Source organism: Amaranthus tricolor, chromosome 11 (genome assembly GCF_026212465.1).
Source record: "Amaranthus tricolor cultivar Red isolate AtriRed21 chromosome 11, ASM2621246v1, whole genome shotgun sequence".
NCBI classification, from domain to species: Eukaryota; Viridiplantae; Streptophyta; class Magnoliopsida; order Caryophyllales; family Amaranthaceae; genus Amaranthus; species Amaranthus tricolor.
In genome coordinates this window covers 15,730,648-15,795,486 of record NC_080057.1, presented here as the reverse complement: position 1 = coordinate 15,795,486, position 64,839 = coordinate 15,730,648, and the positions used below count along the sequence as shown (strand labels likewise).

Here is a 64,839-nt window from a genome sequence, read left to right as displayed (position 1 = left end):
TGGTCGACTAAAAGAGTTAACCAGTACAACCGGCAAGAATTTTCAAATAACCCGACTCCTTAGTCGGTAAAGATACAGGAAACACATGGCACGCAGGCCGGAGAAAATATTACATGACCATCAGACCGCAGAAAAACAACAAAGCTTAAGCTTCAAGAAGGGGCTTCTCATTACACGTACACCGTGCACTTGCGGTTAAATAAAATTTGCACATCAAGTTTTTGGCGCCGGTCAGGAAGCGACGGACAATTGATTTGTTGGTTTTTGTTTAGTATATTGCTATTCTTGTCTACCCCCTCCCCAAGATCTTACACTTGCCCTTGTTTGTTGTTGAATGACAAGGAGATCTTGGTCTCTTGAGCATTTTGATCCTGAAATAGAAGCCACAGTTCGCAGACTAAAGGCAAACAGAAGGCGAGCTAGACAAGAGGAGACAGGTAAGAATGGCCCAAAACAACAATAATAACGTCGACCGCATGGGTGCGCCTTCGCTCACCCTAAGTTCCATTCCATGCATTGTTAAACCAAATTTTGGTGTGGAGAACTTTGAAGTGAAACCTCATCTCATTCATATGATTGAACGGAATCAGTTCGGAGGACACCCTTCAGAAAGTCCTCAAGATCATGTCGCCGACTTTGTGGAGAGGTGTGATACGATAACCCAAAAAGATCTTAGTGAAGATGCAGTACGGCTAAGGCTTTTCCCTTTCAGTTTGAGGGATAAGACCAAGGCCTGGTTAAATTCCGAACCTACTGGTATCTATCGAACCTGGGAAGAACTAGCTAATGCATTTTTAGCCAAATTCTATCCTCCCAAGAAAACATTGCAGATTAGGACCCAACTGCAAACATTTAAGCAACTACCGTTTGAGTCATTCCACGAGGCCTGGGAGAGCTTCAAAGACCTCATGTTGAGTTGCCCTCATCACCAGATCCCTAATTGGTTGCTCGCCCAATCCTTTTATGTAGGGTTGCATGATGAGCACAAGTCCTTGGTCAATGCAGCATGTAATGATGACATGGATTCTAAGTCGCCTGAAGAGGTCTTGAGAATCTTTGAGACCATGGCCAAGAATAGTTTTTCTTGGGGTAATGAGAGGGAATGAGCATCGCACAAGGACACTACAGACAGTGAGGTCATCAAGGCTCTCACAAAACAGATGGTCGCTCAATCCGAATAGATGCCTAAGGTAAGTATGGTAAGTAGTGCTTCTGGATCTTCAGTTAATAATGTTTCTATGTGTGATACTTGCGGTGTTCCTGGCCATTGTTCAAGCACATGCCCCCACGTTTACGAGGAGTCATATGCTTTGTACAGTAGGCCAGTGAACGATCCTTTTTCTAACACTTACAATGCAAGCACTAAGAATCACCCGCTCTTCTCATACAAGAGCACCAATGTGTTGAACCCGCCACCATATCAACAACCGCACAATCCACCAGGATTCAACCAAAGACCCAAACAGTCAACCCACCCACCTCCACAACACCACTACCAACCACCATCCAATGTGGAATCACAGATTTTAGAGCTCAGGAATATAGTGTAGGCACACATACAGTTTAGTAGCGCGCATATGAAGATGCTAGAGACTCAGGTAACACCACTACCTTCTAATTAAGCATGTGCATTTTCCTCAAAAATTGGCGCAAGCTAAATTAGAGAAGAAATATGGGAATTTCTAAAGCTTTTAAAAGATGTGTCTATAAAAATCCCTTTCTTAGATGCAATTTTTGAGATTCCTACATTTCTCAAATTTCTTAAGTCCATTATATCCCAGAGTAAGAAGCTTGATGATATGATTCAGGTGTCCAAGAAGGTGAATTTGAATGCTTTCGTAATTGGTTCTAAGCTGAAGAATCTCGGTAGTTTCAGTATACCTGTCACAATTGGGAACCTTACATCGGACAGGGATTTGTGTGACCTAGGTGCTAGTGTCAGTCTGATGTCGTATTCCATCTATAAGAGACTCAGACATGTTAATGAGTTATCCCCTACCAGGATGACCTTACAGCTTGCTGATCGCCGCATTGTCTATGCTAAGGCTATGCTGTATGACGTTGACCTGAGAGTAGGTAAGCTGACCGTACCGTGTGACTTTGTCATCATGGACATACCCGAGGATGCTAAGACCCCCATCATTTTATGTAGACCTTGCCTAGCGGCAGATAGCACCTTGATTGATGCAGCTAAGGGTAAGTTAGTGATGAGCGTGGGGGAGGATAGAGTAAAATTTGCAATACATGATGGTTTGAAGTCCCCAGTCCCTAGTGAGTCTATATGCCAGCTTGAGTTTGCTGATGATGTGTTTGATGATCCTAATAAAGCCCACGAGATTGATGCCCTACAATCCTTTCTAGAAGGAGTTGGGGTTGGTCCTGCATAGATATGGGTTGGGGAGATCCTTTAGAGGATCAAGCTAATGTTCATGATTGTGTTTTGTCTGATGATGTTTTGCAGGTTGTTAAGTTTGAGCGGGAGAAGAAGGCTTTGAAGGAGAGTTCCACACCTCCTCAGGTAGAAAAAACATCGAAAAGTCATTGGGTACACAATTGACGATATTAAGGGCATCAGTCCGTCTATTGTCACTCACCGTATCAATGTGGATCCTGATGCCACCCCTTCCACAGAGGGACAGGGGAGACTCAATCCCAATATGAAGGAGGTAGTGGAAAAGGAAGTGCTTAAGTTGTTGAATGCTAGGATTATCTACCCTATCTTCGATAGTAAGTGAGTATCCCTAGTACAGGTTGTCCCTAAGGGGAGGTGTGACTGTTGTTGAAATTGAGAAAAATGAATTGATCCCAAGCTGAACAGTCACAAGGTGGCGTATGCGTATTTATTATAGGAATTTGAACAAAGCCACCCAAAAAGACCATTACCCCATCCCCTTCATAGACCAAATGTTGAAAAGGTTGGCAAAGCACTCCCACTTTTTTTATTTGGATGGATACTCTAGATTCTTCCAAATCCCTGTTCATCCGGATGATAGGGAAAGGACTACCATCACATGTCCTTATGGTACCTTTGCTTATCGGAGGATGCCATTTGGATTATGTAATGCTCCCGCCACCTTCCAGCGCTAAATGATGAGCATATTTTCTAAGTACAATGAGCATTCCATGGAGGTCTTTATGGAAGACTTCTCCGTGTATGGCAACTCTTTCGATAATTGCTTAGCCAATCTGAAGAAAATACTTGCTAGGTGCGAGGAACTCAACTTGGTTCTGAACTGGGAAAAGTGCCATTTTATGGTACAACAGGGAATAGTCTTGGGTCGTCTGGTGTCTAGTAGAGGTATTGAGGCTGATAAGGCTAAAGTCGAGGTTATCGAGAAGCTACCCCCTCCAGTGAATGTGAAGGGAATTCGTAGTTTTCTTGAGCATGCAGGTTTGTATCAAAGGTTCATACCAGACTTTTCTAAGATTACCCAACCCTTGACTGAGCTTTTGGCCAATGATGTACCCTTTGTGTTTTCTGATGAATGTCTGGCTACTTTTGAGAAATTGAAACGGGCACTTATAACTGCACCGGTGATCCATCCTCCTGATTGGAACCTGCCCTTTGAATTGATGTGAGATGCTAGTGACTATGTTGTAGGGGCAGTGTTAGGGCAGCGTAAGGATGGTAAGTTGCATGACATTTACTATGCAAGTAAGACCTTATATGAGGCACAAGTAAATTATGCCACTACTGAGAAAGAGCTCCTGGCAGTGGTTTATGCTTTAGAGAAGTTTAGATCTTATCTAATAGGATCTAAGATTATTGTTTATACTGACCACTCCGCTCTTAAGTTTCTTTTCCATAAGAAGGATGCTAAGGCTCGACTAATTTGGTGGATTTTGTTTCTCCAAGAGTTTGAATTGCAGATTCCTGATAAGAAAGGAGCAGAGAACTCAGTGGTTGATCATCTGTCTAGATTTGTATTGGATGAGGTGTCAAGTATGCCTGACATTGATGATTCCTTCCCTAATGATCAGCTAATGGTTCTCGCAGATGCTGATGGTTCACCTTGGTTCGTTGAGATAGCGAACTACCTAGCTAGTGGTGTGCAACCCTCTAGGTTGAATGCATACCAAAGGAAGAAGTTTTAACATGATGTTCGCTACTACTTTTGGGACCACCCGCTGTTGTTCAGGGCATGTGCAAACGGCATTCTCCGATGTTGCATACCTGAAGTGGAGGTACATTCCATCATTAGGCATTGTCATGATCTACCTTGCGGTGGACATGCCGCCTATTCTAAGACCTCTGCTAAGATTTTGCAATGTGGATTCTATTGGCCTACTCTTTTAAGAGATGTGCAGGCATATGTTAAGATGTTTGGCCGTTGTCAATGAGTCGGCAATTTGCCCAAGTCTAATGCCATGCCAATGCATCCCATTGTTGAGGTTGAGATTTTTTATGTTTGGGATATTGATTTTCTGGGTCCCTTTCCTTCCTCGTTTGGCAACAGATATATCCTCGTTTGGAAACAGATATATTCCATTGCTACTAACACCAATGATTCTAGGGTGGTAACCAAGTTTTTCAAAAATACGATCTTTCCTCGTTTTAGTTGCCCTCGAGCACTCATAAGTGATAATGGGATCCACTTCATTGAGCACAAATTTGAAGATCTTCTTAGGAAGTATGGAGTCCTACATAAGTATGCCTTGCCCTACCATCCCTAGAGTAGTGGGCAAGTTGAGATTTCTAACCGTGAGCTTAAGCTCATCCTTGAGAAAACTTTGCAAAATCCCGAAAAAATTGGTCTGACAAGCTCGATGATGCCCTATGGGCTTATAGGACGGCTTTCAAGACTCCGATCGGGACTACACCCTTCCGTTCGGTCTATGGGAAGCATTGTCATCTTCTCGTGGAGCTAGAACACAAAGCTCATTGGGTGGTTAGGGCCCTTAACTATGATCTGAAAAGTGCAGGTGAGAAAAGGCTTCGAGACCTTTATGAGATTGATGAGATACGCCTAGATGCGTATGAAAGTGTCGTGCTATTCAAAGAGAAAACAAAGAAATGGCACGATCAACGCATCACTAGGCGAGAGTTCAAGGTCGCTGAGATAGTGCTAGTTTTTAATTCTCGCCTCAAGTTTTTCCTGGGTAAGCTTAAGTCTAGGTGGTCTGGACCGTATACCATTACTCAAGTGTTCCCTTATGGGTCTCTTGAGGTAACCGGAGCGAATAGATCGCTTAAGGTCAATGGCCACTAGGTTAAGCACTACATCGCTGGTGAGCCTCTTGGTGAGGAGGAGATTATGGTATTTGAGACCTAGTTGTTTAGGTCGAACCACGTCAAGCTACAGACTTTAAACAAGCGTTTTGCGGGAGGAAACCAGTACTAGTTCTATTATTTTATTTTAATTTATTTTAGTTATTTTATAATCATTTTTCCTTTTAATTGTTTGTTTAGTGTCCAAGTAAAAAAAGGTGAAAATCGAAACAACATAAAAAGCCGACTCGGCTTTAGTAAAAAAAGGGGGAACGCCGACTCAGCGCAAGTTTCTGGAAAGAATTGAAAGATTCAGAACATAACGCCGACTCGGCGACGAGTAAATTTTCAGAAAAAGTCGACTCGGCGTTTTTGTTGTCAGCAGATCTAGAATGTTTTAAAGCGATTTTTTGTGCTCTAAGACTCATTTTACCTAATTCTTTCTGATTTTCTTCATCCCCACCCTACCTCAAGCTTTTCTTTCTCTTCAATCTCTTCTTTCTCTCATCAATTCAAGAACCCATAACCCCAATTCTCCATTTGATTTTCAAATCCCATCTCTTTCCCTTCTTTCAATTCTCAATGTGGGTTCCAAAGATTCAATTTGTGAAGGAGATTCATTACAACTTGGAGTTTGGTGAGATCTAGCAACATTTTCATAGGCAATTCAATTGGAAGAAATAAATTTCTCATCCTTTGTTTTCCTCTTTGTTTTGTGCTTTATTGTGTTTAAAATCTTGTTGCTTGTGATCTTTTATTGGGTTTGTAAGTGTTCATTCTTAGGGTGGTGTTGTTTTATTGTGTCAATCTTGAGGATCTATGGTGGCTAGCTGTTTTTTTTTTACCAAAAATGAAAAATTTTATTTCGATCTAAGAGGAGTAGGACAGGTGAATCTTCCTCCTCTCAGAGGTAGGCTAGATTACCATCCCCACCACCCCCGGACCAACCCTTGAGAGCCCAGGGCTCCACCTCATCTAAAACGATGGGGTGTAGGCTCACCCCCTCGTAAGCTAAGCTCTTTAGCAAGCTAAGGGGACGAGCACTACTCGCCACCAAGTTTGTTGAACAAGATAACCTAGTTAGTCTAGGACTTTATAATGGCATTCCAACTTTGTTGGAAAGGAGGGGACTCCATGGATTCATGGAAGTCACCGCAGACGTGTACCCACGTCTGACGCTGGAGTTCCTAGCGACCCTGAATCGTCACGAGTCTTCTGAGGGTCGTTACATCCGTTTTAACGCCTTAAACACGGTCTACACCATGTCTTATCTAGACATCACTAGGGCGTTTAACTGGGTTCTCAGGAACGATAAGTATGTGATCCCTAATGAAAGGGATATTATGAGTTTTTGGTTGGCAATAACGGGAAACAGGCACTATCCCAGCTCGAGCAATAAGATTAGTCATGTTTACCATCCAGTACTGCTATACATTTTTCGTTTTTTCTCCATGACATTTTTTTGTTACAGAGAGCCTAGTGGGGTTTCCAAGCCCGAACTTGCTGCTATGCGGTCGTTCCTAGAGTACGACCAAGGCACCACTGATTGGGTGGATATTTTTGTGGGACGCTGCATTAACGTGCTAGAGTCCAACAAGGGCAAGATCAGCATGGGGGGATGGTCACACTTCTAGTCATGAATCTGGGTATTGATATACCCGATGATGTCCCCAAGCTAATCGCTAACACAACCATATTCTATGATAAGCCCACATTGCTTAGGGTACAATTTATCCGATATCATCAACCCTACACATGTTCTTTGATTACCCCAAACGGGCGTATAGTTAGTCTTCCTCCTATCCCCGAGACTGTTTTTGACGTGAGGAACGACGACACATCAGAATTGTTGTATAATCGCACCCTTGCATATTCCCACCAGCACCCCGTAGAGCAAATTTGATGTGAAAATTTTATTTAAACGCAAGCGCACGGTGTACGTGTACTCGCGGGTCGAACACAAGGAAGCTAGGACAAGAAACTTGCTAATTTCAATTAATTATATTGCTCAAAGAGAAAAATGTTTAGTTGGTTGTTTTCTAACGAACTACGAATGCGATAATAAATATCGATTAAACTATATGACAAAGAGATCTAGGGTGTCGAGAATCCCATGCAGCCTAGAAGTGAATCAGTCGAGTCGGCTTTCTAAGATGTTGCATTACCGCCGAAATGACTTTGGGCGCTGGAAAGTTGCAACAAATTCAAACGGTCGTTATTTCTTGCCAGTTGTCCGAATCGGACATATATTATATATCGTTGGAAAGATCTTGCAATCTAGTTTCCCATGCCGCAAACCTTGCATTAATGCGATCTTCCTATCAAAAGTTATGACCAAAAGAGTAGATATGTATCAAATTTCACCTCAAAACTTTTGCCTTATAAACACACTTTTACTCTTTTGCTCATTTTCTTAGTAGAACACCTTCACTCAAGCTAAAATCCTCTTTTTAAAATCCGTCATCATTAAAACCATAAGAATTATGCTTAAAACAATCAAAACCACTCAAAATCAACATGAATAACCAAAACGAGTAAATTAGCATAAATCTTCAAAATAAGCACGAAATTACTAACAACGAACATTATTAAAAAGTATAAAATGATATAAGTAAGTGCAAATAATTGCACTTATCAGCGTTTCTCATTTACATGTCCTAAATGACAGTGCCAAAGATAGATATGATTAGAATCCTTTGAGTTTAGTCTTTTAGAATTATCCACGTGACAGTTTTATTTTTCAAGATCTAGTATGTAAAGGCCATTCATGTATCGCCCTATACCATAATAGATTTCATCTTTATAAATTGAAAAAGAACAATTCTTTATTACAACGGTAAAACCTTCAGAATCCAACATTGAAATTGAAATCAAATTTCTATTCATTGAAGGAACATAATAACAATTATTAAAATTCAACAAAAATCCTGAAGGTAAAGATAAACAACAAGATCCTAAGGCTAATGCAGCTACCTTAGATCCATTTCCAACTCGTAGGTCAACTTCATCTCGGTGAAGATCTCTACTTTTCTTTAGCTCCTGCACATTTGCACACATGACTAATGCAGCTACCTTAGATCCATTTCCAACTCGTAAGTCAACTTCATCTCAGTGAAGATCTCTACTTATCTTTAGCTCCTGACATTTGCACAATCGGTTAATGCAGCTACCTTAGATCCATTTCTAACCCGTAGGTCAACTTTATCTCAGTGAAGATCTCTACTTTTCTTTAGCTCCTACACATTGCACACATGTGAGAACCACAACCGGTATCCAATACCCAAGAATTAGAGATAGCAAAGATGATCTCTATCACATAAATACCTGAAGTTGAAGTGATACTTCTATCCTTCTTGTCTTTAAGGTATTTCGAACAATTCCGCTTCCAGTGACCCTTCTTATTGAAATAGAAACAAATATGATGTGGACCTGCTGCAACCTTAACCTTAGTTTGGGCAACCTTTTTGCCCTTGCCTTGGTGATTAAATTGTTTCTTTGGCTTCCCTTTGTTAAAGACATGCTTCCGTTTCTGAGCAATAAGAACCTATTTCTTTGGTTTAGAGGAAATTGTCTGCTCCAAGACTTTGAGCATACCAAGTAACTCATTGATGGTCTCAAAGCTCTCAGTCCTAGCTTGTTTCAAAAACATAGGTTGGAGTTGCACTACAAAAAGAAGACACAAATCCAACCACCCAAAATAGTCGAAAATCAGTGGGTATAGAGCTTTGCCGACTGAATTCCGACTGTTTCGGGGTAGTCGGATCAGAATCGTTGGAAATTCACTTAAGTAGGAAAACAGTATGAATTTCCGACTAACCATGGTTAGTCGGAAAATTAGTCGAAAATTCCGACTATCATATTAGTTAGAAAAGAGTAGGAAATTTCCGACTAATTCCGACTATTTAATAGTAGAAAATTAGTCGGAAAACACTATTTCGGAATTTATCCCAAAATGACAAGAAAAAGCTTTTTAAAAATTTTCGAGCAGTTTTCAGACCACCTGGTTGGTCGAAAAAAAAAGAAAAAAAATTGGATAGCGCCCACATAGCACCCACATGTACATTATGCTTTCGCTTCTTATCTCGGGTCCTAAACAGCTTTGAATTGACATAGATGTATATCTTGCATCTCTCGTTGAGGATTTGAGAAAGATGTGGGATGATGCGTTTCCGTGTTTGATGCACATACTAATGAGGAGTACACCTTACATGCAATGCTTTTATGCACCGTTAATGATTTCCCACATATGGCAACTTATCAGGGTATAAGAACAAAGGGAAGAAAACATGCGCAATATGTATCGATGACATGGAATCCACGTGGATTCCTAAGTGCAAACATGTATTCATGCACCATTGAAAGTTCCTCCCACGAGATCACCAATATCATAAGAAGAAAAAGATGTTCAACGGGGAGGTTGAGGACCGTGTAGCTCGTCGACCGTTGACCGGTTATGAGGTTTACGAACAGGCTAAGGGAGTTGAACCTGTATATGGTAAAACAAGGCAAGTGCAAGGGGGTGAAGACCTACTATGGAAAAAAGAATTGATTTTTTGGAAGCTTTCATATTGGAGAGATCTACAGGTTAGACATTGTTTTGACTTTATGCATATAGAGAATAATGTATGCGATGCAATACTCGGGACACTCATGAGCATTTTGGGATAAGACAAAGGGTGTTAAGGCCGTGAGAGATTACTTTGAATGTAAGGGTCTTCATTCGGAGTTGTGACCACAGGTTAAGGTGAGTAAGAAAAGAAATAGAGTTAATGAAGTTGGTGGCAATAACAAGGGAAATGGCAGTAAGAAGAAGATGAGTAATGAAAAAAATTATTTTCCTCCAACTTGCTACACATTGTCCAAGGTAGAGAAGCGGGCATTTTGTGAATCTTTGTATGGCATTAAGGTTCTGTTTGGGTACTCATCCAACATGAAGAGATTTGTGACCCTAAATGGTGAGTTGAAGTTGGGAAGCATGAAATCTCACGGTTTCCATGTAATGATGCAAGTGTTCTTACCAATTGCAATCCGTGGAATACTGCCAAAACATGTGAGATATGTTATTACTGAGCTATATTCGTTCTTCAACACAATTTGTAGTAAAGTTCTTGATCCCTTTAAAGTTGATGCTTTTCAAATCGACGTGATTGTAACTTTATGCAAGTTTGAGATGTATTTTCCACCTTCTTTTTTTTGACATAGTGGTTCATCTTATTATCCATCTCGTTCGTGAAATTAAGCTTTTGGATCCAGTTTTTTAAGGTGTTGTTATCCTTTTGAAAGGCACATGGGAGTATGATTCAAGGCACTGTGAGCGATGAGATTGGTAACTTCATAGCCGAATATATGGCCATGGCAAAGCCTATTGGACTTCCCACTGTACCTCTCGACATGAAGGAAAGCTTGAGGGAAAAGGAACTATTGGCTCCAAATCGATACATAAAAAATAATATAAAAAGAATTTAAATGTTCAATGTCTTTGTAAAACCTTAAAATAAGTTTTCAGCCTAAAGAAAATATTTTTAACTATAATAATTAACATATAACTTAATTTATGTATTTCTATATTATAAACTTGTCAAACATAGGTGATAGAATTATCATTTGAAATTCATTTCAGTGATATCTTTTCTTAGTTATTTACTTAAAAAATTAATGCGTAATCTATTCAATTTGTGTATTTTTTAGTATAGCCATGTAAGTAATATATGTGATTATATATAAAAAAAAACTATTTCAAAATTATTTTCTTTTCTTAAATTATTGCAAAAATATTTTAATAAAAATAATTTTTTTCATAAATAATTAATATGTTTTCTCCATTGCAATTAAAAGATACTACATATCTTAATTGATGGTATATGGTAAAAATTAGTAAATAAAATATAGTTTTAAAATCTTTTGTAACTTAATTAACCTAATTTAATCAGAAAAATATTACATGATATGCTAAAAAGATATTTCCTATTAAGAACTTGAAAAGAGCGGGAAATTTTTTAATGTAAAATCGACTGTCCTAAGTATTTCTTCATTGGTATATTGTATAGATTGATATCAACTCGAAATCAAACAAGTAGGGGTTGTCACCTAGTAGAGCTCTATGATATATCCTAAAGGTCGCTAGCATCCTTTGAAGTATTTGGTGCGTGCAAGCTAGCTTGATACCCAAGGATTAAATAATCCATCGCAGGTTAAAATGCAACATGGATAGAGATTAATCATATCATAAACGCATCGTTTTGATTTTATAGATACCAAACAACTTATTTGTTACTTTTATAGCTATTAGTATGATTTAAGACATTTTAAGCGTCTTTGACGACATTTTTTTTTTTTTTTGAAATCATTATTTTGCAATGTATCATATTTGGTGTAATGAAAACAATCCTTTGAGATTATATCATTATATAATTTTTACATATTTATATTGAATAATATATTAGTTTGATGGTATGATTATATAAGAAGTCGAACATTTTCTTCAATAACTAAAAATTGTATTTATACTTGTATCAAATAAATAAAAGATTGCATTTTAAAAATAATGTGTTGCCTTAATATGGTAAAAAAAATAATTAAAAAATGTTACACTTGATATCAAAAACTTTTACTTCTGAAGACTCAACTCTATTAAATGATGATAATTCAAAACACATATAATTAATTAAACAAATAAATTAAGTAATTACATTTAGTTGTTTAAGTTGGTCTAAAATCATATTGAGTATAAATTGAATAATTGATATATATGTTTAAGTCCGAATTATTGGAATATGCTTAAATAACTTAAGTTTATCTTATGATTAAATTTATAAGTCTTGAAATTAGTTTCAATGTCTTGAAACATTTTAATAGGTCAAGGTTCATTAAAACTTACTTTGAAATATATTAATAGGTTAAAATATTGAAATTAAGTTTTTTATACGTTTGTTATTAATTTTTTAAGAGTTTGAAGAACGATCCGGATTGATCAAAATAGCTATTTTCACGGATGAAACTTCCTTGGTTTACAAGATTGTGTTGAGGCGTGACATTATAAATAGAAGACTTCATTCAAGGACGAAGAGTGCAACACTTCTCAAAATTTTCTCTCTTCTTGTAATAAGATCTAATATTCTCAAGTATTCAAAAGAGTTGTAATTCTTAGTTCATCTAGCTCTTACAATTTGTCATAGTCTTAAGTGTTAAAAAGAGTTAGATTAAGTTTAATACGCCTAACTTAGAATACTTTTCAAAGTGTTCAACTTGTAATCTCTATTGTGAGATTTGGGATTTGCTTTTATTAAAGGGACTTGTAAGACGTTTCTTCAAGGGGAAGAACGTGGTGAGAGAAGATAGTGAAATCTTCTAGTTTGTCTTAAAGTCGGATTAATAAAAGGCGTTTAAATCCTACAGGTTGAAAGAGAACCCATAGGCGGGGAGTAGGTTGTTTAGAACCGAACCTCATTAACATATCGTGTGTTATTCTTTAAAGTTTAATTTTCGCACATACGTTATTGTTTTACATATTGACTCAAAACTGTTCCAGAAAACAGTTTTGAAAGGTTCCTCAATCTCTTGAAACGATCTTTCAGAAAAAAATGTTAAACGCCCATGCTCTCTATTCACCCCCCTCTACGCACATACGTTATTGTTTGCTCAAGGACGTTCGTGCTCTAGACCACCTTTGTTTTGCGGAACGAATTTCTCACATTGGAAAACCTTGATGAAAATAACCTTGATGGATCAAGATATGGAACTTTGGGACATCATAACTAAAGGACCTAAGGTACCCATGAAAAAGGACGCACAAGGAAATGATGTGCTAAAAACAGAATCCGAATACTCACAAAGTGATTTGGAATGGGTTTCCAAAAACTATAGGGCAATGAATCAATTGTGTTGTGCTTTGAATGGTACCGAGTTCAATAGAGTTTCTTCATGTACAAGTGCTAAGGAAATATGGGATAAGTTGGTTGTGACATACGAAGGAACAAGTCAAGTAAAGGAAATCAACATCCTCATGCATCAATACGAAATTTTCAAGATGAAAAAGGATGAGAATATTAATGAAATGTTTAATCGTTTTACATTGATTACTAACAATTTAAATTCTCTTGGAACAACTTTTACTAATGCAAAAAAGTCCAAAAGGTCTTGAGGTGTCTTTCAAGATCCAAATGGGGTCTAAAGGTCACTGCCATTGAAGAAGCTCAAGACTTGAGAGTTCTATCACTTGATGATCTACTTGGAAAGCTCACAACTCACGAACTTACCCTACATGATGATGGAGAAAGTGATATAATACCATCCATGAAAAATCTTGCTCTAAAGGCAAAGAAACATCATGAATCCTCAAGCGATGAGAAAGAAAGTGATGATGAGGAAGATCCATTTGCGTTGATCACAAAAGGTCTTGAAGGAATCATGAAGATGTGCAAAAGATTTAAGAAATTTAAATCTAGAAATAAAGGTAAGTCTTCTAACTCTAATTCCAATTTTAAAACTAACAAACTTGCTTGTTTTGAGTGTGGATCTACAGAACATCTTGTGAAGGAATGCCCTAAAAAGAAAAGGGAATCCTACAAGAAGAACAAGAAGAAACAAGCAATGGTTGCTATATGGAGTGATTCCAAAGAATCAACCGAACCTGAAAGTGAAGATGGTCAAGCTCACTTATGTCTTATGCCTAATGATGATAATGATGATGATATAGATCAAAACCATAAAGAGGTACGAGACTTTCTTAACACTTGTTCTAAAGATAAATTAGTTAAAGCTCTTCTTGATATGTTTTAAATTGAAAAGATCTTAAAAGATGAGAAAGATATTTTAGAAAATGGAATTCGTCACTATGCAAAAGGTTGTGAAGACCTTATAAAGAAAAATGAATCGCTAAAGGCTGAAACAGTAAAATTTGAAAAGACTATCAAACTCTTGAAAGAACAGGCCAGACAAAACAGCTCGTTGATCTTAAGAATGAAAACAATGATCTTGAGTCCAAGCTCAAGACTTTGAGACATGAGTCTGAGAAAAATTTGCAAGAGAAAGGTTATTTTTTTTTTTTTTTGTTTTGTACGAAAAGCAAAAGTGGATCTTAGATAGTGGATGCTCGAGATATATGAGTGGTAAAGAAAAATGCAATGGCTCGATCACCCTAGAAGATAAAGGTAAATGCAAAATTTTAGGTGTTGGCAAAGTTGGCAATAATCCGTCTAAAACTATTGATAATGTTTATTTAGTTGAAGGTCTAAAATTTAATTTGCTAAGTGTGTCTCAACTATGTGATAAAGGTAATGAAGTAATATTTAATAAAGAAAAATGTGTTGTTAAAAACCCTAACACCGGAGATACTTTTATTACCGCCCTTAGACATGATAATGTTTATGCCTTGAATACTAACGAAATTGCAGCTCAAAATTTCAAGTGCTTGAAGGCTATGACAGATGATTCAAAACTATGCCATAGACGTCTTAGTCATATCAATACTCACACCATGCATGAGTTGGTAAGTAAAGATCTAGTTAAGGGACTTCCAGCTCTTGACTACAAACATAGTCCTACATGTGACGCACGCATTAGAGGAAAACAAGTAAGAAGTTCATTCAAACCGAAGAAAATGGTAAGTACATCACAACGATGTGAACTTTTACATATTGATCTATGTGGACCAATGCGTGTACGGAGCATAAGAGGTAAATCTTACATCTTAGTTACAGTTGATGATTATTCTAGATTTACGTGGGTTGATTTTTTGAAGGATAAAAGTGAAGCCTTGAAACCGTTCTCAAGACATTGTAAAGAGATGCAAACTCAGCTGAATCTTCCAATAGTCTCGATTAGAGGTGACCATGGGAGAGAGTTTGATCAACTAGGCTTTGATTTCTTTTGTGAAAATTACGGTATAACCCATAACTTTTCAGCTCCTAAGACACGCCAACAAAATGGCATGGTTGAAAGGAAAAATGGAACCTTAGAAGAAATGGCTAGGACAATGCTTATTGAAAATGGATTACCCAAACATTATTGGGCCGAGGCTGTTAACACAGCAAATTATGTCTTAAATAGATGCCTCATAAGACCTATACTTAAGAAAACTCCCTATGAGTTATAAAAAGGAAGAAAATCGAATATAGCCTAACATAGACCATTTGGATGCAAATGTTTTATCCATAATAATGGCAAAGATACTCTAAGTAAATTTGATGCTAGAAGTGATGAAGGTATATTTCTTGGATATTCACTAAATAGTAAAGCTTATAGAGTTCTAAATAAGTGTACAAGTATGGTTGAGGAAAGTATACATGTAGTATTTGAGGAATCCGACAATGGAACATTAAGTGAAAGATTTAAAGAGTTAAACCTTAATAAACATTTTGATGATAAAAGTGATGACGAATTAGATGTTAATGATACTAGTGAAGTTAAAAACAAAAACATGCAGGATACCATACAAAGTCTTGATGAGATTGAATAAAGACAGGTTGTAAACATTGAAGACTCACAGCCTGATCTTGAGACCTAATCTCAAGACCTGGAAACAACTCCTCAACGTACTGCGTTAGATACGCCAATTAGAAATTCCTCAATTGAAGTAGGAACAAGTTTTTTGAATGATTATACACCATCCATATTACGAAGAAGACTTAGAATGTCATCTCAACTCCTCCTGAAAACATCATAAGTGATCCAAACAAAGGTACGCAAACTCGATCCTCTCTTAAAAATTTATGTGCATTTTCTGTTTTTGTTTCTCTTGTAGAACCAAAGGATGTTAAAGAAGCAATACAAGAACCAGAGTGGATCATTGCTATGCAAAATGAATTAAATGAATTCGAAAGAAACAAAGTTTAGGATCTAGTTGAAAGGCCTCCAGATCGTACTATCATTGGAACTAGATGGGTCTTTCGCAATAAGCTCAATGAGGATGGAGACATTGTAAGGAATAAAGCAAGGCTGGTAGCTCAAGGTTACAATCAAGAAGAAGGAATAGATTATGATGAGACTTTCGCTCCAATTGCAAGGTTAGAATCTATACGTAGTATGCTTGCTTTTTCATCATACATGAATATAAAACTATATCAAATAGATGTTATATGTGCTTTCTTAAATGGCTACTTACAAGAGGAAGTGTATGTTAAACAACCACCTGGCTTTGAAAATCCCGATCTACCTAATCATGTGTTTAAACTAAATAAAGCACTGTATGGCTTGAAACAAGCTCCAAGGGCTTGGTATGACAGATTTAGCTCACATTTACTTGAAAATAACTTTCAACGAGGTAAAATTGATAATATGCTTTTCATTAAAACTAAAGGAAAAAATATTCTTGTTGTTCATGTATATGTTGATGATATATTGTTTGGAGCTACTAATGATTCTTTGTGCTAGGAATTTTCTGAGATTATGTGCAAGGAATTCGAAATGAGCTTGATGGGAGACTTAACATTTTATCTTGGACTACAAATAAAGCAAAAGAAAGATGACATATTTATTTGTCAAAGTAAATATGTTAGAGATTTGCTAAAGAAGTACAATATGGATCAATGCAAAGATGCTAATACGCCTATGAGTGCAACACTAAGTCTAGACCAAGATATAAACGGTAACAGAGTTGATCAAAAGACTTATAGTGGTATGATTGGTTCTTTATTGTATTTGACTGCTAGTCGTCCTGATATTATGTTTAGTGTTTGCTTATGTACTCGTTTTAAAGCTAACCCAAAAGAATCTCACTTAACAGCAGTTAAGAGAATCTTTAGATATTTACAAGGGACTAAAGACTTTGGTTTATGGTACCCTAGTTGTGGAAATTTTAGTTTGATTAGTTTCTCAGATGCCGATTATGCTAGTTATAAAGTGGATAGAAAAATCACATTAAGATCGTGTCAATTTTTGGGAATTTCATTGATTTCATGGTATTCTAAAAAGCAAAATTCAGTTGCCTTATCCACAGCTGAAGCTGAATACATAGCTGCAGGTGCATGTTGTTCTCAAATCTTATGGATTGCACAACAACATCGAGATCTTGGAATTGATCTCAAAGGTATTCCAATAAAATGTGATAATACAAGTGTAATTTGTATTACTAAGAATCCAGTATAACATTCACGTACAAAATACATTGAAGTTCGTCACCAATTTATAAGAGATCATGTTGAAAAAGGTCATATTACTCTATCTTTTATCTCTACAGAAAATCAGTTAGCAGACATATTTACAAAACCTTTAAGTGCTGATCGTTTTGCTTATATACGTATGGAACTTGGGATGCTAAATGATGTTGCATGAATTGAGGGGGAGTAATGATATAAGAGTAGAAGGGTTTAATAGGAAACGTTTATTATTACTTAATACCAAGTATGTATTAAGGGGGAGCATTACATATCATTTACATTACATATCATTTACACGTTTTGAGTGTGATTATATATGTGTGTTTATGCATGTGTTTAAGAATTGAAAATTTAATTTCAACTTCTTAAAAACTATTTGTTTTATATAAATATATAAAAATAGGATTTATAATTAAATACCTTTAATGAATAAAGGACATTTAATTATCTTAAAACAAAATTGTTTGTTTGAATCACATTTGGACGTTAACCATGCAATAATGTTTTATTCATAAGTTTGGTTCAAATCAAATTGAATCATAATTACACTCCTTATGCATTTCATCACGTCATTCACATAATTATCACACCGGTCAAATTTCTCTCACAATTAATTTTTTGCCTTTTCCATAAGTTGTCCAATCAATACTTATGGAAGTACAAATGCATTGTACTATACTCCTTTTATAGTGAGTGAAACGCTCACCCCTACACCCCTAAGTTGCCCAATCAATACTAGAACCCTCACCCCTACACTTTCTGTTTTACCCTCTCACTCGTCTCTTTCATCTCTTCGTTTCAAGCTTTCAAAATCATTTCCATGGCCCCCAAAAGAAAGATGAATCGATCCTCCACAAAATCAGAAAAAGGTGAATCATCCAAAACCCCAATGACTGAACCATTAACCCCTACCATTCCCTCACCTCTAAATTCTTTAGAATTACCTAAGCATTGGTTTGAAAATCACACTGCTTTTGGACGATGGAATGAAAACTTTAAACATCGTTCATTATCATACGTCGATATTCTTGACTACAATTTCTTCTTATTTGAAGATTTTGAGATTATCTCTTCCTTTATCCAATCAACTCCCGGTAAGTTGTTGGATCCTGGCTCTACTTCTTACCACATTCTTGTGAAAATCTTTTATTCTAACTTGTCTTTCACTATGATTGATGGCAATTCGGCCTTGAGAAGTTTTGTCAAAGGCCAAGAGATTATTATCTCTAAAACCCTAGTTAATGATCTGTTGAAATTCTCAAATGTTACTGATGATACTACTCCAAACATTCTGGCACTACAAAATGCCAAGGATATGTTTATCCTTGATTCTTATTATGATTTCTCTTATGCCAAACAACTGACCCACAATGCGTTGAATTTATGTGGTAAATTACTGCATAATATCCTTGTTAGAACCCTCTTCTCACGGAACTCATCTTGTAAATTATTCACAGATGCCCATCTAATCTTGATGTGGAAAATTGCTTCTCTTAAAAACGTTGATTATGCCTCTATTATCTTTTCAACAATACGTTTTTGTAGTTCTCATGTTCGTAATTGCTCACTCCCTTATGCTAATCTCCTGACATTGATCTTTGATTATTTTAATCTGCTCTCTGAATCAGAGGAAGTAGATTACTCTGGTCCTTTATCTTTGTCTAACAACATCCTCCCTCCTCTTGGAATTTTTAAAATTCATGGTATATGAGTTATACTCACATTTGTCTTCATTTGAAAAAGAGGATCTGCAAAAGATCCATGGTAAGCGGCTCTCTCGTCTTGAACCTCAAATTAAAGAGCACACCACTCTTTCACGCCTCCATTCTCTTGACATAGAGGTGAAATGAAAACTTCCTCACTTGATTTGCATGATAAGGTGTCTACTTTGACTTTTATGTTAGACACTTTTATGAAAGAAATAAAGGTATAGTAGTTGAGGATGTGGTGGTAGAAGAAGATGTTGATGAGGGTATTGCTGCTAAGCCACAAGAGGATGCTATGATGGAGGAGGTAAAGGAGAAAGCAGGAGATAAAGAGGCTGCCAATGAAGAGAAAGAAGAAGAGAAGAAGGAGGCAGAGAAGGAAGGAGAAAAGATCCCAGAAGCTGTTGATGCAACTCCAATTCAAACCATTCCTCCAACCGTTGAAGTTACTACTTCCCCTGGCCTGGCCAAACCTTCCAAGAAAAGGAAGACCCGGTCCAGGAAGTAATTTTAGTTATTAATGGTTGCTGAACAATTTTTTAATTTCGGCGAACAGATTTTTTTTTTTTTTTATTAGCAATCCCAACACTTTACTCCTTGTTTACTTTTTGATGAAAGTCAAAAAGGGGGAGATATGTAATTAATTAGTTTATGTTTATTTTTTCTTGGTTTGCTTGCTTGCTTTGCATGTCACATACATATTAGTTTATTGATGCATATTAGTTCATATATTAGTTCATACTAGATGATGCATATTGATTGTTCATTGCTGGATGCTTGCATGCTTGCTTTCATGTTGATTCTTGCTTTTTAGCTTTATTAAAAAGGGGAGATATTATTTTACTAAGGGGAGATGTTTATTACTTGATGATACATGTTTATAATGATTCTTGTTATTGTTTGATGTTAAATGTTAAAATATTTTGATGTTAAAATATTGGTATGATGATATGATTGATATGATGATATGATGCTACAATATAATATTGATTATTATATTTGTATGTATTGTGATTAGTTACTTGCTTACTTTTGATAATAGTAAATCTTATTAATAATTTTATCCATGCATGAAACCTTATTCGTTTGCGATAATTTTTATACTGTTTTGTTTTGAAACTGTTTTTAAAGTCTTGAAAACATTCTGATTCAGGATATCTTGTTTATTCTTATCATGTTTTCAATTCATGTTAACCTAGAAATATGATTTAGCAAAATATGGTTTTGACTTTCATCAAGGGGGAGATTGAAGACTCAACTCTATTAAATGATGATAATTCAAAACACATATTAATCAAACAAATAAATTAAGTAATTACATTTAGTTGTTTAAGTTGGTCTAAAATCATATTGGATATAAATTGAATAATTGATATATATGTTTAAGTCCGAATTATTGGAATATGCTTAAATAACTTCAGTTTATCTTATGGTTAAATTTATAAGTCTTGAAATTAGTTTCAATGTCTTGAAACATTTTAATAGATCAAGGTTCATTAAAATTTACTTTGAAATATTTTAATAGGTTAAAATATTGAAATTAAGTTTGTTTATACGTTTGTTATTAACGTTTGAATATTTGAATTTGAATGTAAAATATGTTCTTAAATATAGTTGAATGATTAATTATACATAATACAAGCTAAATACGTTTTGCTACTTATAGTATACGTTAATATTTGAATTTTAAATATGTTGTTAGGCTAATTAAATAGTTTCCTATAAATAAGATGGTAATTTAAATTAATACTAAAAATAGGAAATGACTATTGGAATTAATGCTAAATATAGGAATTAATTTGAATAAGTATTTACACGTTGATTTATCTGGTTTTGCTGAGTTTTTAATATCTTGTATGAGTTTTAACGTGGCAGCTCAATAAGTATTAAGCAAACTAAAAATAACAAACAAAGGACGCATTTAACAATAACAGCAGGAGCGTCTGTTTGAATAACTTTTTAGAGTTTGAAGAACGATCCAGATTGATCAGAATAGCTATTTTTACGAATGAAGCTTTCCTGGTTTACAAGATTGTGTTTAGGTGTGACATTATAAATAGAAGACTTCATTCAAGGACTAAGAGCACAACACTTCTCAGAATTTTCTCTCTTCTTGTAATAAGATCTAATATTCTCTAAGTATTCAAAAGAGTTGTAATTCTTAGTTCATCTAGCTCTTACAATTTGTAATAGGCTTAAGTGTTAAAAATAGTTAGATTAAGTTTAATACGTCTAACTTAGAATACTTTTTAAATTTATGTAAAAATCAATGTGGACTCAAAAACCGATTTTGAACAAACCTGAAATACGTGATCCAAAATCTATAGGGTTCTAAAACTTTTAACTTTTAACATATGGAAAACTATGACCTTCCCAAGAATCAATTATTGACACGAACTGAAACAAGTAAGTATCGAGATGGCACCCCCATATACTTCTGATATACCTAGAATTCATACTGGATATACCCCAATTATCTTCTTAATATATATTAAATCCCTACTTGGTATAGCCTAAATTTCAATTATAGTAATATTTAAAAAATAATTAATTAGCGTATTTCAATTAATCAATTTTTGTGGGCCAGACCTAATAAAAATCGTCACTTAGAATAACAGTAACTCAGGATTTACTGAAATAGTTTTGACAAAGTCCATTAAAAAACCTTCTCAAAAGTTAGTTTTCGTCTAATGCAAAAATAAATTTACTAATGGTCAACTATACGAGTCCCTAGTCCCTACACCCACGAGTTTCACGCTTGAACTTAAATAGTCAACGGCAACAGAAAATAAGTAAATAAATCCTCAATTTAATCCATTCCAACTTAATCAAACAAACCCAATTCAATTATTTCAAAACCACCTTATTTTGATATACAGCCTAGCCATGGATAACAACCTTGAGCAGCACCAAAAACCAAAAAAAATGGAGGTAATAGTGTTGCCTTATCATGGTCAAGGTCACGTAAACACCATGCTTCAATTCGCCAAACGTTTAGCTTGGAAAAGCAATGGTTTAATCCACATAACTCTTTTAATAACATCACACAACATGAACAAATTAAGTATTTCTGGTACAAAAATGGATGAATTTATAAGCACAGAGATAATCTATGATAATACTCACGATACCCAACTCGATTTCATGACCCAAATGAAAAACTTCGAAACCCAAGCAACCCATAACTTGACCCGTATTTTTTCAAGTAGTGCAACCCCAAGTTTGTTGGTGTATGATGCTAATCTTCCATGGGCTTTGGATATTGCTAAGAAATATGGGATAATGACGGCTGCATTTTTTACTCAAGCTGGTGCTTATGTGGCGTCCTTTTATCCAATGTTTTTGGAAGAGTATAAGGATGATGTTGATCATCCTGTCATTGCGGCTGCTAATCAGAATCGTTTGGATAATTTGTCTGTAAAGATGCTGACAATGGAGGAACTTATAAGAGGAATAACCCCTATTCCTGATTCTGGTACTGGCAATAAATTATTTCCTCCATTTATTCGGATGCTGCTTTCTCATATGAAGAATATACATCTTGCTGATTGGGTTCTTTTCAATTCTTTTGATCATCTTGAGGATGAGGTAATTGGTTGACTTTTTTTTTTATTTCTTTCAAATCTTTAATTTTGGTTTTGTTTAATTAGTTGATCTCTTCTGAAAGAATGTTGGAGTATATAACATATTTTTGGTTTTCAACTATCAACTTAAATTTTTGGTGAATTGGTTCCTTCAACATACTTCTAGTCCAAAAAATTCTCATGTGAGACGTGTGTTAAATTATATAACATATGTTAAAGTTTTGATTGAGTTGGTTCCTTCAAGAGAATTTAATGACCGGATGTTTTCTTACTTTGTTAGTTAAATAAGATTAAATGAAAATTTTGTTTTACTAAAGCTGCTTCTGATATGTTCATGATTCAGGATTTTACTTTACATTCCTAATTTAACGGATTCTAGGGCTTCTTTCTTAATAGTACAGTCATTCTTTTGCTTTAGATTATGATTACAGATCCCATCTAAAATCGGAATTTTGACTAACAGTGATGGTAGCAAATTAGTCGGAATTTCAACTACTTTCCAACTAAAAAACTGTCGAAAAAATGATTGAAAACTTAAAAAGTCCAACCACATAGGAAGCGCATCCACCCTTGCCTGCCATGCTGCCAAGCCAGCCCACCATCATTTATCTTACATCAACATTATTTATCTTCACCAAATGTATCTAACAAAATACAAACCCAAGACTTCAAGTATTCAACCACAACACTCTAACCACTAAACCACTGAAAAACCATTTGATATTCAGTGATATATTTTGCAATGTATTATACTTCTTGGCTAATGACTCGTGCCTTAATGCGCTCTTTGTATATATTAGTCATTTTAATCTATATTATTAAAATATAATTAGTCGTATTAGTATATTATTATTTAAATTAGTATATTATTAGTTGTATTAATGTATTATTAGTCGCATTAGTATAGTATTAGTAGATTATTAGTTTTATTAATTTAGTATTAGTTGTATTAGCATAGTATTAGTTGTATTAGTGTAATATTAGTATATTATTAGTTTTATTGATATATTATTATTCTTTTTATTGCATTATTAGTATATTATTTGTTATATTAGTGTATAATTAGTCATATTACTGTACTAATAGTCGTATTAGTGTAGTATTAGTGTTTTACTAGTTGTATTAGTATATTATTACTCGTATTAGTATATTATTAATGATTTTAGTATATTATTAGTTGTAAATAATTAGTCGTATTAATATATTACATATATTGTCCATCATGTTTATAAGTCATCATTTATATTTGGCTTAAACTACATATATTTTATAATTAACAGCCCGTATGGTTTGTGGTACTAAATGATGGTAATGGAAATGGTTTATAGTGCAAAATTTCATCAAAAATTTCATGTCATTCCCATGAAAATGAAACTTTGATCACAAAAAAGTTTTTTTGCTTATAAATTTCCATTACTACCTAATACCACATCTCCCAATGGTAATGCGTTGGAATGAATCTTATGAATAAAATGAAATACTTGAAGTTGAACAAGCATGGACATCAAGATAGCCAAAAAAATTTTCAACTAAAATTACACTAGTTTTCATTCTCATTACCATTATTCAATACCATCTACCAAACGGGCCATAAAATGTTGTTTATTAACAAATTTTTTTATGAAAATTTATAAGTCAAGAATTACTACTCTTTTTTATTATGGTTTGATAACTTTGTCCCACATTGATAAACAAGGTTCGTAATCTCTTTCATAAAGTTATAAAAATAATTTTTATAAGTCATCATTTATATCTGAGATAAAGCTCCCTTATAAACAAAAGAAACAGAGAAATAGCAAAATAAATTTTGTTTCACATTGCTTGTGGAACAAAACGTAAGAATAAAAATTTTGTCTCATATTATTTTGAAAACAAAAAAAATACTTTAATAAGAGGAAGAATTGTAAAAGACTTCAAATAAAAGAAAATTGTTATATTTCTTCCAAGATAACATGTCTTCAGAGTTACTTTGTCAATCCCCTTTAAAGCAAAATCTAGGGTATCACACTTAGTGCATCTTCTTTTCATAGGAACCCATTTGCTAAGAACTCCACAATTAAGCATGCTAGTAGGGAGCAATCTAAGGATGGGTGAACTCCTGGTATGTTTCCTAGGCGCGCACGAGTGAGGCTAAAGTGCACTGCAAAGACTTGTTCGGTCTATTGGGCCAGTTTACAGTTTCCATGGGTAGTCATCTGCAGTCCGATAGGTCAGGGTGTTGCAAAGTGTATCAGAGCAACCCTGCAACCGTAACTGATCATGTGTTCAGCGCACCTAACGGAGGAAAAGATCCTGAAACTACGGTCCAACGAGGACGTTGTATTCTCAAGTGGGGGTGAGTGTGATAACCTGGATTTAGCTTTAAAATGGATTGATAGACTACTTATATCAACCAAGTGCATCTTCTTTTCATGGGAGCTTATTTGCTAAGAACTCCATAGTAAAGCGTGCTCGGTGGGGAGCAATCTTAGGATAGTTGATCTCTTGGAAAATTTTCTAGGAGCGCACGAGTGAGGCCAAAGTGCGCTAAAAAAACTTGTGTTGGTCTGTGGGGCCAGTCTATAGTCTTTATAGGTAGTCATCGACGGTCCAACGGGCTGGGGTGTTACAAATGGTATCACAGCAACCCTGCGACTGTGCCTGATCTTGTATTTAGTGCACCTAGAGGGGAAAAGATCCCGAAACTAAGGTGTAGCGAGGACGTTGCATTCCTAACTGGGGGTGAGTGTGATACCCCAGATTGAGCTTTAAAAAGGATTTCTAGTCTACCAATATCAACAAGGTGAATCTTCTTTTCTTGGGAGCCCATTTGCTAAGAACTCCACAGTAACGCGTACTCGGTGGAAAGAAATCTTAGGATGATTAACCTCTTGAGAAGTTTCCCGGGCGCGCACGAGTAAGTCTAAAGTACGCTGAAAACACTTGTGCTGGTCTGTGGGGCCAATCTACAATCTTTATGGGTAGTAAGCGGCAGTCGGAGGGGCCAGGGTGTTACATTATCTTAAATTGTCATTAGAACTCTCCCCCTGAGTTCGATGATAGTGGAAATAATTAGAGTTTTCAAAGAAATTGCAATCCATGATAGTGTAAATTTTTGAACCTGATCAAAACAATGATATCATTTTGTATGAGTCCCATACCAAACCTGAAAGGCTTAGGATGTAATTTATTTTGATCCTTTTTCAAAGATGGTTCAGCCAAATCCTCAGGCTCATGGTGCAACAACAAAGGCCAAGAACACCCAAGCAACACAAGCAACATACTTGAAGATTATGAATCAACACCTGCACCTGCTGCTGATTCAACTTCAACAACAAACCAAGTCTTTCAATTCAATACCCAAGGGAGTGATGAATTAATTAAGGGAAATCAAATTCAACTAATTGAAGCAGCAACAACCAAAGAAAACTCAACAGAGACCACAGACCAAAGAAAATCAGACAAACAGCAGATTCTGATTGAACCTACTGACCAGGCCACCTTTATGGACATTCACAGATGTACCCTGAGCCGGTATGATGATGTGGAGGGCATAAATGGAATCTCCACACATGGGCCTAGCTGCCATGGTCCAAGGACCCTTCTGAAAGTCACTAAAGAAGGACGGAAATTGGAGCTCAAGGTCGCCCATTCCACAGATTAGTCGAACAGTTGCTGCACAGCTTCTGTTGGTTTTATTTTAGCTTTAATTAGGCGCGTGTGTGGGCACGTGTTTGTATATTACCGTTAGTAACCGTTAGTGCTTTTTGTATTGGACCTAGCCTTGATTCCTAGCATTATATATAGTAGAGATCATCATTGTATTGAACAGTTTTTGTTGCTTAATGAAAGTTTCTTCTCAAAAAATTTAGGGTTTGAATTTTTTACAATTGCTTGCAATTGGGGTTACTAGGGCCAGTTTGCCCTTCGTGTTGGTGTGAATCCTTGATCAGTCTTCAAGGCCACACTACACCCTATCCAAGAACATCGAGTATTCTTTTGATTAATTGAAGGAAAACACTGGTGTTGCATTGAAAAGAGGCTTGGTAGTCCATCTCTTATCAAGGCATTGTTCATCAATCTTGGAATATCCTTCGACATTTTCATATCCGTCCATTTTCGTTGCAATTACCAAACGTATTTGGATCAGGTTCGTACACCATGGATTGAATGACACATGGTGGAAGGGAATGGGTAGGTGGAATAAATACAAAAGATTCTTGGGAGTGAAGTTGTGTTTTGTATATGAGTTTCTTACAAGAATACGATTTATGATGTAATTAGTTGTTTTAATAGTTTTATGCTAAAATGGGCCTGACACTTGTGATTTAATCATGATGGCTTTAGTGATTTCAAGAAGGGTACAATTTTTTGGTCAGCTACTCCATTTTGCTGTGGAGTACCTATGCAGTAAGTTTAGTGGATAAGATCATTTGTAAATATGAAATGTTGCATGTCAAGCCTGATATAATCACCCATTGTTAGATCTTAGAATGCGTATTTGTGTATTATATTAAAATTAAATCATGTTATTAAAAATTATAAACACATTAAAAACTTCAGATGTTTTTTTTAAGAAATTGATCGAACTCATACGACTACATTCATCAATTAACAATACTAAGTATAAAAAAGCATGTGTAGTAAACTCTAGAACATGTCCAAAAATATCAGAATGAATCTAAGTAAAAGGTTTGTCACTATATGTGATAAGAATGTTTACGACTCTTAGTAAGGATACAAGTTTCACAATCTAAGGAGAAATCAGACTTATTTTAAAAAGTAAAAAGACGTTCAATGTATTTAAGAGACAAATGACCTAGCATCAGTGCCACATCCATAATTGTTATTCAATAGACCTATGAGCATGCACGACTTGACCTTTTTGAGCAACCTATCTAATTAACGTTGTACAATCCACCTTGTTTAGTGTTATGCCTAATAATCTTCCCTGTCTAAGATCCTGCATAATACAACAATCAAAATACATAAGAACACTGCAATTAAGTTCTTTAGTCAATTGACTTACAAAAGGTAATTTATAGACAAGCTACAAATCAAGAAACAATTATTAATTTGAGTTTAGATGCTAGTTTAATAGTTCCTACACTTTCAACATAAATAAATTCACCATTGACTTTGAATATGAGTTTTGTGTGTGGGCATACTTTTTTAGTGTCATGTGGGTCATAAGTCATAGTGTTAGTTGCCTTGATATCAAAGATTTACTGGCACAATTGGTGAGACAAGTAGATCCGAAACCTTTTAGGTTACTAAGTAAATTTTTTAAAATAGAAAAAGGTATATCATACATGTGGGTTAGAGGAAGGTGTAATCGGGAAGGGGTTTATGTGAGAAATATGTAGTATTTGAATTGGTTTATTCACTTGATTTGAGGGTGTTAGAAAGTTAGAAATTTGGGTTTGTCCTTTTTCTTTTTTAAGCCACATTTCACTTGATTTTTTAAAGGAATATGTTCGCTTTTCCCAACCCTTCTCTACCATTTCTTTTTCCCACTTCACTAATATTAATTCTCCCGCTCTTCTTTGTTTTTCAGTTTTAATAGTGCCTCGTTTTCTTGGATTCAAGATATCATTAAGGTCAGAGAGTAGGAGAAAAAGGAGAGAGTTTTGAAATGAAAAAAAGTTTGCGTTTAGTGTTGAAATGAAAACCAACAAATTTAAAAACGTTAATTTTTAAAATTTTAAAATTCAAATTAGAGACTAAAATATACTCCCTATTTTGTCGCCAGTTTCTCCCTAGCGACCAAAATTTTGGTTGCTAACTAGTAGCCCTTTTCTTTTTTTTAATGCTAGCGTTATTAAAATTTGAAAGTCCCTACCTTTGAAAAGCTAGCCGAAAAACTGGGACAAGATTTCGGTCACTAATTGGCGACCAGTTTTAGACTACAAAGTTGACTTTCTTCACGCGACTAATATCATTTTAATAGGGATTTGGTCGCTAGCTTTGACAACTCAGATTTGTATAGTCGCTCCTCTTGGACGCCAAATTAATATTAATTTGTAGTGAGCTTTTGTTTCCAAGCGCCTTGCAGCATAGGGCTTTTTTACATGTGATGATGAAGAGGTTGTTCCAATAGATCTAATTGTTGTGTGTCACTTTATCAAACATCAGCATCAGCTAAACCATGTACTATACCAAGTGCTTGAAAGAATAATGAAGCAATGTTATTTGCTACTTTGATTCAAATAAAGCTTTATATATCTAACATTGGACTTTAAAAAATGAAAACTTGACAAACCCCACTTTTCACTCTGAAATTTATATCATAACTGAGTAATCAGTTTAACCTAACTTAAAATTCGCATTTTGTTATGTAGGAATGATTCTTGATTTTTTTATTTAATCTCAAAAGAATGTCTACTTGAGCTATTTAATGTCTTGTTCAAAATAAAAAGAAGTATTTCCTTAAAACTAAAAACATTAGGTCTTACATCTTGTATGTGTCGACATAGCCAGGTATGGTGGCCTCTTGTGTTATGTCTTATCATATGGTCTTAAGAAAGGGAAAACACTTAGGAAATACATAAAGTGTAGTCATTATCATTATAATTCATGAGTGCATAGCTAACTATTTTAAGCAAGATTTATATGAGTTGTTAGTCAAAAAATAAGTACATTTTCAATGTTATATGCACCAAGTTAAGCTTAAAAGAAAATATGGAAAGAGTAAAAAATTAAACTAGCGAGAAGACAACCAAAGACAAGAAGCCACAATCTTGTCAACCACTTGAAATTAATGGAAAAGGAGAATACATGAGGACAACCATTAAAAATAATTTGTTGTATGATGTAGCCGACTATAATATTTTGAGATTAAGACTTCGATATTGCTGCTATTTTATTTTTTTTCATTTTTGAGTAATAGAACAGAGTTGCATTTGGTGTTTTGGCTTAAGTTTTAAATTTCTTAAGATATGATTTATTATGCAGGTTTTTAGGTGGATGTCAAATATATGGCCAGTGAAGACTATTGGACCCACAATACCATCTGCATACCTTGACAAGCGTGTTGAGTATGATATTGACTATGGGTTTAATCAGTACAAGGTGAATAATGAATCTTTTATGAACTGGTTAAATGCCCAACAAGTTGCCTCGGTTGTGTATGTTTCATTTGGTAGTGCTGCTAGGTTAAGCATAAAGCAGATTGTAGAAATAGCGGAGGCCTTAAAGCAGATCCCAAACAAGTTCTTGTGGATAGTTAGAGAAACTGAGCAGAACAAACTCCCTAACGGTTTCATCGGTGAAACATCAGATAAAGGTTTGGTGTTGTCATGGTGCCCTCAGTTAGATGTCTTGGCACATGAAGCAATTGGATGTTTCATCACTCATTGTGGTTGGAATTCGACAATTGAGGCACTAAGCTTTGGGGTTCCAATGTTGACAATGTCGCAATTCTTAGACCAAATAGTTGATGCTCAATATGTTGATCAAGTTTGGGGTGTTGGAATTAAACCCAAGGAAAAAGAAAACAGTTTAGTTACTCAAGATGAAATCAAGCAGTGCCTCGAGAAAATCATGAACGGACAAAGAGCAGGGAAAATCAAAGAGAACGCGAAAAAGTGGAAAGCCTTAGCTATAGAGGCAGTGGACGCAGGTGGCAGTTCAGATAAGAACATTGATGAAATCATTGGTCGACTTGCATCCTTATAATCCTATATTTATGCAGTATTGAGTGTTGGAGTGTCATGTCACTGATTGTACCGTTTTAGTGAATTTAATTCTCTTTTTAAAATATTCAGGTTATTTTCAAATAATAGTATAAATTTCCAAGCAATGTAAAGTTGGAAAGCTCGTCAATGGTTGTAACTTGTCCAAGTAAACTATTTTTTCTATGTAAAAGTGTTTGTTTTATTGAAATTTAGTTTTGAAGGAGGATGCATCTTGGTTAGTCAATTTTTATAACATCTACATTTTATTTAATTTCTTAAAAAATGTCACATATATATAACCTATACGTCACAAATTTACTTGACCACTTTTGAGGACCACATATTATGTTCTTATTCATTCATATTCTTTTAAGAAAGAAACTTAAACTATATCATATTTTAAAGGAAGAAAACTAATAAAAAAGAATTGTCCCTCACCCTTGACCCTTATTCTCTACGGTCCCTCATTATATCGCAAAAATATTGTATGTTTAGTAAATGACTATTATTTTATTTTTAGTTAACTCTTTGCATTTTGATTAGTTAAATAGCCAAAAAATGTGTTAAAAAGGACTTTTAAGCCAATTAAAAAACCTAGCTCATTATAAGTCATTATCAAAAAAAATACTGTGAGTATCTTTTTTGTTGGTCTTTTGGCTTTTTGACCTGTTATTGTCTAATTAACAACCAATAGGCAACAATTAATTTTTACCTAATTTCTCCATAACAGTTAACTTAATCATTTGGTTTAACAACTAGCAAATCAAGTCGTGAAACTAGCTTAGAGCTAAAACTAACATTAATTTCCAAGAAAAAACCTGTTAGCTTACTAGACATCCTCACTTAGGTTATAAAAGCTTTCCTCCATATTATGGATAAGTACCTCCATATGACCAATAACTCACATCTAACGTCAAAATCATCCTGATACTATATAGAGCTTAAGTCTCTTTCAACCCATTTGGTACAACTTAGTCTCATTTTTAATCATTTGAAACACCTTCTTATAAATTTTAAAACCTAATAAATTATTTTCCTATGCTAATATTCATCATTAACTATAAAAATAAAGTACTTTCAACTTAGTTTCGTACAAATAATTATACGTGAGGAATAAATTGATACGAACGTACCAAACCAAAAATAAGGTTTCGTATTTAAAGATTTGTATTTGGGGTGAAAGGCAGAAGCTTTGGGTTTAAAATTTCAGGGTTTAGATTCTAGGATGATGGATAAAAGATTGATTAATGATTTGAATTGATGTTTAATATTATGAGGACAGCAAGTCTTGTATGAGACGACCGTCTCACCGTGAGATGGGCCCATACAAACAGTCTATTAGTAAAATGACGAAAAAAAGGGAGGATCGGATATTATTATCTGTTAGTTTAGGATTAATTTATGATTGTGTTTGACCAGAATTAAGAATTGATATGATCTTTAGTTATAACAGATTTAGCCTTTGAATAAGATAAGGAGAAAAGTCAAGATTTTGGTAATGGGAAGTTAGAGATGGCAAATGTGATAAGATAAATCATTAACTAGTTTGACTAAAAATTAAGATAGATATGTTCGGTTAAGATCTAATAGATTTATTGTAACATTTCGAAATTTTGAAAATAATATAATCCCTTCAATTCTTTAAAAAATTCTCATTTAATTTTGGCACACTACCAATGCACTAATATAATTATAAATATCTCTGGTTGTGCATAATTAAAAATTATTAAAATTTAATATTAATAAAATTTATATTGAGACCAATCAAGCAAAATCCTACTTGACTATATTTTGACGTCTAGATTAATAATAAAATACAAATTAACAGTGATCAATAAATAGTGTCAAAAAACTAAAAGGGACAACTTAGAAGAATTAGAGGGAGTACTACATTTTGAAGTTGTAGAGGTTAATAATGAGGTTGAGTAGTATTTTTTTTATCATATAAATATAATCAAGTATTTGGGCTAAAAGTTTATGGGCTTAGTTATAATTATCCTATTAGAAATTTACAATTAATTATTACACAAATTGTTGTGAGAGATGGTGTCTCCGAGTGACGCATTAGATATATGGGCTAAAAAGCCCAATTAATATAAATTAAAGAGAAAATAATAATGTGGGCTTCTTGTTTTGAGGTTGTTTCTTTAAGAGATAGTCTCTCACGAGTGTAGTTGTAATTATCAATAATAACATTTAGGGAAATTATCAATGGTGTCCCTGTGTTTTTGCACTTTATCTTTAGTACCCCTGTATTTTTTCGATTATCAATGGTACCCCCAGCATTTCATGTTAATTACAACCGTGACATTATTTAAGTTTTAGCCGTTAAATCCTTTTAAAAATCAACCATGGTCAGTTTGTTATTTACTTCCTTCGGCTCTTCTGTTTCCCTCCTCACTCATACCTGCTTACTCTGTCTTCATCATCAACCTCCTAATTTAAGTACTCCATTGCTAAAGCTTCAACAAAGCTTTCTCTTCATCATTGCTACATTTTTTCCCATTGGTAAGTTCCCCATTCCTTCTTCCGTTTCTATACGTACATGCAACTTGTTGTGTTGTTTGAGTTCTTACCCTAAATTTCACAAAAAAAAAAAATAAAATAAAAAATAAAAAAAACCTTGAATAAGCTATCACTCTTCTTGGACAACCCTAGAACAGTAGCTTTGAGTTCAGCAAATTGTTGCCCATTCATCATTACAGGAGCAATCGCTTGGACCTTTAGATGTGCAGCTTCATCAAGGTTTTCCTTCAAATCTGCATCATAACCTCATTCAAATGCTTGGCACGAAATATATTTGTAATAGATTCTTCCCAAATTGTTTATAGAACCCAAAACCCTGACATCATAGAACTTTATTGGGTCACAGTTGCATTTCTTCAACCTTACCCGACTATCACCAACTTCAATGAAATTGACATAGGGCTTCCAAGTGGTCTTCTAGAAATTTCGGAATAAATCTTACCGCAAAATGAAGAGTATCTTGAAGAAGCAGTCATGGCTGGAGAGAAGGAAGATGAAAGGAAAAAAGGAGGAAGAAGAAGAAGAAGAAGAAGCAGAAGAAGAAGAAGAAGAAGAAACATGTAATTTGAAATCTAATGAGCCTGGGTATATAAGCAACCATAAACTAACCATGGTTAGGTCAAATTCAAAAATAAACGTAAGATAACGGCAAAAACTTAAATAATGTCACGGTTTTAATTAGCATGAAATGTTGGGAGTACTATTAATAATCGAAAAAACAAAGGGATATCAAAGATAAAGTGCAAAAATACAGAGGTACCATTAATAATTTCCCTAATAATTATATCCACTTGTTTAACTAGTTGTTTTCCCTATACTCTTCTTCTTCAAGGAATTGGAGAAATTTTATCTCGTCCCTTTTCAAGCTCTTCTAAACTGCTTAGCTCTTTTGATAATTAAAACTAAAATCCATCTTTGTTCCGTTCTTTGTCACCCATAATCAGTAACAGTAATAATAAGCGGTATGAGCAGTTATTATTATTATTATTATAATTATTATTATTATTATTATTATTATTATTATTATTATTATTATTATTAATTTTCATCTACAATCTTGAAGTTTAGGCTTTTCATTAACAACTATGAACTTTTATTTTTGTGAACAACAGCCTTAAAATTTATAAACACGATATCAATACACCAACTTTATTGGATTTAGGTGAGATGGCATGCTAAATGACCGTTGATCAAGGTAATGACCTTTGACTTTCAATAAAATTTATTAATCTAACCTAATTTAGCCAATTACCCCCAATTTAGCCATTTTTTCCCAATCTCTCTCTACCGCTCTCCTATCACCACCATCCTCCACTGCAACACCGCCACCACCACAACAACCCCTCATATTTCTATTTACCTTTTATCCTCTCTCATATTTCTGTTTTATCAGAATATTAATCATACATCTCTTGTTTTTTTTTTTTTGAAAAGTAAATGGTCATTCTTATTAAATTTTGATATCTGGGTATCAAACAATGTTATTCTTTTGATTCTTGAAAATTAAATAAGGAATTTTTTTTGGTTTATGGGTAGGTGATGTGCTCATTTATGAACACATTTACTACCGCTTTGTTGTGCTAAGTTTTATGCTTTTCAATCGTTATTATACACATTACGCACGATTTTACCTTATTCTTGTCTTTGGGGTTGTGTTGTGGTTATTTCAGGAGATTCGAAGACAACGCGGTCAACATCGATCCGTTGTGAGACTTTGGCACGCAAATCGAAGACTTCCCCGGAGGACACACTGAGCTTGGAAGCCTCTAATCACTAGTTGTTACTCCATTTAGGCTAACCATGACACCATTCAAGAATTAGTGTTGATCATGCTCGAGTTAATAGGCAAAAGAAGCTGAAACTGTCGAATCATGCTCCATTCGGCCGAATGGAAAAGTCATTCGGTCGAATGGCTCCTGTTTTCTCAAAGAAGATTCACCAAAGCTGCCGGAATAGGCGAATGACACATCGTTCGGGCGAATGGTCCCATTCGACCGAATGGACCTTTCATTCGGGTGAACCAACCTCAGAGAAAGTACCTGAAATTATTCAAACATCGAGATTCGGGCAAATGGATCCCCCATTCGAGTGAATAGACCTATTTTCTGCGGAAACCGTATTTCTTCTCAAGCCAAACTCAAGGGCATTTTTGGGCATTCTCTATTATAGCTTTATTACTTAGCTTTTTAAGTAAAAACCCAAGTTTATCATAGTTTTATTATCTCAATCTTTTATTTCAAGTCTTTACTTTCTAGTTTGGATTTCAATCTTGATTATTGAATCTTTGGCACCTCCTTGTTGTAGCATCAACATTTGGTTGTAAGTATCAATCTCATTGCTTCGAGTTCATTTAATGCATTTACTTTGAGTTCCTTTATTGCATTTATTGTCTTTCCTTATATTTATTGCTCATCTAGAATAGTTTCTACATTATTTTTACCATTGTTGGTTTCTTTTGATCACCATTATCTATGGTTTTTATTCTATTGATTATCATTGTTTTCTATATTTCAATCATGTGTGAGTAGTTCTCCATGGGGATTGATTAGTGAAACCCTAGAAATGTTTATGCTATTTATTTATTAGGATTAGGGAAAAGATGATAATGATTGGTTCTCGAAACCCAATGCGAATCTTGTCTTGCAACTCCTCCGGAGACATGGGACGATTATAGGTCGTTCGTTGTGATTTGTGGAATCACCAACTTCCTCTCGCACTCTTAGGTGTCTTGACTAGTTATTGTTTGATTTCCTCTGACCCAATATATGCTCTTTTAAGATCACCTTCCTAGGGTGAATCTAATCTCCACCCCTTATTCTCCCCTTTAATTTATATTGTGAATCAACTGTGCTTGTTATTTTCGTCATTAGTTTTAGATGCTCTTCAACCTACAAAAAAAAAATTGTTATGTTGAGACGCGGAGTTTATTGTCAACCTTGTCCTCGTGGTTTGATCCCCTACCCCACTATACTTGTGTAGTGTGTAGGATGTTATAAGTATTGTTTGGTCCAAGGGTTAGCATAGACGACTATGAAAGTCTTGCTATCAAAATGGCGCCGTTGTCGGGGACAAGGTGTTATATTTAGACTCTTGTTGTTCTTGATATAGCTTTATTTTATTTTGTTTTCATTTCCATCTATCTTTACTTGTCAGTACTTACTCTTGGTTTGCAGTGTTGTTTGCATGCCCTATTGCACGCGCAAGTCAAATCAACCGTTAGTACCATACAATCCTAAGGTCCAAAATCTGAGAAGACAGATTCCACATCCTGCGCAAAATCCTCCCACTTCCACAATGGCCAACGAACATCAGCTATTCGGTCAGTTCGGGACTCCTAGCTCCCAAGATCTCCAAGGGGGTGTAGTGCTTCCAGTTGCTGCTACACCTTACCAAATACACCCTCAAGTCACAAGGATGGTCAAGGAAACCCCTTTTAGCAGATTGAGAAACGAGTGTCGTCTTCAACATCTCGAAGCATTCTCTGATGTCTGTAGACTTATCCCTCCTTGCCCCAACAACCCTGATTATGTTCGACTGCACCTATTCCATCTGAGCCTAATGGGAGATGCTAGAGACTGGTATAAATGCCTTGAGCCCAACTCTATCACCACTTGGGCTCAACTGAAAACTGCATTCCTGAAAAGGTTTTACCCACTGTGAGAACGCAAGATTGGCGTAAAAAGATTGTATCATTCACTCAAGAACATGAAGAGAACTTGACTGCGACTTGGAGTAGGTTCAAGAGGATGATACAAGCATGTCCTCATCATGAATATGAGGACAACCACTTGAATACATTCTTTTATGATGGCCTCACTGATACTACCAAGGCCCTTTTAGATTCGGCAGTGGGTGGCCAACTCTCCAAGATTCCATGCAACCAGGTTAAAGCCAAAATTGAAGAGGTTGCCAAGAATAGTGCCTGGGGAAGTGCAAGGAGTAAGTGTCTACCAAGAGGGATGATTGACACAACCAACCTGGACACCATCAGTGCAAAGATTGAAGCAGTTATAGACAAGAAGCTGTCCAAGTTAAGCCTAGTCGGTAGTTCGAACACCTCTTCAGCCCGTGAAAAGCACTTTGCATGTGCGATTTGTGGGGGCACCAACCATGAGACTTCTTATTGCAGTGGTTCGAACTCCGAGCATGTCGCTGCAGTTGACAATGGATGTTACAATTCAGAGGCACAGGTGATGAATTATGATAACTATGGGTATAATCCTGATCATGTTGCAGCCGTTAACTATGGTGGACAAGGAGAAGGGGCAGGGTACATGCAACAATGTTCACCAACCAATCATATAGACCTCCTTTCAATTCAAATCGAAACCAAGGAAACTTCCATCCGGGATATAATCAAGGTTTTCAAGGGAACCAACCGAGTGGAAATACATCAAGGCCAAGCTCATATAGACCACTGGGGTTTAATCAAGGGCCTAGAGTTAGTTCGAATCTTCCTTTCCCACCTACTCAATCTCATCTCGGGGTTTCACAACAGCATCAAAGCCACACCTCAAACAATGATCATTTAGCCTCCCAAGTAACTTTTCTTGCTCAGCAGAACCAGAGTCTCACTCAGATAAATCAGACTCTCATCCATCAAATGCAACAGCTCCAAGCTCAGCAAAAGTTGTTTGAATCTCAACTCGCCCAAATGGCTAACCCTTCTCCACCACTGCTATTCCCATCTCCCCCTCAACCTAACCCATCCACACAACCTCCACCACAGCACCCAAAACCAAACCAACACACTGCAAAAGCTATCCACCTAAGATTAGGGACTCAGTATGACGACCCTTCATATCCAATTGATGCACCTTTGGTAAGGGGTGGTGACGAGAAAGGAGTGAATGTGACTGAGAAAGAAGAGGAACAAGGTGAAAGATCAAGAGTTGACAGTGAAAGAAGTGAGCCTGCAGAGATTGATGATGAGGAAGAAAAGAAAAAGAGTGATAAGTCGACGGAAAATGAAGAAGAAAGGAAGGAGAGGATTGAGGAGAGAAAAAGGTTAGATTGCTTGTATGCTCCCCCACTTCCCTTCCCCTATAGGAGAGTGGAGAAGCAACTTGATGAGAAGTTCAACAAATTTCTAGAGCACTTTCAAAAGATGGAGATGAAGATTTTGTTTCTTGATGCAATGGCGCAAATGCCTAAGTATGCTAAGTTCTTGAAAGACCTATTCTCCAACAAGAAGAAGCTTGAGGAAGAAATAATCAGTCTCCCCCATCAGTTTAGTTCCATTCTACAAGGAAAATGCCTATAAAAGAGCGAGATCTCGGTCCATACAACCTTCTAGTGAAGTTGGGAAATCTTGAACCCAAAGGGGCGCTCGCCGATCTAGGGGCCTCAATTAGCCTTATGCCTCTATCCATCGCCAAGAAGCTATCCTTTAGCCTCAGACCTTCAAGAAAGACAATCCAATTGGCAGATAGGAGCATAAAGGTTCTATGTGGAGAGCTTGATGATGTACCTATCCAAGTGGGGGAACTAGTGGTCCCTTGCGACTTTGTAGCGATGGAGATGGAAGAAGACCCTTATACTCTTCTCATTTTGGGAAGAGCTGTCTTAAAAACATTTCGGGCGGTTATTAATTGCCATGATGACACCATAACGGTGGAAGTAGCCCAGGTGAAGGTTGTGTTCAAAATTTCCCAAATCTTGAAGAAACCTATGGTTGAACAAGTGTGCCGCCTTGAAGATGCTGATAGAAAATTTGAGAAATATCAGAGGGAAATTGGAATCGGGTATTCAGATTGTGATGAGGTTTCTTATGAAGAAGATGAGGAGTTGGAGGAACAAGTGGGAATGACCCGGGAATGTGCATGCAAAGAAGCTGAATTTGAGCCACTATGTGAGGTTAAGGAGGGTATTGTCTACAAGGGGGAGAGTTCCATGCCTGCCCCCAAGGTAAGTTTGAAACCCCTACCCCTTAGCCTTAAATATGCTTATCTTGATGTTGATGAGGGGAGTCCAGTCATAGTGAGTTATGAGCTTGATAACACCTCGTTGGAAAAATTGCTTGTTTTACTTAGAAAATATCGAAGTGTCATTAGATACTCACTTGATGATATTAAGAGGATTAGTCCAACCCTCTTTATGCACCGGATTCATCTTGATGATGAGCATTTCTTCACGATTGAGCCACAAAGGAGGCTAAACCCCAACATGAAAGAGGTAGTTAAGGATGAGATCCTCAAACTCCTCAAGGCTGACATCATCTACTCTTTCAGATAGCAGGTGGGTTAGTCCCATTCATGTTGTTCCAAAAAAAGGAGGAATTACCATTATTGAGAATGATAAGGGTGAGATGATCCCAACCAGAGCCACCACAGGATGGTGAGTTTGCATTGATTACCGCAAACTCAACAAGGCTACAAGGAAGGATCATTTCCTTTTGCCCTTCATCGACGAGATGCTTGAGAGATTAGTAAGGCACAAGTACTATTGTTTTCTAGATGGTTACTCGGGTTTCTTTCAATTTCCTATCCACCTCGAGGATCAACAAAAAACAACTTTTACTTGTCCTTTTTGGACTTTTGCTTATAAGAGAATGCCCTTTGGATTGTGCAATGCCCCATCCACTTTCCAAAGGTGCATGTCTGCTATATTTGCTGATATGCTGGAAGACTTCATGGAAGTCTTCATGGATGATTTTTCTGTTGGAGGCTCGTCTTTTGACACTTGTTTAACACATCTTGAAAAGTTTTGATGCGGTGTCAAGAGACGAATCTTGTGTTGAATTGCGAAAAGTGTCACTTTTTAGTACAGGAAGGCATTGTCCTAGGCCATAAGGTGTCCTTCAACGACATCAAAGTGGACCCTACTAAGATAGATGTTATAAGGAATCTTTCTGTACCTACCTCGGTCACGGGAGTACGGTCCTTTCTGGGGCATGCAGGGTTCTACAGGCGTCTCATCTTAGGATTTTCGACCTTAGCTAAACCTTTAAATGAATTGCTTCAGAAAGATGTCGAATTTAACTTTGATGAGAGATGCCTCAATGCCTTTAACTGTTTAAAGCAAGCTTTGATTTCTGCGCGCATTGTGCAAGCTCCTGATTCCATTTAAACTAATGTGCAATGCTAGTGACATCTCTATAGGTGCAGTTCTTGGACAGAAAAAGGAAGGGCACCACGTCATATACTATATCAATAGAACACTAGACCCAGCACAACGCAACTACTCTACTACAGAGAAGAAAATGTTGGCGGTAGTCTATGCCTTTGAGAGACTGCGCCGGTATCTAATATGTTCTAAGGATGTCGTATTCACATATCACTCAGCCTTGAAATTTTTAATGACGAAGAGGGATGATAAGCCAAGGTTGATCCGTTGGGTGCTTTATTGTAAGAATTCGACTTTGAATTGAAGGATAGAAAGGGAAGTGAAAATTTGGTAGCCGAATATCTGTCTAGGTTACCCGAGCCTAATGATGACTCCCCCTCTATCCAAGATGAAATGGTTGAAGAAACTTTGATGATAGCATTGGTTGTTGGGAAGGCCCCTTGGTTCGCAGATATTGCAAATTATTTAGCTTGTGGAGAGCTACTCGAGTTTGAATCTAGAGCGATGAAGAAAGCTTTCTTCGGAAGAGTCGGGAATTTATTTTGGGATGACCCCTATTTGTTTCATGCCTGCGCTGACGGCATCATCCGCCATTGTATCACTGAAGAGGAGTTCTTCAAGGTTCTCACTCATTGCCACTCATACGTGTGTGGCCATCATGGGATGATGAACACTGCTTCTAAGGTCACCACCGTGGGATTCTATTGGCCAACCTTGCATAAAGATGTTGAAGCGTTTGTGAAGAGCTGTGAGAGGTGACAAAAGGTTGGAAATATCTCCATGAGGAACGAGATGCCTCAAAACTACATCCTAGAGTGTGAACTATTTGATTGTTGGGGTATTGACTTCATGGGCCCCTTTACATCGTCTTATGGGAACCGGTACATTTTGGTAAGATTAGATTATGTATCTAAGTGGGTGGAGGGCATTGCCTCGCCTACAAATGATTACAAGGTAGTTATGAAACTTTTTAAAAGCATAATTTTCCCTAGATTTGGTGTTCCCAAGATAGTCATAAATGATGGGGGTTCCCACTTTGCGAAGAACGAGCTAAACAAGTTGTTGAAGAAGTACGGAGTCATGCACAAGATTGGTGCGCCCTACCATCCCCAAACTCAAGGGCAGGTAGAGGTTGCCAACAGAGAGATTAAGAAGATCCTAAAGAAGATGGTTAACCCGAGCAGGAAAGATTGGTCTCTCAAGTTAGATGATGCTCTTTGGGCGCACCGTACGTGCTACAAAACCCCAATTGGAACCACCCCGTTCTGACTGTTGTATAGGAATTATTGCCATTTTCCAGTGGAACTGGAGTGTAGATCTTGGTGGGCGATCCAAACCCTCAATTTGGACCCTGCCTTATCCTTTGAGAAGCGAACTGAGCAATTACGAGAATTGGAAGAATTGAGGCTAGATGCGTTCCACAACATGCACATCTACAAGGAATGCACTGAGCGTTGGCATGACCAACGGATCCTTAAGCGAGAGTTCCTTGTTAGAGAAAAAGTACTACTTCTCAATTCAAGAGCGAAGTTATTCCCCGGGAAGCTGAAATCGAGGTGGCCTAGGCCGTTGGAGATCCTACAAGCATTTCCTTATGGAACGGTGGAACTGAAAGATCATCATGGGGGTAGTTTTTGTGAATGGGCAACGGATAAAATTATTCCATGAAAGCAGACTTCACGAGGTCAACATGGTCAAACAAATCAAGTTAGTTGATGTTGACGTCGAATGACTGATGTATTCCTTGGTTTAAAACGCATATCTGATCTTTAAGGCATCATTCTATTGAGTTATGTTGAGTTTGAAGCATCTGGCTTCGTTTTGGGTTTTGTTTTGTGTTGATTTTTGATTGATGGCCCCAACTAAGTCGAGCTAAACGACGTTAAACAAAGCACTTACAGGAGGTAACCCGGTTTTCCTTTGGATTTTCTTGCTCAGTACAAATTGTCAAACATGCTTGGTTTGGGAGTGGATATATCCTTTGGATTTGAGTAGAAAAATGAAGGCATGGAGTGAAAGGCAAAAGGTTCGAGACGAGGGAGAAAGCCTGATAATACTGAATGCTTATTCATTCGGTCGCATGGTGCCATTCGAGCGAATTTCTTCTCCATTCGGGCGAATGGATGATGTCACCATTTTTTATCAAGTTCAGAAAATCTTCTGGTAAGGGTGAACGATGTGTCATTCGAGGGAATGAAGCATTAATTCGGGCGAATGTGCTGCGAAGATTCCTGGGGATTTTTGTTCGGTATTCGACCGAATAGGGCTTCGCATTCGGGCAAATGGAGACCCCATTCGGGTAAATGCGGTTGCAGTTCTATAAATACCCTCGTTTTCACTCGACTCCTCCATCTAAAATACCATTCTCACTACAACTCTCTCCCTCATAAACCCCCAACTTACTCCCCTATTCCACCACCTTCCTTCACCACTCTCACCACCAACCCACCTTATACACCACCATGGGACCCCGCAGGAGCTTGAGATTGCCATTCAAGCGATCTAGAACACAAGGAGAAGGGTCCTCCTCAGGGGTTGCAAGGGATGAGCAACTTCAAGCCAAGAACTTTGGTTTGGCGACGAGTATAGAACGGTGGTCTTTGCATCTTTGGAGCAGTTTGAGCATTTTCAACGCTTAAAGGTACGCAAAATCAATTCTACCCGGTATTTAGATCTTTGAAATTTACATCGTATGGGTATTTATGATAATTTTGTGGAGCTGTTGATGTAATGTGTCCTTCAGAACTGGGTAACTATGTGGCACCCCACTCACAAGCTTATAACATATGAGTTTCTCAGTTCTCTTAGCCCATGCCAACGCGAGGTTAGATTGCATTTGTCCTTCCGGCTAATGAATACAACCTACTATCTTGATTATGCTACCTTTTGTACTGTATTTGGTTTTGCTCATGAACCTATTTCGGATAAACAACTGGATAAGGCACGTGTTTCCGAGTGTGGCTTAATATTGCAGGCCGGCTTGTTTATGTGAATAGAAACATTTATGCTTCTGATGTGCACCACCCCGTCCTTCGAATGTTTTTCAAATTTTCTCGTGAGACGTTGTTCCCTTCTCCTAGCCCTCACCTCGTTCGAAACCAAGAAGTGCACATATTGCACCGCTACCTCACACCACATGCCGACTCGGCAATTAGCATTCCCATGACTCTATAAAAATTTTTGAACACCACAGCCACCCTGGACGTTAAAACTGAGTTATGTGTAGGAGGGCATGTATCGCATCGCTGAATTCTTAAAAGTGATCAATCCAGTGGAATTTAGTGATAGATTTTCCACTCAAAGCACCCTCCACAAGCAGTGTCTCGTGAGAGCTGGCTTTATCTACACCGGCCCTCTGCGATAGCGTTACCTCAAAGACCGAACCATTCCCCTCCCCTCCTACAGTTTGCCAACAACTACCTCATAGAAGGTGATGTGCTGAGGTACACAGTCGACCCCCCCTCTTAGACCCCCTCCTCATCCTCACACCCTCGCTATGCGCGATCGCCCCAGCGGCAGCGCCCGGGCCTCTACTTCAGCGGTACCAGATGATGAAGATTCCATGGATGAATCTGAGATTATGTCCTCCCTAAGTCGCATTGAGTCCCGACTTGACCAACTCCTCACCACCCAGGCCCATCACACTCCCCGGCTCGATCACCTAGAGCAAAACTTTGAGCTAGCTGGTTACCTGTGGTATGACTTCGCCTACCGCTCCCACATGGTCGGCGAAAGCATGGCCTCCCCTTTTGGTACCCCCAACATGACAACTATTATGAGATATCTTTAAGTTATGGTTTTGATCGGCTGCATGTGGGTCGACGTAGGTTCAACAACTTCACCCCTCCAGCTCTTAGAAGAGCTGCTGGGGATGATTATGGGATGGAAATCACGGGTGAGGAAGAAGAAGAGGGTGAGGACGAGCAAGTTGACCATGGGGATGGGGGTTTTATTGGTGATGAGTAGTGTTTGTCCTTCGAACCTCCCTTAGCGCCGAGGACGGCTTCAGCCTGGCTTGGGGGGGGGGGGGTTTGTCCTCTACTCATCATTTTGTTGTTTGGCTTTCGGTCTTTTGCCGTATATGGCTGTTGGTATTACTGTTATGTGGTTTTGCTTTGCTTTGTTGGTTGGTTCTGCTTCTTGGTGTTGTTTTTAGGTTCTTCCACTCTCATCCTTGTGACGAGTTCCAGCTGTTGTTTCTGCATAATCATCGAGGTGAGTATTTTTTTCACCTACTTTTTGGTACGACCTGTTGCTCCTTGTTGAAAATCCAAAGTTGTTATTTTTTAGTGTATATATTTTCATTTTTGTTTGCTTTTCTTTTTCTTATATATGCTTATGAAACAAACAAGCAAGCTTCTGTTGTGTGCTTTATAACGGTTATATGCAAACTCGTGTTTTCCTAGCCCTGTGCCTGTTTTGGGATTGAGTTGATTGACTGCTTTCCACTTAACTTGGGGGATCTTGGTTTAATTGGTTGGTTACTTGGATGACAACCTTTAGAGGCACATTTCGACTAGCCTGTGAGGATTGAGCCTCTTTGGACTCCTTGCGAGTTCCATTTATTTTGAGTGCTAGTTAGGGGATCTAAGTATTGTGTCGGTTCTTCTCCAACATAGTCGAATTTTTCCTAAGACCAAGGATGATAACACGTTCGCTAGAATTAAGCTACATAGCCAAATAGCCTAACTTTAACGTAATTTGACTTTAGGTTAAGCTAAGTTTTTGCCTTTTCCTTTTCTTTTGTAGCCATATTATTTAACCTCCACATGAGCAATATGTTCCCTCTTCTTACCCAGAGGATAGTTTAGTTATGGTGGGGTCGTTGTGTGTTACAGTGATTTGTAGGCTTTTGGTTATGATATTAGTTGTTAGTTTCGTATGACTCTATTCATTTTTATACAGCTCATGTTGTTTCTCCCTTTATCTTCTCGTGCTTATTATAGAGATTATTCATACATGTTCTGTGAGCGAGGAGACCTTCCTCTTGTTCTTCATCAAGACTTACACATATGTATTCATTTGAGTGAGGAGGTTATTTTTTGATTTGGGAGATGAGCTTGAACACATGTTGTGATGAAATTTAAAATTTTTTATGATGGTGTTTGATGATGGAGATCATTGTGCTTACATGAGATTTTAGGGTAAAAATAGTTGTTGGATAAAGTGTTTATTGGTTTGTCATGAGATGTTTGTGGTTGTTATGTTTAGGGTCACTTGCTATCCTCTACTTAGCGCCAGATTTCCCAATATATCCCACCTTAACCCTAAGCCAATATTACAACCCTTCGCTAACCTGTTCGACTTGATCTGATTAGTTTGTTCTGTGATGGAGTTAGATATGACACAATCCCCATGATTTACCCCTATTAGGTGTTTGATTCCCGACTCATCTTTAGTCAAATGATTATGAGCAAAACACGAACCATAATCAAACAAATGAGCATCGTTGCATATTTCTCACATCTTTTGATAAATGACCCTGGGAGCGTAGACTTGTGACCTCTCTAGGTAGTGGGTGGCATAGCCTGTGTTGTAGCTCACCTTGTGATCTCGAGTTTGTGGAAAGTGTTGTTCTTCTTAGTATTATGCTCTCCTGAGCCCATTGTACTTGCACACCTATGGCTAAGAAAGAGTTTGCACGCACACAGCTTGCAGTGCTTAGTTTCCGCTCACCTTGTTTCTTTTTGCTTCAAATTTTTTTTCCTTGAGTTCTCTTGTTGTTATGATGATTGGTTTGCTAGGGACTAGCAAAGGTCTAGCTTGGGGGAAGTTAATGTGCTCATTTATGAACACGTTTACTACCGCTTTATTGTGCCAAGTTTTATGCTTTTCAATCGTTATTATGCACACTACGCACGATTTTACCTTGTTGTTGTCTTTGGAGTTGTTTTGCGATTATTTCGGGAGATTCGAAAACAACAAGGTCAACATCTATCCGTTGTGAGACTTTGGCACGCAAATCGAAGACTTCCCCGGAGGACACACTGAAACTTGGAAGTATCTAATCACTAGTTGTTACTCCATTTAGGCTAACCAAGACACCATTCAAGCAATTGGTGTTGATCATGCTCAAGTTAAGACGCAAAAGAAGCTGAAACTGTCGAATCAAGCTCCATTCAGCCGAATGGAAAAGTCATTCGGTCGAATGGCCCCTGTTTTCTCAAAGAAGATTCACCAAAGCTGCCGGAATAGGCGAATGACACATCGTTCAGGCGAATGGTCCCATTCGACCGAATGGACCTTTCATTCGGGCGAACCAACCTCAGAGAAAGTACCTGAAATTATTCAAACATTGAGATTCGGGCAAATGGATCCCCCATTCGAGTAAATAGACCTATTTTCTGCGGAAATCGTATTTCTTCTCAAGCCAAACTCAAGGGCATTTTTGGGCATTCGAATTTCCTTTGCTTAAAGGATATAAATACCCCACTTTCTGTAGAAACAAAGGAGAGAAAGCCCTAATACATTCTCTGTTATAGCTTTATTACTTAGCTTTTTAAGTAAAAACCCAAGTTTATCATAGTTTTATTATCTCAATCTTTTATTTCAAGTCTTTACTTTCTAGTTTGGATTTCAATCTTGATTATTGAATCTTTGGCACCTCCTTGTTGTAGCATCAACATTTGGTTGTAAGTATCAATCTCCTCATTGCTTCGAGTTCTTTTAATGCATTTATTTTGAGTTCATTTATTGCATTTATTGTCTTGCCTTATATTTATTGCTCATCTAGAATAGTTTCTACATTACTTTTACTATTGTTGGTTTCTTTTGATCACCCTTATCTATGGTTTTTGTTCTATTGATTATCATTGTTTTCTATATTTCAATTATGTGTGAGTAGTTCTCCTTGGGGATTAATTAGTGAAACCCTAGGAATGTTTATGCTCTTTATTGTTTAGGATTAGGGAAAAGATGATAATGATTGGTTCTCGAAACCCAGTGCGAATCTTGTCCTGCAACTCCTCCGGAGACTTGGGGCATTATAGGTCATTCGTTGTGATTTGTGGAATCACCAACTTTCTCTCGCACTCTTGGGTGTCTAGACTAGTTATTGTTTGATTTGGTCTGACCCAATATATGCGGTTTTAAGATCACCTTCCTAGGGTGAATCAAATCTCAACCCCTTTTTCTCCCCTTTATTTATATTGTTAATCAACTGTGCTTGTTATTTCCGTCATTAGTTTTAGATGCTTTTCAACCTACAAAAACTAGTTATGTTGAGACGCGGAGTTTATTGTCAACCTTGTCCTCGTGGTTCGATCCCCTACCCCACTATACTTGTGTAGTGCGTAGGTTGTTATAAGTATTATTAGGCTCAAGGTTTAGCATAGACGTCTGTGAAAATCTTGCTATCAGTAGGATAATTTGAGCTTTCATCAAATCTCATTTATTTTAATAAGAATTGAAATTAAATCTTCACTTTTTACTATACTACAATTTACAATAGTTTCTCAAATATGATACCTGGGTATTTTGATTTTGGAAGTTTAATTACATTTTGAGTAGTTATCAACAACAATATGGAATAATTTAGGGTTATTTATTTTGGGGTTAAACTTGAAATCTTCCTTTAATTATCTGTGTATATCATGTAGTTTCTAGATTTGATTGTGAATATGATGAATATGAGCACTTTGATATGTCTACAGGAAAGAAAATTTTCTCAACATGTATGCTTCTACAAGATGAGGAGCTTATAGCAGCTTTATGCTTTTTTGTTGCTTCTTAATACTACTTATGTTGATTATTTACAAATGATTACGGACATGGTGTTCTATGTTTGGATTATTAGATTTATTCTTTAGAAATCAAAATTTGATTCGTATAACTTATTCTTATATGCTACTTGAGTGCCTACTCCCTAGAGTGGAAAGCTAGGAAAGCTATACAATAATAGAAAATGTTGATGCTTCAATGTTTGGCAAATATTTCATCTAACATGCCTTTGAGTTTGTGTGTTTGTCTAATGTTGATGTCAAGTTTTGTAAGAAAAAAATCTATATTATTAATTGAGATCATTTGTATTTATACTACTCACTTTACATGGGTATTACATTTGATTCTTTACCTACATCATAAAGTAATTCATTTAGACTTATAAATTCAATTTAATTATTTAAACTATCAATACTTAATTAATCCATTCAAATCACCTTTTTAAGTTGAATCGGATATCTTGGGAAACGTATGCGTAGCATGCGCCCCACCAACTATTTAGTTAAAAAAATATGTTGATTATTTGACTTTTCAAAGTGATTCATAAAATTTAGAGTTGTATGCATTGTAGTTTGTATGTTGTAAACAATGTAGAAACTTTTGAAGATAAAATGAATAGTAAAACTGAGGATTAAAATTATAGGTTTTATACCTTAGTGATTATTATGAAATCTTCTAAAATTATGGTTAAACTCCTTGAATGTTGGGCTATTATATATATTACCCTTGTCAAAAATTATATTTGTTAGAGTGTTTTTGATGAAATACTCTAAAGAGTATTTACTAAGGTTATTATTTATTGTTTTCTTAAACCTCTTTAAGTATGTGATGTTCATTGTATTTCCCTAAATATTATTAAAGGTGTTTCTAATAATTAGGAGGATGTTTTAGGAACTACATTGGGTTTGAAGAGCTTGTGAAACCTTTGGTAATTGATGTGTTTCTTTATGAATTTGTTCATAATTTGTATTGAATCACTTGTTTGTTATATGATTATTCAATATTTGTTACTATACTAGAAGAGTTGCACGGCATTCATAATAGGTTGTGTGACTCATGTTATTGTGTTGAACAAATATGAAAAAGGACAAATATGTTTGTTTAAATTATGCATATTATGCATATGACTTGAAGGTGGGTGCCTAATTTAAGTTTAGGCTTTAAGTGTTCAAGTTGCTTTGTAAATGCATGAGTTGTTCTTTTATAAACATGATGAGTTTTGGAATACATATGTATTTTTTATTGTTTTGAATATCATACTTAAGTTGTGAGCATCAAACTATATGTTACTTGAGGTAATTGTATGAATTTCTTTGATGATGTTTCTTTGAAGATAAAAATGATATTGTGATATAAATTTTCGAATGAGGAAAAGTTCCTCTAGGAAGAAGTAAGAATACCATTCATTACCATATCAAAAGAATATTAAGATAAGTGGTTCTTGATACGATTCTCTTCATGGAGGAAAAGAATAACATAATTCTCATATGGGGGAATAATTTAGAAATGTGAATATCATTCATACGCTTTTTAAAAGGATTATCAAGATAACTGGTACTTGATGTGTTGAGCGGGATAGTGCTAAAGCCGAAATGTGGATGGGCGTGCATTTCACCTATCGCTATGGATTTGTTGGCATTGTTCTATATTTGAGGGATGAGTCCTTAGGCTCTTAATGGATCATGTAGTACTTTGTGGTGTGCTAATTGAGGCAATTCACCTATATAAGTTTGGGGGTTTGACACCTCCTATGAAAATCAAGGTAGGTGCATAGGCCATTAAAATGCATCATATAACTTAAGTGGACTTTTATACCTCTCTAGGCAAGGCATGTGGTTTGAGGGTCTCAATTCAAATCTTACAAGTTCAAGACTTAGTTCACTTGTTTGATCAAGAGTTCTTGGAGTTCAAGACTTAGTTCAATCACAAGAACTTGTGGATTGTTGTCTCATTTCACTAAACAACAAGTTCAATACTTATTCCACTTAGTTGTAATGTGCCAAAGTCTTCTTTTGCACAAGTATTTTTTCACCTTTAAATGTCATTTGTGAAGGATTGCAAGTTCTCTATGTAAAGTGTTCGAAAGAATAAGAAATTCAAAAAAATGCATGTATATTTCAGGAATGTTTCATGTAGGAAATAACTTAAACATTCCTTCTATATTTGTAGAAGAACATACAATCATTCATAAGATAATATGTCTCTTCATGAACCGCAACATCGATTCAAAATCCACAAGTCCTTTGGCATTTAAAGGAAAAAAATACTTGTGCAAAATAAGACTTTGGCACGTTACAATAAGCGTAATTCTTTCATGGCCGGTGCAACAAGTGCAAAGGCACAGGGCCCATCACATATTTCTAGAAAATGGAGCCCAAGTAATTACAACCAGTGCTACTAATTATTCACGAACTTTTTTTTTTATTTACCAACTATGCATAGTAGAGTCTCTGTTAATTTTGTTTCATTACTAATAAATAATTTTTTACCACTTATTACAAATTTATCGTGAGATACGTCTTAAATATGAGTTAATTAGTCTAATAATACAAATTAATTATTAGCATATAGACTTTTTATGTTTAAGTCAATTTTATTGAGAGACGATCTCAGCTCCTTACTTTTATATAGAGAGCTTTTATTTTTATTTTTTTAGACAAATTATGGAATTTATTTATTAAATATAGTAATAATACGCAATTAATAGTTGCATCAAGAAATCATTAACTTGATTATTTAAAAAATGGTTTCTATTAATAGAATAATGAACATTTATATTAATATAACTAAAAATGAAATCAATAGTTACTAAAAAAAAATTACATATAAAGAGTGAAGGTCTCAGGGCCTTCACTTTCTTCGAGACGCTCCTGAATTCTTTGTATCTCAAAACATATATTCAGCATACATTTTCAAGCATCGTAGTAGGAGGAAATGATGTTTTAGGATAGAGCATCTCACCTAGAATTAATATTATAAGTCCAATTCAAAATCTTCTTGTTACTATGTTCGATATACGGTGATTTTCGATGATGAAATTCGCATTTGATGTATGTTAAGCAAAGGTTTGAACTTGTCATATGTAATTTGTAACCTATTAACTTCATGGTTTGAAATATTGGAACTTTTCTTGTCATATGATTAACAATTGGAAAAAGTGTCAAAAAAGTATCTAATAAATTTTTTTTTTCAAAAAGTACCTAATAAAAAAAGTTTTGTCAAAAAATACTTAATAAAATTCTTTTCTTTTTTAATTCAATTTCCTCACTGTTTGTTTCCTCTACTTTTAACTTAAAATCGAAATTAAATTGGAAAAAAAAATAGAAGATGAGGAAGAAGAATTTTTGATTTTGACCAATCAACCGTTATATTTAACGGTCAACTGAAGGAAAATGTTACTTGATACTCTTTGAAAAAGAAAAAATTTTATGAAGTATCTTTTGGCAAAATTTTTTTTCACGTACTTTTTAGAAAAAAAAATTATTTGATACTTTTTGACAATTTTCCTTAACAGTTTAAAGTCACAAAATTCAACAAATCTTTCCATCGTTTGAAACATTTATTTAATCCAATTTTATTGGTAGTGATTAGAAATGTGCAAACTAGACTCAACCTAAATTTATTAAAAAAAAAAAAAAAAAAAAAAAAAAAAACTAGACTCGACCGAATATTTACTCGTTCTCATATGATTTAATTCTATTTAATTCCAATCAAAGGGGATGTCCTTCAATAAATGAACATTATAAAAACATAATTTTAAGTGTGAAATGGGCTTAAATTACATAACTAGATGTGTATATAAAAGATTTGGCACTAAATTAGGGGCGAAGGTCAGTCACTCGGTCTTACTTGCAGAGTTGCAGCCTGCATGTTTAAATTACTCCCTTTCTTTGGATTTTTGCCTTGTGGTTTTTCCTCACTGTCCTTTTTAGACAGACTGATCTTATCCCTTTACGGAATATCAGATCAATTATTTATACATTCAAATACATTTTGAATGTGTAAAAAATTCTAAACTATTAACAATAGATAAGTTTTTATTAAGGTTCTTATTAATACAATTTCTTTAATACTATTTTCTCAGTTTTTCAATGTTATTCTTATTAAAATATTTCACCTTAAGAAGAGAGAAAATTTGATTAATGTTTTTGAGACATTTTTTTATATGTATTTTTATAATTTTTTATTATATGTATTTATAAATATTAAAGTTTAAAATTTATTTTGAAAACTGTGCAAAAAGTATACGAGAAGATTAAAAAAGAACAGAGTGAGTATTAGGAATAATTACACTTGTGAAAAAAACCTCATTTGCTGCGGTTTTTTGGCCATAATATGTTGCGGTTTTGGCTCCAATCATTAATGATAGCAGCAGATGTCCTATTATAAATGTTGCGGTTTAAAACCACAGCAGAAAAGTGCTGTAACGGTCCGGTTTAAGTGACCCGGAAATCCATATGAAAATACAAACTCCGGTTCACTCTTTGGACTCCAGAAAAGACTTTTCTCTAGGATCGTCAACGTTCCGTCGATAAAGAAATATAGCTAAAACAACAAACAGTACCAGCGTGAAAGAAAATAAGTCAGCGGAAACTCTTACGTACAACTCGAGAGCCTAAGGGCCTCTAGACAAGCTAATCGAAAATAAGCAGAAGTGAAAAGAAAACTACACGATGTCCTCTTACATAAGTACAGAGTTTCTTTCAACTCATAATCCAATACAAAAAGATAATAGCATAGGCTTGATGATTACGGGTTCTAAGTCGAGACCTTACTCCAGACCCCACCTGCAATTAACCTACTAGTCATCGTATGACAACACACAGTAGGTTCCAAAGAAACAAACCGATACACGTCAGAGACTTCATACAAATATCAATCAGGTTGAATACAAGCAATATGTTTATCCTAGCATGCATAGGCTCTAATACATTCATTATCAGTTAATCCCAACTTGTAACGTTGCCCGTCCTGTTCGGGTCGTTCAAGTATAAATCAAATCTTTTGGAGGAATACACTTGGGAGAGCTAATCCCAAGGCAACCACCGACCTAAGACGTTGTCCGTCCTGTTCGGGTCGTCAAAGGCTAAAGTATGCATACCCCCATGGTGACCGTAATGATCCAAAACTGCCATGGGAACAATAATTGTCATAATCCAAACCAATACGTTAACCCCTTTGGGTAACATAATATAACCAAGCGTCAACCTCTTTAGGTGACAAACACATAAATTCTCAATTTCAAAATTTATTTCTTTCAAATTATTTGACCACATAAACAGTATGGTCTAAGTGTGTACCTTTAAGCGCTGCAACCAAACGATATTTAACCACGATAGAAATTTCGGCCTCTTATGAATCGAGGTCCTAAATATCACACACACACACACACAAAACAATCACGTATTAGAACGTGTTTACACATTTAATCCACTCCATACTACTAAGACATCACTAGGATTTGATAATTTTAAATGTTTCCATCAAATTCCTAATAGTTCCTATTTTGTAAATTTTAACCAGAAACTTAAATGATCGATTTGGGTAGTTTAATAAATTCAAATGAAAAATCTGACTTCGCCGTTGCGTTCAGAACGCGTCAATTACCTTGGGTACCAAATTTCATAATTTCTAACATCCAATTACTATTTTTAATTATTTTAAACGTTTAGCGAGTTTTTAACACATCGGTACATAAAACAACAACAGAACGCGATTGACGTATCCGGATCGGCACCTTTACCGAGACAGAACTGCTGCTGTCTGGAAAATTATTATTATTTTTTTATCATCATCATCATCATTATTATTATTATTATTATTTTATTTTTTTTTTTTTTATTTTTTTTTTATTTTTATATGTACATATTCAAATGATTAATCCTTTAAATCCCATGACCAAAATACATCTAACAAATCACATTCACAAAATCCTTCAAGAACTTAAAATTTCATAAATTATGATAATTAAATTAAATACTTAATTCTCTTGACAAATTAAAATTTTGTAGAGAATCATAAAACCAAATCACCCTTTTAAATCAAGACGTATATGTATAAACACAATCCTTCAAACAAATCAATTTTTGCTAAAGGATTTATAATCTGTTGAATAACTACACTACTTGGTCTATACCATTTAAATTTCATCTAACAATTGAAATTTTGTTAAAGAAAGGTAAACCATAAAAAAAATTATTTAAATATCATTATAACCTTAAATTCTTAATTCTTATAACAAATTTGAATTTCGTTAAAGAATATTGATCAAGAAGTTCTTTTCTTAATCCTTTTAACAAATTAAAGTTTATTAAAGGATTATTTGAGAAAATTTTCATATATAAAAGAAAAATATTCAATCCTCTTATAAGTCATAGGATATCATCATACATAAAACAATTCTTTTAGAAATCTTTGTATATAAAATCTATAATTAACAATTCAATTAAACTTACCCTTTGATCAAAAGATTGGATTGAACAACAAGAATTTTTTTATTTTTCCTTTTGAATGTGCCGAATTCAAAGAGCAAAAAGGGAGAAAATTTCTGAATTTTTTTGTTTACTTGAAGTTTTGAAATGGTGAGGAAAATCAAAGGAGTTTATGAATTAATAGGTACTTAAGATAATGGTCATAATTGTGCCATAATACACAATTATGAGAGGAGTTACCAGACTCCTCCCACGCCTCCACCAACCAGCCACCCCTTCAATCTCCCCCTAATTATTATTATTATTTTTTTAAAAAATTAATTAATTAATTAAGTAATTATTATATTATTGTTAAAACAACAAAGAAACGTCACACGATAACATCGTACGCGATAAAACTCGTTACCGTTAAAATTAAACCTACTTTATTTCTTATAATTAACTATGTAAAATAATATAATTTAATATTACTTATTTATTTTATTTTTTATACTTTATTTTATTATATTTTATTTATTTTTAAACCCGATAAATTACGGGGTGTTACAAGTGCACTATATGCTGCGGGCCTACCTAAAACCGCAGCATATAGTTTTGCACTATATGATGCGATTTTATGGAAACCTGCAGCATATATATATATATATATATATATTTATATATATATATATATATATATATATATATATATATATATATATATATATATATATATATATATATATATATATATATATAAATTTATATATATATGCATGTATGTATATATATATATATATATATATATATATATATATATATATATATATATATATATATATATATATATATATATATATATATATATATATATATATATATATATATATATATATGTATATATATATATATGTATATATATATATATATATGTATATATATATATATATATATATATATATATATATATATATATATATATATATATATATGTATATATATGTACATATATGTATATATATATACATATATATACATATATACATATATATATATATATATATATATATATATATATATATATATATATATACATATACATATATATATATATATATATACATATACATATATATATATATATATATATATATATATATACATATATATATACATATATATATATATACATATATATATATATATATATATATATATATATATATATATATATATATATTTTCTTTTTTCGTTTAATACTAATAAATAATTTAATAATGTACAATGTAAACATTGATTAATCCAATAATCCAATCATAATCACCAATATCACCAATAATCTCTTTGTAAAATCTCGATCGTATATATAATAATATGTTCATATACAAATTAAAGTCCTAAATCTAAACTAATTACATTATTTACCAAGAACAAAAATTAGCAAGATACACGGCAATCTTGTCTTTTAATTAGCGCATTTCTCCATCTCTCAAAGAGCGTGTTTCCCTTGGAATGTCGTATAAAACCTATAATATAATATTAAATTAAATGATACATAAACATTATTGGATTTTACCAATAGTAAATATATAATATTATAATTTAAAAACGTAACAAATACTTACGGCGTCAATGTTTTCAACTCCAACCTCCTTCACGGATTGTAAGATATCGTACATGTATTTGAGAGTATAGTAGCCACAATCAATGGTATTATCAGCTTGTCGAAAGCACTAAGAGAAAATAGATATTAGTGCCAAAAAAGCTTTAAAACCCATCAAATCGCAGCTTAGCACGTAATTTCTAGCATATGACTATTATTTTCAATTCTAAACACTTCAACGCAACAATATATACCAAATAGTGATGTGTGCCAAGTTTCGTGCAAAACAAACCAAATTTGAGCTACTTTATCCACTGTTTTGAATTGATAAAGGCCGGGGAGTCTTCAAAAGCTTCATATTCTTCCTCATCCTCAACATCACCTATACCAAAGATGCTTCTTTTTCCCGGTACAACAATAGACCATTTTTTATCAGAGGAGTCTACAATGTAGAATACTTGTTTCGCCTGTGTGGCTAGTATGAATGGCTCCTCACTATCACGCAAACGAGCTAAGTCTACAAGAGTGAATCCACAAGGCTCGTCATTTTTTATACATCGTTGATTATTATCTACCCACTTACATTTGAAAAGACCAATAGTGAAAGTAGAATAGTCAAGCTCCCATATTTCATGTACCTGCCCGTAGTATATCAATTTAGCATCAAATGGCGCTTGATCCTAGGCACTCGTGTAAAATGTAGATGACGCCAAAATAGAAACCCCACTATTTTATAGATAAGATGACTTCTTATCTTGACCCTCAGTCCAAAATGTGAAGCCATTGATATCGTAACACTCATATTTGTTGAAATCATCATGAGGACCAAAAGCTAACCACTTAACAATTTCTGATACACCCTTGAGTTCTTCACTTATTACTTGCTTATGAAACCAATCAATAAACGTCTTGTTATGCAACTGCATTAATCCCCTATCCTTTTTACAAGGATATTTTGCGCGCAATATATCTAAATACTCACTCACCTTGAATCTAGGTATTATTGGAAGATACCACAATACCTTAGCTGTGGGCCCTTTAGCATCCCGACCCCATTTACGCTTGTAGCGCGATAACCCACACCTAGGACACTCTTCTAAGTTCTCGTTTTCATTCTGATACAACACACAATCATTCGGACACGCATGAATCTTCTGGTACTCTAAGCCGAAACGACACATGAGCTTTTTGGCATAATATGTCGACTTTGGAAGTTCATTTCCCTCAGGAAGCATCTCACCTAACGCTTTTAATAACATTGTGAAACTAGCGTCACTCCAATTGAACTTTGACTTAATGTTGAAAATTGTCAACATTGCTGTTAGTTTGGTGAACTTTGTACATCCAGGGTACAAAGGCTTTTGAGAAGCCTCTGTCAACAAGTCAAAAACACGAGGACGTTTTCCTAACTCATCCTCGACTCTCTCCATCATCTCATCAACACGATCCACATCCTCATCGACATTCTCTTCATCTATCTCATACCCATTAACATGATCTACTACATCCTCATTGACATCAGCCACATTATTGACGTCCTCAACAACACTTTTCTCTTTGTAAACTCCCTCCTCACCATGCCAAACCCAAACATGATATTGAGGCCTAAACCCACGCTCGAAGTATGTGCTCCCTATCAACACTATCTACCTTTGATACATTGCCACAACTGACACATGGGCAATAAAAACCAACTCCCCCCGTCCTAACTTGATGTTCAACCGCAATACTACAAAATTCTAATATGCCATCAATAAATTCCGACGATTCAATGCTTCCATACATCCAAGAACGATCTTTTGTAATCCTAATTAGTGTGATTAATTAATTCAAAACAAAATTAATACACAACTTTTAACATATATAATTAAACCAAATTAACCCTATTTAACCCTATATAACCTTTATATTATTTAAAGTAATCAAATTCTTTATATTTAAATTACAAAACATATATAACCAAAAAAAAAAACATTTTCTTTAATCAAATACACATAAATCAAAATAATAAGAAACTAATTATATACAACTACATACATAAGTAAATTATTCACATTCAAATATACAACTACATATATACATAAGTAAATTACTCACATTCAAATATCGAAGTACATACATAAATAAATTATTCACATTCAAATATAAAATACATACCTTGGTAATGAGATATGATAATTTTGTTTCTACAATAAGATTATGTAACCTACAATGTAAAACAAAATCAAAATTAGTATAAAAAAAAGACTAAATCCTTATTAAAACACAATGAAGCTATTCTTGAAAAACTTTAACAAAGATTGAAAAATTTATACCTTGAAGAAGACAAGCTTAGCCCTAATGTCGTGGCTTTTTGAAGGAAAAACAACAATGGTGGGTTGAATAACTTAAAAAAATATGGAGAAGGAAATTCTTGCAATGGGTGGTTATACTAATTTACTTATGTATAACACAGTAAATTAGCATGAACGAAATTGAAGAACGTAGATTTGAAGAGAAGAACACAGTAGCTGCAGTCGTGGGTTGTTGTTGAAGAACTTGAAGAATTTGAAGAGATTTTTGCAGAGATTTTTATGGGTTTTTGCAGAGATTTTTGAAAACTTGAAGAAATGGAGGAACTTGAAGAAGAAGACAGTAGGTAGTCATGGGTTTTAGGAATACAACAGTTTATATGAGGGTTTAACCAAATGAACGTTAATACGCGAGTTTTTAATTTTTTGGGAAGGATTATTTGCTGCAGGCAGGCCAAAAACCGCAGCATTTGATGTGAAAATAGCTTATATGTTGCGGGCAAGCGTAAAACCGTAGCATTTGAGTGTTTTTATTTTTCTAATTCTTTTTTCTATCTATTGCTGCGTATGTAAAAAACCGCAGCAAATGATTAGCAACAGATACGTTTTTTTCCACTATTGTTACCGAACATAATTCAATCTTTTATTGATTTCTCTACAATAATCCTAATTTTTATTGAACATGAATAATCTCAACTGTAGAAGATGTTTGCTAAGAATGTACCAAGGTAATATCTTACCTATACAATAATCCTAATTTCTCTACAATAGCTATGAATAGTCCTTAATGTTATTATCACTAATAACTAATAAGAATAATTGTTTTGACCTGACCATGTAAACTTCACTTTTAATAAAAGTTACATGATATATTTGCAGGAATGAAATTTTGGCATGAGTATACTACTTCTATAATGTTCTACTTCTTCAGTTTCAAATTACTTGCAACACTCTTAATTTGTATTTTACTCGTAATCTATAAGCTAAAACATAGTCATGTGAGATCTTGTTTAATTCGTCTCAATACAAGGATTATTAATATCAACTTTTTATAATTTTTAATTAAGAACAATTTAAGATATTAAGGCTTAAAATGTTGTCTCGACAAGTGTGAAAAGTCAAATGGGACATTTAGGCTGAATAGGAGGGAGTATGTTTTTTTACGCAGTTCAATATACTAATTTAATCTTTAATATATGTATAACAAAAAATTATAAAAATTTGATAATAATAATCTTTATAATAAGACAAATTAAACAATATCTCATTTAACTATATTTTAAATTATAAATTATAAATTAATCATAAATTAAGAGGAGTGAATGATTAGTGTCACATATCTTAATATTGCAATTAACAATTAAGAGGAAGTGCTACTAAGAGGCCTGCAACTAGCAAGAGATGTCGTACTACTTTGGTTCATCTCTCAACCCTTTAGTTTTTAGTCTTTAGTTTACATCATTTCCTTGTATAATGATACCACGTACCCTCAGCTTTTCAGTTTGCTTCTTGGATGAAATTATTTTACAAAATTTGTCTTCTTTTACCTTTGTCATCATCACATGTCGATACAATTATACTTCATCATATCACTTAAGTGCCTTATTTATTTTATAGGAGTATTTGGTTTTTAGTTTTATGGATGATTTTTTGGTTGATTTTTGGTTTGTTGATTTACCAAACGGTTAAAAAAAGTGTTTTGTAAATGGTTTTTAAAGCAGGTGAAAAGCTGATTTTTAAGCCAAAATGAAAATGCTGCTCCACCTAGCTTTTTTATTGGTTTTTAATTTGTTAGCTCATTTTTTCTCGAACAACAGCCAACAACGAATACTCAAATTTAACAAACATATCCACAAACAGCTAACTTTTTTCAGCTAACTTAAAAGCCAACAAAAACAGTCAACATTTTCAACTGATCAAACAAGTCAATTAAAAAGCCAACAGCCAATTGGCCAATTGCCAAACACCCCCTATATTTTTTATCTAATGTACTTATTCAATTCTTATTACTCCTTTCAATTCACTGAAAATAGAGCATTTACTTTTTTACGCTATCCAATACACTTATTTAATACTTAATATCTCTTATTATATATTATAAAATATTATAAAAAGTGGATATTAATAACCTTTGCATTTAGATGAATCAAACAAGATTTTACTTGACTATGTTTTAATTTATATATTAAAAACAAAAAAACAAATTAAAATTAATAAGTGAATAGTATCAAAAAGTAAATGTTCATTTGTAAGTGAATTGGGGGGGGGAGTTTATCTAATTATGTAAAATTAAAATTATAAGAGGTTGATATTAATAAACTTTACATTAAAACGAATTACATAAATCTCACATGATTATGTTCTAACTTATAGATTAATAATAAAATACAAGTTGAGAGTGACATATGAATAGTATCCCAAAAATAAGTTAGACACCTAAGGTGAATGAAAGGGAGTACGAATTATGCACAATAATTAAAAAATAGGTAATTGCACATTAAAAAAGATTATTATAACTCCTAAATATATATGTATAAAAGTTAATAAGATTTGAGATAAGAAAAAAGCATAGGCAAATTAAACATTTATATAATTATTTTTTGCCAAAAATAATAAATATAGTAATAAGTAACTTCAAACAGTTAGATAAAAAAGTCTAAGATCATACAATACTATAAAAGTGCTGGAATATTTTAAGTGTCGTCTTCTAAAAGGCATGATAAATTGAAAAATACTATTGGGTGTGAAACGATTATATATCATATTCATTAATTTTTATTTAGTAATAATATGACTAAAAATGGCAAATGAATAAATTGAAACATATAACAATAATTAAGAAAATTAATATATTAAAAATCTTGAGTTAATGCATGTTTTGTCTTATGAATGGGATATAAGATCAAGAGATTATGCAAAATAGATAATAGTTGATTAAATGACAATATTTATCAAACTAATATTTTTTTTTGTTTAAAATTGAAGCGAAATTAGTTTAAAGTATTTGTATCATTTACTATAGTAATTTTATTTAGTTAACTTAGAATTTAATATGTTCAATTTAATGAAAAAATTTGTGTATATAATCTAAATAAACTGTCAATAATTATGTTTTGATTTCAAAAAGTTGTGTATTTGGTAAATTTATTAACGATAGTATATACTTGTATTATTATTTAAAATTATTTTTGTTTTATATTTTGTGTTAACAAATTTGTGCATTGTACGAGTTTTATACAATAAAACGAAATAAGTATGAACTTAGCTCAGTTATTTTTCTGGTATTTCAACATACCTAACATAGTAACATGGTAAAAATTAAACTATCGGAGATTATATGATAAAAAAATTTGGTAAATTAGTTAATAAAATAAAGTTGATATGATTAAAAATCTCTAAATTTTATATTATTTATAGTTGATTAAAAGTTTATAAAATTGTGTAAAAAATTACGAAAAGTTGTATTATTGTAATTTTTCTAAATACTAACCAAATTACCACAATATATTTACCGTTTGCTTTTACTTTTGAAAGTTCAAACGCCCTTCTATAAATAGCACCCAAAGACACCGTTTCATTTCATCCAAAACAAACTCTAAATCTCAAAAATGACACTAATTTCTGTCATCATCTTCCTAACAATTCTTAGCTTAAGCGAGGCCAAATCAGAGCTCATTCTCACCGTAGTAAACAACTGCCCATTCACAATCTGGCCCGCAATCTTACCCAACCACGGCTTCCCCATCCTAGAAAAAGGTGGGTTTCCTCTCTCAAGCCTAACCCATCGCTCCTTCCCAGTACCAAACACCCATTGGGCCGGTCGGGTTTGGGCCCGAACAGGCTGCACCTACACCAATGGACGGTTCAGTTGTCTTACCGGTGACTGTGGAAGCCGTCTAGAATGCAACGGGCTAGGTGGGCAGCTCCCAGCAACCTTAGCCCAGTTCAGCATTCACCATGGTAACAGAGATCACTCTGCTTATGGAGTAAGCCTTGTTGATGGATTCAACATCCCAATGACAATTACTCCCCATGAAGGCAAAGGGGTTTGCCCAGTGGTGGGCTGTAAGGCTGATTTGTTGCCTACTTGTCCTGAGCCCTTGAAATTTAGAGGCCCAAATGGCCGTGGGCCTGTTGTGGGCTGTAAGAGTGGGTGTTTGGCCTTTAATAGTGATGAACTTTGTTGTAGGAACCATTTTAATAGCCCACAAACTTGTCATGGGTCAAGTTATTCTGAGTTCTTTAAGCATTCTTGCCCTGCTACCTTTACTTATGCTCATGATACTTCACTTATGCATGATTGCGTTGCACCGCGTGAGCTCAAAATCATCTTCTGCCACTAGGGAAACTTGTGACAATGTTTTATGTTTTTTTAAGTGTCATTATGTCCCTTTCTCTTTCTTCTATGTTTGTTTTGTGTTTTATTAACTACTCAAATATGAGTATATGACCAATGGATGTCGTTAAATTAGTAATGAAAGGGTTACCACTTTAAAATTTCATGTCATATGGTCTAATTTTCATTTAAAATATTATTCTTCTATCAAATTTAGTGTAAATGAAAATTGGATTAGATAAGAGGATAAAAAATAAGTTGATAAAAATAAGTTAATAAAAATAAGGTTTAAGATGGGAGTAGGAGTGAGAATGTGTTGGATCTGAGTCGAGTCCAACAAGACTCAAATCGGGATCCTATTTTTTTTTTTTTGACTCAGACTCGCACCCAAATCTATAGGGTTTAAAAAATTTGTCCTTAGATTCTGGCGCATCTAGAATCTAAATCTGCGTTCTAAATAATATTTTATTTTTCAAAAAAACTTTTAAAAATATATTATACAATTTCTTCCATTCGAATACAATTATTTAAACATTTTTAACTACTAAAAACCTTTTAATAGTCTATACTTATTATGTGTATGAAAATATGAGGTTTTCCAACATTTACGGTTTTAAAATGAAATATTTATTCAATTTTTGGATTTTTAAGTTATAAATACAACGATTACATTTCAAATTTTTAGGTTAAGTAGTGTTCTAAAACATAATAAAGTTTAAAATACACATTTAGCTAATATATATTTTTTTAAAAAGACACAAAAGAGTCTATAGGTCTTATCTAGGTCTTAAAAATATGGACCTGAATCGAAACTCGGACCTTAAAGTCATGCATCTAGATTCAAACTCTTAAATTAGAGTCGGGTCGGATCGGATCTGTACCCTTAACAAATGTTCACAGCACATTGTATCAGAAATTAGTAAATGTTCACATCACATGTTTTGAAAGGACATAGTGAAGCAACAAAAGTCTTCATTGTATCAGAAGTGCATAGGCACAGGACATTCACAATACAATTCTGCAATAATATGAAATATAGTTAAGTTGTAGTTGATTTTGCTCCCTTAGAAAGTCCCTAATTATCAAACATTTGATGAGCAAGATTGCTTTTCCAAAGAGCCTAAGCAATAGATGATTCAACTACATCGATATTGTCTCCATCATCGTCATCATTCACGAATTGTCTCCCAAAATCAGTATCTAACAAAGGTTTAAGTGGATCAAAATTAATCAAATTTTATTTCTCTACGATTAAGATTATAGAGATGACAACATGCAGATATAATATCGACATGTGTTTCAGCTTCATAGAAGCTAGAATTTCTAAATATTGTCCATCTCATCTTAGCAAACATAAGCACCTTTCAAGTTCATTACTCACAATTCAGTTTATCTACGGTACAAGCTGCCAATACATTAGTTGAAATGTCATCTTTTCTTATCCGATACCAAGGCTTGTCAACCTCTCAAACTTTCAGGTGAATGAATGTTCCATCTAAAACCCAAGACAATTATACAAGTTACAACACAAAAATATATCATTATTAAATAATTTAATTTATAATTTAAATTTCACAATTTATTTATTACATCACTTATAAAATTATTTTAAAATTTGATGTTACAACTCATTACTCGAATCAAATCTCAAACATATGCAACACAATCATATTGTCAAATCAAATGAAGGCAATAAAATGTTGTTTAAACCCTAGCGCAGTAAACAATAAAGATTTTGTAAAAACAAATTTCAGAAATACATGATTTTGTTTAGAAAAGCCAAAACAATCAAATGAATTAAATTTTCGTTGTATCGTCACAAGCCACTACAATGATTAATTATCAAAATCTATTACCTGCTTTAATCGAAATATAAATCAGGTAAAGAACATGAAACATGTGAAATTGAAATATAAATCAAACGAATAAGTAACAAATTCTAAAATCAGGCGAAAACTATGAAAAATAAAGCAAAACTAATTAAAACAATGAATTAATAATCCATTAAATTAAGGTTTTCCTTAAAAAATCAATATATTTACCTTGACTTTTTCACGATTATTGTATAGGAGAGAATGGAAACTTTAATCTTCAACAATGATGGAGACTAAAGAGAGCATTTTCACGGTTATGAAGAGATAGTTTTAAGTAATAAGCTATAACTTTTAAGTGACAAGCTATCACTTTTAAGTGATAGTTTATAGTGACAAGCATAAGCTTATTATTATTGATCTTTTTTTTTTCACCCCTTTCCCCCAATCCAGGCAAACCCTAAATGAAGAAGTGATAGTTTTAAGTGACAAGCTGTCACTTTTAAGTGACAAAGTAATAGTTATTCACTAAATTGTGGCTCATGTTTTGTATTTTTGTTTTCTAAAAGGTAATGACAAGTTCTTTGACGTGTTTAATGCATGAGGGTTGAGCGATGTAGATCATACGTCATAAGTGTATTTTAATTAGTGTTAGAAAATTTATTTTCATTAAACTACATTAGTTTTAAATGTTTGTTTTGACGCCTTACACTTTCTAAGTTTGGCGGACACCCTGTTTTTACTTTTCGCTGCTATAAGATATTATTTAAGTCTTATTGTATTTTATATTTTATACTTATAAAAATTAGGGGTTTTATAATGTATCAGA

The 64,839-nt window shown here is 34.6% G+C and overlaps 4 protein-coding genes across 4 annotated transcripts; all 4 read left to right on the top strand.

The window, feature by feature from the left end:
• The first annotated feature begins 21,828 nt into the window (after positions 1-21,828).
• Positions 21,829-30,486, top strand: LOC130827539 (UDP-glycosyltransferase 74E2-like). Its single transcript, XM_057693277.1, has 2 exons — positions 21,829-22,598; positions 29,528-30,486. Exons 1-2 carry the CDS (start codon positions 21,897-21,899, stop codon positions 30,248-30,250), a joined length of 1,425 nt encoding a protein of 474 aa, XP_057549260.1. The 5' UTR covers positions 21,829-21,896; the 3' UTR covers positions 30,251-30,486.
• A 6,892-nt stretch (positions 30,487-37,378) lies between these two features.
• Positions 37,379-39,009, top strand: LOC130826544 (uncharacterized). The gene is made up of 2 exons (XM_057692126.1): positions 37,379-37,991; positions 38,072-39,009. Exons 1-2 carry the CDS (start codon positions 37,379-37,381, stop codon positions 39,007-39,009), a joined length of 1,551 nt encoding a protein of 516 aa, XP_057548109.1.
• A 1,611-nt stretch (positions 39,010-40,620) lies between these two features.
• Positions 40,621-41,508, top strand: LOC130826543 (uncharacterized). Its single transcript, XM_057692125.1, has 2 exons — positions 40,621-41,068; positions 41,141-41,508. Exons 1-2 carry the CDS (start codon positions 40,621-40,623, stop codon positions 41,506-41,508), a joined length of 816 nt encoding a protein of 271 aa, XP_057548108.1.
• Positions 41,509-61,429: 19,921 nt separating this feature from the next.
• On the top strand, positions 61,430-62,370 carry LOC130827513 (osmotin-like protein). Its single transcript, XM_057693252.1, has one exon. The coding sequence runs from the start codon at positions 61,472-61,474 to the stop codon at positions 62,204-62,206; it is 735 nt and encodes a 244-aa protein (XP_057549235.1). The 5' UTR covers positions 61,430-61,471; the 3' UTR covers positions 62,207-62,370.
• Positions 62,371-64,839: the final 2,469 nt, after the last annotated feature.

What these genes read in the sequence shown, in the direction of transcription:
- LOC130827539 (XM_057693277.1), top strand. Translation starts at nt 21,897, where the DNA reads ATGGATAACAACCTTGAGCAGCACCAAAAACCAAAAAAAATGGAGGTA. An exon ending in TTGATCATCTTGAGGATGAG is followed by an intron (nt 22,599 to 29,527) that starts GTAATTGGTTGA and finishes TTTATTATGCAG; the next exon opens with GTTTTTAGGTGGATGTCAAA.
- LOC130826544 (XM_057692126.1), top strand. Translation starts at nt 37,379, where the DNA reads ATGCAACAGCTCCAAGCTCAGCAAAAGTTGTTTGAATCTCAACTCGCC. An exon ending in GCTTGAGGAAGAAATAATCA is followed by an intron (nt 37,992 to 38,071) that starts GTCTCCCCCATC and finishes ACAACCTTCTAG; the next exon opens with TGAAGTTGGGAAATCTTGAA.
- LOC130826543 (XM_057692125.1), top strand. Translation starts at nt 40,621, where the DNA reads ATGAGGAACGAGATGCCTCAAAACTACATCCTAGAGTGTGAACTATTT. An exon ending in TGATGCTCTTTGGGCGCACC is followed by an intron (nt 41,069 to 41,140) that starts GTACGTGCTACA and finishes GCCATTTTCCAG; the next exon opens with TGGAACTGGAGTGTAGATCT.
- LOC130827513 (XM_057693252.1), top strand. Translation starts at nt 61,472, where the DNA reads ATGACACTAATTTCTGTCATCATCTTCCTAACAATTCTTAGCTTAAGC.